This window comes from Carica papaya, chromosome 6, assembly GCF_054855325.1.
Source record: "Carica papaya isolate Zhongbai chromosome 6, ASM5485532v1, whole genome shotgun sequence".
Classification (NCBI taxonomy): Eukaryota; Viridiplantae; Streptophyta; class Magnoliopsida; order Brassicales; family Caricaceae; genus Carica; species Carica papaya.
The window spans coordinates 7,537,309-7,590,449 of NC_142314.1; the positions used below are offsets into that span (position 1 = coordinate 7,537,309).

General features: G+C 38.6%; 2 protein-coding genes and 3 long non-coding RNA genes across 15 annotated transcripts; 4 read left to right on the forward strand and 1 right to left on the reverse strand.

The window, feature by feature from the left end:
* Positions 1–383: 383 nt before the first annotated feature.
* Positions 384–1,697, reverse strand: LOC148253270 (uncharacterized). Its single transcript, XR_015812816.1, has 2 exons — positions 1,529–1,697; positions 384–919 (listed from the first exon to the last, which is right to left on the reverse strand). It is a non-coding gene; the product is annotated as an uncharacterized LOC148253270 (long non-coding RNA).
* Positions 1,698–27,075: 25,378 nt separating this feature from the next.
* LOC110819061 (pentatricopeptide repeat-containing protein At3g62890-like) lies at positions 27,076–32,954 on the forward strand. 11 transcript variants are annotated; one of them, XM_088206437.1, is made up of 7 exons: positions 27,076–27,642; positions 28,010–28,726; positions 29,525–30,751; positions 30,839–31,142; positions 31,280–31,407; positions 31,594–31,658; positions 32,399–32,863. In XM_088206437.1, exons 2-3 carry the CDS (start codon positions 28,049–28,051, stop codon positions 30,719–30,721), a joined length of 1,875 nt encoding a protein of 624 aa, XP_088062563.1. In that variant the 5' UTR covers positions 27,076–27,642; positions 28,010–28,048; the 3' UTR covers positions 30,722–30,751; positions 30,839–31,142; positions 31,280–31,407; positions 31,594–31,658; positions 32,399–32,863. The 11 variants fall into 11 exon arrangements, with proteins under 11 accessions (XP_088062563.1, XP_088062569.1, XP_088062566.1 ...); XM_088206448.1 differs by lacking the exon at positions 27,076–27,642 and having other exon boundaries at positions 27,727–28,172; positions 28,424–28,726; XM_088206438.1 differs by lacking the exon at positions 27,076–27,642 and adding an exon at positions 27,901–27,917.
* A 1,150-nt stretch (positions 32,955–34,104) lies between these two features.
* LOC110819037 (dehydration-responsive element-binding protein 1D-like) lies at positions 34,105–35,006 on the forward strand. Its single transcript, XM_022048120.2, has one exon. It carries the CDS (start codon positions 34,195–34,197, stop codon positions 34,825–34,827), a length of 633 nt encoding a protein of 210 aa, XP_021903812.1. The 5' UTR covers positions 34,105–34,194; the 3' UTR covers positions 34,828–35,006.
* Positions 35,007–36,461: 1,455 nt separating this feature from the next.
* On the forward strand, positions 36,462–40,639 carry LOC110818913 (uncharacterized). The gene is made up of 2 exons (XR_015812862.1): positions 36,462–36,598; positions 40,379–40,639. It is a non-coding gene; the product is annotated as an uncharacterized LOC110818913 (long non-coding RNA).
* On the forward strand, positions 36,605–38,355 carry LOC148253271 (uncharacterized). The gene is made up of 2 exons (XR_015812863.1): positions 36,605–37,933; positions 38,075–38,355. It is a non-coding gene; the product is annotated as an uncharacterized LOC148253271 (long non-coding RNA).
* Positions 40,640–53,141: the final 12,502 nt, after the last annotated feature.

A 53,141-nucleotide genomic window follows, 5' to 3' on the forward strand; every position in this document is an offset into this window, starting at 1 on the left:
ATATAAAAAAATAATTAATTAATTACAAAAAATATAATTTTTTTTTTTAACATGATTTATATTCTTTCTAACATTTTGATTTATTAATACTCTGAGATTTTTTTTTTTTGTTTAACACATAAATATCTATCAACAATGTATAAAACCCACGCCTGTTGCTAAATGCATGACCTGGTCCGCACGCGTGGCTGGATGAGTGTCTTGGACTAGGAGAGAGAGTGTACCATTGCCAAAATGTTAGGGTTATTTTTTTGCTGGCTACCCACAAGTTAAATATGAGAAATGAGGTGTTTGTCCAATTTAAGGTACGTTTGACATATTCTCGATAGCTGTTATAGTGTAAGAAGATGAGAAAAATATTACCTGGAGAAAAGAGGAAGAAATACGAAAGAAAAACTTACCATGTTGAAGAAATAATCTACAGAGTTCTTATAGCCTACAAAAAGTAGAAACATTAAAAAAATTATCAACACAACAGAAAATGGTTACGACGACAGAGAGGTGAGAAAACCCTAGCCGCTCCAACAGAATGACCTAACACAAGCTTCTTCACTAGTACTTTCCTCTTCAAATAGGATGTCACAAGTTCAACATTGTAGTTTTCTCCCCCATTGAGAAAGCAATGCTTAAAAAGATTCCTTTGATAAGAAATATAAGATTGCAGTAAACGCTTTCCTCACAACCAGTATATAAATTGTTCCCATTTCTTTGATTTTTCTTCCAGGTATATAAATTGTTCCTCCAAGAAAGAAACAATGAGCCACAGAAAACCCAACAGAGGACTTGTCAAGTCCAATGCGGAAACATGATCCTCCGCAAGCAACACAACCTTCCCCGGCTCATAAAACCAATGTTGTACTGGAGGAGAAATGAATTACGCTGGCAGAGATCAAAAGACATTTGGCAGGCAGAGTAAACCCTGTTGAAGAACGAAACAATCAACACGATTTATCATCGAAACAAACCAAGCCGAGTTAAACCAATGAAGAAGTTAAATACTTGAAATAAAATGATAAAGAATGCACTACCCACCAAAACTACAGAAATACATATAACAGAGCGAATACGAATAACGCACAGCAAGTTTTGAAAATTTAGACGTAGTTTTCGCCCAATTGAAGTAAACTTGGATAGAAAGAAAGCTGATTCAATCCAAGGAATAAAAGATCTGGAAAAGAAAAATAACAGCACATCAAGAAAACAATCGATGCACCTTGGAGCAACGAACAGAAAATTGACGCACTAAAAAAACAATAAAGATCGAGAAAAGACAACAACCCCCCCCCCCCCCCCCCCCAACCCCAAACAAAAAAAAAGGACCCTGGACAACCAAGACTCCAATCAAGAAAAAAGAAAGATTCATTACTGCGATACAAAGAACTCCAAATTCTCCTTAAGAGACCTTAAAATTGAACCCGACATGCTAAAGAATGCAAAAGGAAAAACGAAAACTCTGAACCGCACGACGAGAAGATAGTCTACGAACAGTTAATAAATACAGAAGAAACCCTAGCTAAACCAAACATACATAGAGATTGAGAGGCCTGGAACCTTAGCCCCCAAAAAGAAAACAGCGATGCAGCGAGAAGAAGCAGAGAAGCCAAAAGCGAGATGCGAGAGCGAAGCGACAGAAAGAATATATACAGAGGGCCTAAGACAGAAGAGGGGGTCGTTCTTTTCTTGACCGTTAATCGCATCGCTACTGCTAGATTAAATCCTAACCGTTGATTGAAAAATGTGAGATACCGCGTTTTATACTATCACCGCCTTCAGCTGTGCACCCACTTCTTTTTTTTTCGTAATAAAATATATTTTTATTAATATTCTTTTTTTAATGAACTGTAATTAGTAATATTTTCTTCATTATTCCTTATGCTAAATGTTATTTTTTTCTAATTATGAATCAGCTTTTTTGTATTAGTTTAATATTATTCACATAATATTTTATACATAATAATAAAATAAAATACGAATTTTTTAATTTTTCAACCTAGACAATTAAATCTTTAAATTTTTTTAATAGAAATATATATATATTCTTACTGATATTAATAGAATTAATTTTTACATCAATAAAAAATATTCATATATGTATTAAAAGTCATATAATCATTTATTAGTTACATCAAATTTTAAGCACATTTATAAATAGTTATTAAGTATTACTTATTTAGTTATTACACAAGTTAAACATAATAAATTTTGAAGTAAATTAAATTTAATGCATTATTAAAAATTTTAACTGCCTGAGCTATTTGTTATATGCTTTTTTTATTTTAAATGTTTGTATCAAAATAAAATTTTGAATTTTTTCAATTTTTTATATATCACATATTTATTTTTTTAACAAATATTTAATAATATTTTTTAACAAAAAATATGAATAAACTGCAATTCTCAGTGCTCCTCTACTAGCTAGAATTCTCATATAAAATATTTTTTAATAAAGATATGAATTTACTTTCTATAATATAAATATATTTATAATTATTATTTTTACAGTAATAAAAAATAGCATAAATACATATAAATATATATTTGATTATTAATAAAAATAAAAAATTATTATTGGTGTTATATAATGTATTGTCGTATTTTTATTTTATAGTACTGGTTATATAATTTTTTAATAAATAAATTATAAAAACTATAGCATATAATAGTTGAGAGAATATGATATTTATATTTTATTTTTAAAATAATGTAATTTCTGTATAATGTACCGACACTCATTTGCTCATTCGCTCTTTTAATCGTTGAGGAAAAAATGAGAGGGTGTTGTATCTCAACTCTCCGAAGAACATTGAATTCGCACCAAAACACAGTCTTTCTGTAACGCCCAAACAATTGGGTATTTTTGTGATTTTATTATTAATTTTATTTATTAAGTTTAATTTAAAAAAAAAAAGAGCGTCACGTCAGCAGCCACGTCAGCGGCCCAGTCAGCAGCCCTGGCCAACCAGGACCTGCCGCGTGGCAAGACCATGTCGACCCGGGGACGGGCCACGTTGGCGATCCGCGTGCGCGCGATCGGACGGCCCAGATGCGTCCCCGCGCGCACGGACGGCCCAGATGCAATCTTACGGACGGCCTATATTCAATAAAAAACGAACGGTCCAGATTTAATCAAAATGGACGGCTGAGATCAAAAGGCAAAAGGGTATAAATAGAACCCCCACACCTGACCACAAAAACCCTAGCCGCCTGCCCTCGCTGGAGAAGACGAACCAGACGCCGGAGGAGCTGGCCGCCGCCGCCACCCGCAGCCGCACCGGGGAGATTTACGACCGCCGATCGAGGTAAATTTCATATCCTTGACTCGTTTTTCCACGCTGAGTTCCCCTGTGGCCAAAATCGGAGCCAAAATCCCGGCCAAACGGCCGAAAAACACGGCCGAAACCCAGCGGCGCCGCCGCGCCCCTCCTCGGTTTTTGCCTCCGATGAGGCCCTTCCCGGCCTCTGTTTGATGCAATTTTTATATCACCGTGATCACCATTCTTTTCTCTACAGGTTGATCGGAGTCGAATCACCAAAACACAAACCTTGTCGGAGAGCCGCCGCACCCGAGTGCACCGCCGCCGGTAAGCTTCGGTTTTTAGTAATTTTTTTGGCCCCCCGAGGGCCCTAGGGTTGTTTTATCACAGGGACCGATGTAAGTGTGGCCGTTGCCGGAGCACGGCGGAGCCGCCGTGCCGGAATTGCGATATTGGCCAAAAGGGGCCCTGGGTCTAATTTGAGATTTTTTGGAACACGTGCAGGTACCAGTAGTGCGTTTCAGTTCCCCGAAAAAAATTCAGGGATAATTAGGGACAGCCTGTAGGCGCACTGTGAAGCCGTGTTCAGACCCCGAAACGAGTAAGGACCCCTCACCCTATTTCCTATCAAATGTTTTCATTTCATAGTTTCGTGTGCATATTTTACTGTTTTATTGATTATGGGTTGAATGACCGAGAAACCGATGCTGTATGTTGTCTTGTTTGACATAAATTATTGATGCTGACTGAGGAAAAAGGGGAATGAAAGGTTATGTAAATTGATAATTGTACAATGTGATCAGCCTGACTAGATATCTTGGGAGATGGTGGACGGACCGGGTCCGTAGGGAACCCTACCGGGATTGTGGTCTCTCATACCGGACAGGGTATGGAGACCCTATGTGTTTTGGCGCCCATACCGGACGGGGTATGGGGACGGCCCGTTTCACCCTCATACCGGACGGGGTATTGAGGTTTATAGTTTTGGCGCCCATACCGGACGGGGTATGGGGACGGTCCTGAAATCTGATTACAAGTGTTAAGGGTTCACGGGTAGCGGGACCCTTATGGATCCCCATGGATACTAGTAGGCTGGTAAAAGAGGAAAAATATGTTGTGTAATGATTGAATTACAAAAGGCGTGATAAGTATTATGTTATACAGTTTATATGATTTCATGATGATGATAATGTTATTGCTTTCGTATATTGTTTTATGAATTTCACCGAGGTAAGTGGATGGTAAAGGTTTTATTATTGATAAAAGGATTTGTTGTAAATTATGCTCCATTGGTCTTTTTGTGTTTTCTACCCACTTTTACTTCCGTGACGGTGAGATATTGTGATGTCTTTACTGGGCTAGTGTAGCTCATTCATTATTTAATCATTTCAGATCAGGAAGACATTGTTCCCGAGCCCGTTCCGCAGGAAGACGACGAAGGGGACGCTTAAAGACTCCATAGTCATATTCATAGCTTTTACTTTCGAGTTTCTCTTTTAGTTAGTTTGATCTTTTATATTTTGAGCATGTTTTTGGTTTTAGTGTAAGGGATGTTAATCAAAATTTTGACTTCGCTTCCGCATTTGACATTTTTAACATACATATTTCATTTTAAATTTTCGGGGTCGTTACACTTTCTCCTTGATTGTTGCAGATCACTGAATCAAATCAAACAAGCTCATGCTCAATTGATCATGACAAGCCTGATCCTGCACCCCATCACTGTTCATAAACTTCTCAAAACGCTTGTGGGATCGAGCTTCGCGTCTCTCTCTAATGCACACAAGGTGCTCGATCAAATTCCCCAACCAGATATCTTCATCTACAACACCACAAAACCAAGTGTCTTCTTGGTTGTTATGCTCAACTGATGATACTTTTACAAAATTCACAAGGTTATTAATTAGTACTAGTAGCATCCCATTTATAAGAATAGCGAAGTGAAAATTTCATACTATGAATTTAATTTAACACCTGAATTTAATGTTAAATTATTAGTAAAAGGAGTTGCTATATAAATGGATACGGATTAACAAAATAAAATTTTGTAATACAAATAATTATAGCAATTGAATTAGTTGAATTGATTTCAAGTGAGTTTTGAGGTTTCTGACTATTTTAGTGGCATAATATGTTTTAACGAAAATACATACATTTCATAAATTAGGTTATACATATACATGATACTAACATGATTGAGATTGCAGCTTGCAACCTTGTTTGAACTCATAATATGGTGACTTAAATAACAATTGAAAGAACTTAAAAAACGAAAAAAGAATATTTGCTAAGCAATAAATAACATAATGGATATGGTATGGTATGAGTTCTGTATACACATAAACCTTCTTTTTTGCAGTATTTAGCTAACAAGATAGAGCTGCATAACTCATCTTGGCTATTTTCACTAAACGCTATCCATATTTTTTAAATCAATATGAGAGTGAAAAAACATCATCACTTGTAATTGGACAAGACTCAATTAACATGACAACTTTATTGGTATTCTTGATATAAAGGGACACCTTACTAGCAGATTGTATTGTATCCAGAACACAAGATTCAGTCAAGAGAATATGAGGTTGATCAAGCCATCGACATTGCCATTCACAACAATTCAATGAGGAAGCATGAAAGGCTTAGCACGCATCATCCTTGGATCAGACTGCAACTTTTCTTTTATGAGTTTTTATTGCTGTTTTTGGCTACTCTTTTCTTCCTTCTTATTGATGACCTTATTCTCATATATAGAAAATATAGATTGAGATTTCTCTGTGGCATTATATTTTAGCTTCAGTGCAACATCGTCATAAAAAAAGTAGAGACAACAGGACAGAGGGGTTTTCTGATTTTGGACTCATGAGGGAAAGACATATGTCCTTATTATCTTTCCCTCATGGATCCAGAACCATGTAACCTTTTTGCCCTACTATCCATTTTCTCTGATGATAATGTTATACCGGGGGTTAAATTATGTTGTCACAGAAAAGTCTCATTCCATAATTTTTACAGATAAAAAGAAGCTCATCAAGAAGAATGAAGAAAAGAGTGACCAGAAACAATAACAAGAATTCAGGAAATAAAAATTTTAGTCTGATCAAATGATAATGTACGCTAGATTGTTCATTCTTTCTCTCGATGATAAAATTCAGTAAACTTTTCGTAACCTCATAGAAGCACGATAAGCTCATAAACCACATGTTTCAATATCATAATTTGTCTCTGATACCATGTTGAAAATAATTTTTTGATTAATGTATATTTTATTAAATTGTACAAACACACATAATTTTATAATATAAAAAATAAATAAATAATTTGTTGCAAAAGAGATAATTTTTCTTTTGAACACGATTTATTTCTGTTCTAATACTGTTAATTATTTCATTTCTAACATCCTTATTTATTTTCTCTTTAACATTTTATTTTCTTTTAGTACTTTGATTTATTTTATTAATATAAGTATCTATTTATAATGTATAAAGACAAACAGCCTGTTGCCAACTGCATGGCCTGGTTGCAAGCGTGGTTGGATGAGTGTCTTGGACTAGGAGAGAGAGTGTACGATTGCCAAAATGTTAAGGCTATTTTTTTTCTGGCTACCAAAGTTAGTTTGTACAAAATATATAAATTAAATATGAGAATTAGGGTGTTTGTCCAATAATTTGCTTAATTTAGGAAAACAATTCCTTATGAAGATCAAACACAATAATAATTGTCAGGTATGTTTGATAACTATTATAGTGTAAGTAGATGAGGAAAAGATTACTTAAAGAAAAGAGAAGAATGAGGAGAAAATGAAGGAGAAAAGATGAAGAAATACTCAAGAAAGACTTCAATCGGAAAGATCTTTTATGTGCAAAATATACCATGATGAAGAAATAATCTATAGAGTATTTATAGCCTACAAAAACTAGAAACATAAAAAAAAAAGATTCTGCAAAAATTATGAACACAACAGAAAATGGTTACAATGACGGAGAGGTGAGAAAACCCTAGCTGCTATAATAAAAAAATCTAACACAAGCTTCTTCCCCAATACTTTCCTCTTCAAATAGTAAATCACCAAGCTCAACATCAGTTGTAATAAACCGATGCCCAGGTCCTTTTTTCTCTAATGAGAAAGCAATGCTTAAAAAGATTTCTTACATAAGAAATGGAAAATCTCAGTAAATGACTTCCTCACCTCCAAAGTAGTACTAGACACAATTTTCCCTTTCCTTTTTATTTTTCTTCCAGGTATATAAATTGTTCCTCTCAGAAAAAAATAATGAGCCACGGGAAACCCAACAGAAGACTTATCATGTAACGATCCCGGAATTTTCAAAGAAAATAAATTATAAATTAAGCGCGAAAGTGAAATAAATGGTTAAACTTTACATTCCTTACACAATAATTTAAAGTACTGAATAGTGCTACGAGGATTATCTTTTTGAAAGAAATACAAAAAAATAAGGAAATAAACAGAAAATAAATGAAACTAGTATCCTACTCGCAACCCTCTTGTGGATCAGACTTTATCCTGGTCCGCTTGATCTAAAATGGTTAAATAAGAAATGAGCTACACTACCTCAGTAAGAATATCATACTACTCACCGACACAGAAATGAAGGTTGGTAGAAAATCAAAACAATTAATGGAGCACTTAATTAAACAAATACATTTATTAATAATAAAATTATTTACCGTCCACTTACCGCAACGAGATTTATAAAAACAACCTATAGAGATAATAACATAACACTTATCATTATTTCATATGCAATCGGTAACATGCACACATTATAAATCCATATTCCATAAATCAAACAACAACTATCCCTTTTTCATAAGCCTGCTAATATTCATGGAGGTTCATAGATATGTCCCCACTACAGGTCAACCATTTCCTTTAACATTATCAATTAACGAGTCGTCCCTATACCCCTTCCGGTATGAGCACCAAATTACTAAACCTCAATACTTCGAGGGTGAAGCGGGCCGTTCCCATACCCCATCCAGTATGAACGCCAAATTACCAAGTCTCGATACCTCGCCCAATATGAGATAATGTTGACGATAGGATTCCCTATTGTACCTGATCTGTCCACCATCTCTCAGGATATCGAGCAAGGCAGTCGTTTTATCCATTCACTTAATCACACAGTTCCCATTTACCTTTAATCTCCAGTTTATCAATTCAACTGTAATCACATAAACAAACAAACATGCATCAGGGAATGCAATCATATCTCGATTTTTCAGTTTAACAGTAGTCACATAAGGCAGCAATACATACATTCAAAACCATAAAATCGATAAATTAGATATTATTGTGCATTCAATCTGTAAAATAAATCAGAAATCAACAGAGAATAATTTCCGGTTGTGGCTCCATTAGTAACCCGTAATTAATTATAGACATTTTCTAAATTGTACAAAATACCGTATTATTGTTAATTTGACTTCAATTCCATAACAGAGAATAGGGTGAGGGATTCTTGCTCAATTCGATGCCCGAAAAGTAAAACTTGTTTACTACACCTACCGGCGGTCTCCGGATTCTCTAAATTTTTCTTCGGAAATTAAAACGCGCTATAAGTACCTATAAATTTCTCAAAAATTCTAAAATAAGTCTCAAGACCCAATTTTGGCCAATTCCAAAATTCCAACAAGGTGGCTCCGCTTTATTCTGGCGACGTCGCCACCTTGGTCCGCCTCGGGTCGGCCATTTTTGCCCGTTTTAGGCCAAATTCGACCGATTTTGCATCAACTCCTGCGAGAAAATACATTAAGGGGTCTTGGTTGGTAGAAAAAATACAAAAAATTGAAACTCACTAGCAACGGGGCTCTCCGGTGCGGCGGCTCCTCTGGCTCACGTTGCGATTGGATGTTTTGCTCCGATCAACCTGTAGAGAAGAAAATAGAAATCATAATGGTAGAAAAATTATGCCGAACAGGAATCGGGAAGGGCCTCATCGGATACGTTTTGTGAAACTTTTCGCGGCGGCGCTGTTAGGCTTTGCCCGCAATTTTCGGCCAATCGGTTCGTCCCTTTGCTCCAATTTGGCCATAAGGGTGTTTAAAATTGAATTTAAAGCAAAAGGATATATTTTTACATTTTTTGGCGGTCGAAAATAGCTCTGGCGCGATAACAGGTGGCGGGGACTCTCCTTCTTGGTGGCTGGGTCTTCTTCTTTGGCGAGGGTTTCTGGTGGCTAGGGTTAGAGTTTGGTGTGAAGAGGGTCATTTTTATCCATCCCATTCAATCTGGGCCGTCCATTGTGTTTGATCTGTACCGTTCGATTGCGATTAAATAAGGAGTGAATCTGGACCGTTTATCGCGATCTAATCTGGGGTGTTTATTACGATCTAATTTGAACTGTCCGATCGTATTTAAATTTGACTGTTCGATCGCGTTTGGGGAGAGAACACATCCAGGTCGTCCGTGCGCACGGAAATAGATCTGGGCCATGCAATCGCGAGCACACAGATCGTCCGTGTGGCGGAGTGTGGCACTGCATCATCATTTGTTGCCACACAGCGCGTTCTGATTTGTCGGGACTGCTGACCGGGCATCCTACGTGGTACAAGTTTTCTAAATTGTATTTTGACCCTTGTTTTTCAATTTTTCTTTTAAAAATACCTCAAGAACCCAAAATTTCACCCATTTTTTCCAAAATCGTTTTCAATTCTATCATCCATCAAAATTTCTTCATTTTTACACTAAATTAAAATTAAAAAAATTAAAAAATTGCATAAATTAATTTAATTTACATTAAATTGAAATTTGACATTGCAACTCTCCCCTCCTTAAAAGAAATTTGGTCCCTCAAATTTGTCTCTCTCACTCAAAATCAAACAACTAGGGATATTGGGCTCTGAAATCTGATTCTAGCTCCCATGTGGCATCTCTCGATGTGTGATTCTGCCATATGACCTTAACAAAAGGAATTTTTTGGTTGCGTAGTAATTTGCTCTTTCAGTCCACAATATCAACCGGTACTTCCTCGTAGGACAGATCCTCCTAGAGTGAAAGAGACTTGTGGGCCAAGATATGAGAGGGGTCTGGGTTATACTTGTATAGCATGGACACATGAAACATATTATGGATCCCTAAAAGTTCTAGAGGCAGTGTCAATATGTAGGTGGCGGTACTAATTCTGCCTAAGATCTCAAATAACCCAATAAACCGGGGGCTTAGTTTCTCCCTCTTGCTAAATCTACTGATTCGCTTGAAAGAAGTGACCTTAAGGAACACCCGATCGCCTTTTTCAAATTCCAAATCCCTCCTCTGGGTGTCCACATAACTCTTTTCCCTGCTCTGAGCCATCTGAATGTTCTTCCTGATCTTAATTACTTTGGTTGTAGTCTCCTCTACAAGATCTGGGCCGAACAGTTTTCTATCACCCACTTCTTCCCAACAGATAGGCGATCTGCATGGGCGGCTATACAATGCCTCGTACAGAGTCATACCAATACTTGCTTGGTAGCTATTGTTGTAGGTGAAATCTATCAGGTGTAGATAATCATTCTAATGGCCCCCGAAGTCAAGAACGCAAGCTCGGAGCATACCCTCAAGGGTACGGATCGTCTTTTATGACTGTCTATCAGTTTGAGGGTGGAATGCAGTACTAAGGGACAGTTTCATTCCCATCGCTTGCTGGAAGGTAGATTAGAACCGAGAAGTAAACTTGGAGTCCCTGTCGGACACTACTATCACTGACATTCTATGTAATCTGACTATTTCTCGGATATACATTCTTGCCAACTTGTTCAAGGGATCGTTCATCTTAATCGCCAAGAAATGGGAAGACTTGGTAAGCTAGTCAATAATTACTCAGATGGCATCATATCATGAACGTGCCTTAGGCAATCCTGTTACAAAATCCATGGTGATATGTTCACACTTCCACTTCAAAATTGGTAATGGTTGAAGTAACCCATTTAGGTATTGATGCTCTGCTTTGACCTGCTAACATACCAAACACTTGGAAACAAAGTCAATTATATCTCTTTTTATTCTGTTCCACCAAAATTGGGGTCTCATACTTTGATACATCTTAGTGCTTTCGGGATACATGACAAACTTTGAGTTATGGGTCTCTGTCATGATGTCCTTTTTTAACTTACTATCACCTAGAACACACACTCTGTCCTGAAATCTGAGCAACTCATCGGTAGAGACTCGAAATTCTGAGTTAACTCCATGTTCTGCATCTTTCTTGAGGGTTGCTAGGGTGGAATCGGCGGACTGAGCTTCCTTTATTCTCTGGGTTAACTCCGGTTGAATAGTCAGGTGACCCAAATATGTGACTCTCTTCAGGTCCTGAAGCTGTACCTATTGTGCGGCCTCTATCTGCTTGCATTCTGAAACCATCAAATGAGTTAATGTACCTGCGTTTTTCCTGCTGTGTACATCAGCTACCACGTTGCCCTTTTCCGGGTGATACATGATGTCACAATCATAGTCTTTGAGGAGTTCTATCCACTCTCTCTGACGCATGTTGAGATTCTTTTGAGTGAATATGTGTTTTAAGCTCTTATGATCGGTATAGATCTAAAAGGTCTCCCCATACAAATAATGACGCTAACTCTTCAAGGCATGGATAATTGCGGCAAGTTCTAAGTTATGGGTAGGGTAGTTTTTCTCATGACTCTTTAACTGCCTGAATCAATAGGCTATGACATTCTTATGCTGCATCAAAATACAACTTAACCCTAGATATGAGGCATCACTGTAAATTGTATATCCACCCAATCCACTCTGTAAGGCCAACACAGGTGCGGTAGTTAACCGTCTCTTCAGTTCTGAAAAGTTTCTCTCACAGTTCTCGTTCCACTCAAACTTGACATTCTTCTTTGTGACCCGAGCCAGATGGGCAGCTAGACTAGAAAACCACCCTTCCACAAACCTGTAATAATAACCTATCATCCCCAGAAAGCTACGAATCTCCTTAACTTTGGTCAATTTTTTTCATCCGAACACTGTTTCAACTTTTTCAGGATTTACTAACACTCCATCCTTTGATATGATGTGTCCTAGGAAGGTAGTCTGCTCAAGTCAGAATCCACTCTTACTCAACTTTGCATACAGCTTCTTCTCCGTGAGAACTTGTAAAATCTGAGTTAGATAGTGAGCGTGTTCCTCTCTACTCTTTGAATACATCAGGATATCATCGATGAACACAATGATAAATTGATCCAAGAATTGTCTAAAAATCATGTTCATCAAGTCTATGAAGATGATTGGAGCTTTGGTTAGTCTAAATGGCATGACCAGAAACTTATAGTGTCCGTACCTAGTTCGAAAGGCTGTTTTGGGGATATCTTCTGCCCTGATTTTTACTTGATGGTAACCTAAACGTAGGTTTATCTTGGAGAAAACTTGGGCACCCTACAACTGATCAAAGAGGTCATCGATCCTAGAGAGGAGATACTTGTTTTTTATCGTGACCCTGTTCATACCTCTGTAATCAATACATAACCTCAACGTCTCATCTCTCTTTCTTGCAAATGTAACTCCGGCACCCCAAGGAGACACACTATGTCAGATGAATCCACTTTCCTGCAATTCAATGATATGTTTTCTCAGTTCCTCCATCTCAATGCGGCTCATGCGGTAAGGAGCAACCAAAATAGGCTCGGTGCTTGGTTGAAGGTCTATGGTGAATTCAACTTCTCTGTCCACTGACAGTCCAGGTAGTTCATCCAGAAACACATATGAAAAGTCTCCGATTACCAGAATCTCTTGAATACAAATTTCTTTCTTGGATTTGCCTATTTAGAGAAAACAACTGGTTAAAGTACTTGATAATAAGAAAATTTGCCATGAAGGAATAAATATTAAACAATTTTATTAATTTGTAAATGATTTCTCATTAGGAGGGTTGAATACAATTTTTATGCTAAAACAATCTATAGTGGCGAGATACGCTGCTAGCCAGTTCATTCCTAAAATTACATCAAAGTTCTCCATGTCAATTTCTATTAGGTCCACACTTAATTTCCTATCTGCTATATCTATGACATAGACTCTGTATACAACCTCCCCCAATAGTGTCATATTCCTAGGAATAGACACAAACAACACAAAATCAAGTTTTTCAAGTAATACATTTAATTTTGATGCAAAAACATGTGAAAAAAATGAATATGATGCACTAGTATCAATCAAAACATGGGCAAGATGGTTACAGATAGTGTACATAACCTGTACCACGTCCGGGTTTGCTTCTGGATCCTGCTGAGTGAGATTGTAAGCTCTGGCTTGGATAAGAGGTCTGGCCTGGTTCTACTTCCTCGGGCACTCCCTTGCATAATATTGGGTACTACCACATATATGGTAGGTGTTATTGAGGCGATAGAAAGATCGGTCCCCATGATTCTTACTACAATGTTGACAGATCTTACCGCGTCCTACTGCTGGAACCTGAGGGGGAGCCTGAGTCATCGGCTTGGGTCTCTTGTTCTGTAAAACAAGTGCAGTAGGTGCTAGTCTGCGGTGTGGGGCTGAGGACTTGAGGCTCCCTACTACTTAAGAGAAGGTGCGAAAGCCCCTCTCCGCTAACTGTGCCTTGGCCAGAACAGCTCAATAAGTACTGAGCTCGAGCACAAACAACTGTTGTTTGATCTCAAGACAGATACTCCACTCGAACCTTCTAGCTTTCATGCCTTCATCCATCATGCTCTGAGGAGAATATCGATCCAACTCTAGGAATTTGTGAGCATATTCTGATACAATCATGTCCTCTTGGACCAAGTATACAAACTCCATCTCCTTCAGGTGTCGGAGATGCTCTGGGAGGTACTCTGCATGAAAGGCCATCAGGAACTGTTCCGAAGTGACTAAAAAAGGCAGGGTAGTCTGCTTGAGTTGCCACCAGCGGTCTGCTTCTTCCACTAGCATGTAGGTAGCAAGGATGACCTTTTATTAGGGAATCACCTCAAGGGTCTTGAAGGCCTTCTTTATCTCAGCTGACTAGAACTCGACATCTTCAAAGGAGGATCCTCCTAGAAAATTAGATGAATTTAGTCTTTTATACCTTTTTATGTAGCTTGGGTCCATCATGAGGGGAGCTGGGTCCTATGGATGAGGGACTGGACTGTGCTAAGGATGGACTGAATGGCCCTGCAGTGGTACTTGATGATCGGTGGAGGCACCGGATTGTACTGTGGTGGTGTCGGGTGATGCAGTGGCTGGGGCATCGGATTATACTGTGGTGGTACCGAGTGGTACTGTGGAGGAGCAGGGTCATATCAGGGTAGCTCGGGATCCTCCCGTACAGGGGTGGCTCAATCTGTGGCAGTGAGGGAGGGTCAGGTAGCTCCCTCCTTTTCTCCCGGGTCTGCTAGGCAGCAATGAGTCTTTCCATCATCTTAAATAACCGGTCAATATCCTCTCTAAGCGAACCCTCCCGGACTGCTCGGTTTAGTGAGACTCTTCCTCTCCTCATCTATCTGAACTTGTATTTCACAAGGAATGGTTGAGTGACAATTCATTATTTTTGGCGTCTCCTAAGGATTTTGTTTAAGGAATGGGTTTGAGGAACGTAGCTCTAATATCAGGTACTGTGGAGGAGCAGGCTCTTGCCGGGGTGGCTCAGGATCCGCTCGCTGCAGCGGTGGCTCAAACTGTAGTAGTGAGGAGGGTCGGGTAATTCCCTTCTCTCCTCTCGACCTTGTTGAGCAGCAATGATCCTTTCGAGCATCTCAAATATTCTGTCAACATCCTCCCGAAGCGAATCATCCCGGGCTGCTCGGTTTAGTGGGGGTCTCCATCTCCTCATCTCTCTGCACCTGCATTTCATAAGGAATGGTTGAGTAATAATTCTCAGTTTGGTATTCCTCTAAGTATCATTGTGTAAAGGACGGGTTTAGGGAACGCGGCTCTGATACCAACTGTAACGGCCCCGGAAATTAAAAGAAAATGTATATATTTATTCTAAGTGCGAAAGAAAAATAAAATAGATTATGATTAACATCCCTTACACAATAACCAAAACGAATTAAACGTATGAAAGAATAAACTAACTTAAAGGAAATACTATGAATGAATGCTATAAGGAAAACTAATAAATTCTTTGGCTTCTACTCGTCGTCTTCCTGCAGAACGGACTCGAGAACCAAGTCCTCCTGATCTGAAATGGTTAAGTAAGGAATGAGTTACACTAGCCCAGTAAAGACATCACATTATCTCACTGTCACAGAAGTAAAGGTTGATATAAAATAAAAACGACCAATGGACATAATTTATAACAAACTCATTTATCAATAATAAAACCCTTTACTATCCACCTACCTCAGTGAGATTAATGAAAACAATTTATGAAAATAATTACATCATAAATATCATAAGATCACGCACACTCTGTAACATAACACATATCATACTTTTGTATTTCAATCATCAGGCAACAATTTTCCTCTTTTATCAGCCTACTAGTATCCATGGGGATCCATAGGGGGTCCCCGTTACACACGAACCATTCACATTAATAACTTAATTCCAAGGCCGTCCCCATACCCCGTCCAGTATGAGGGTGAAACGGGCCATCCCCATACCCCGTTCGGTATGGGCACCAAAACACATAAAGTCTCCATACCCCGTCCGATATGAAAGACCACATTCCCGATAGGGTTCCCTATGGACCTGCTTCGTCCACCATCTCCCAGAAATCTAGCCAGGCTGTCGACATTATCCATTTATCAATTCGCATACCTTTTTCCATTCTTTTCTTAATGTCAATTATCTAATCAAACATAAACACGTAAACCAGTAATGGATACCAAATGAGAAAACACAACATCGGGTTCACAATAATTCAAACCATAATAAATGAAACCGTGATTCATGCATACGAAACCATAGAATAAACACATCAGGCACCATACTGCATTTAAAACTATAAAATAAATCAAACAACAACTAACCGAAAAATATAGCAAATTCGGGCTCCATTAGCAACCTTAATTAATTATACATATCTATTAATTCATAAATACTGTTTTATCATTTATTAAGCTTTAATGTCGTAATAGGAAATAGGGTGAGAGATCCTTACTTATTTCGAAGTCTGAAATCGGGTTCTCACTGCGTCTACGGCCCGTCCTTAGATTCTCTGAATTTTTTTTCGAAAATTGAAACACACTTCCGGTACCTGTACATGTCCCCAAAAAACCTCAAATCAGACCCAGGGCCCTTTCGGCCAATTTTGAAATTTCGGCACGGCGGCTCCGCCATGCTCTGGCGACAGCGCCGTGCCCGCAGCGGCGATCCGCTTTGGGTTGGCCGTTTCTAGCCGTTTTCGGCCGAATTCGGCCAAACTTGCATTGGTTCCTGTGATAAAACACCTCTAGGCCCTCGGTTGGCCAAAAAATTACAGAAAATCGAGGCTTACCGGTAGCGGAGCTGTCGGGTGCGGCGGCTCCTCCGGCGCGAGTTGTGGTTTGGTGTTTTGCTCCGGTCAACCTGTAGAGAAAAGGACGGTGGTCACTGTGGTATAAAAATTACATCGAACAGGAACCGGGAAGGGTCTCATCGGAGGCGAAAATTGAGGAAGCCTGCGGCGGCGACGCTGTGCTTCAGCGGTGTTTTTCGGCTAATTGGCCGGTGGTTTTGCTCTGATTTGGCCACAGAGAGGTTCAGCATCGAAAAACGAGCCAATGAGAGAAATTTTACCTCGTTTGGCGGTCGAAAAATCCTCCGGTGCAGCGGTAGGTGGCGGTGGCCGATTCCTCCGGTGGCTGGGTCATCTTCTCCAGCGAGGGTTCTGGCAGCTAGGGTTTGGAGTTGGGTGTGGATGTAATTATTTATTACTCTCCCCTTGTAATCTGAGCCGTCCATCATAATTTAATCTGAATCGTCCGATCGCGATTAAATTAGAAATAAATCTGGGTCGTCCATCCCGATACGATTTGGGCTGTCCGTGCATGATCAAATCTGGACCGTTCGCATGCGTGAGATCTGGGCTGTCTACGCGCGCCTTTGATCTGGGCCGTCCACGCGCGCGGGAATGGATCTGGGCGGTCCGATCGCGCGCACGCAGATCGCCCACGTGTCTTCGTCCCGCGTGGCTTCCCGCGTCAGCGTCCCTGCCACGCGACGTGTCCTGGTTGGTCGGGGCTGCTGACGTAGCATTATTTTTCTAAATTACGTTTTGACCCCGTTTTCAATTTTTTTTTTCAAAAACACCCCCAGAATCCAAATTTTCACCTTTTTTTTCTCAAATTCAATTTCAATTAAATCCCAAAAATAATTTTACCCCATTTTATTATTATTATTATTTTTATTTCTATTAAATTAAATTAAATTAAATTAAAACCTTATAAATTAATTATTAAAATAAAATAAAATAAACAAAATTCCAAATTAAAATAAAATAAAATAAAAATAAAAATAAAAATAAAAATAAAATATTTGGGTGTTACAACTTTCCCCCCCTTAAAGAAATTTGGTCTCCCAAATTTACCTCTTACTCTTGGTCGAACAAATGGGGATACTGGGCTCTAAAGTCTGATTCTAGCTCCCAAGTAGCCTCCCTTGGCGAGTGGTTCTGCCACACTACCTTTATAAATGATATTTCCCAGTTGCGGAGTATTCTGCTCTTTCGGTCCGTGATACCGATTGGTACTTCCTCATAAGATAAGTCCTCTTGAAGTGGAAGCAGTTCATGAGCCAAGACATGAGAGGGGTCCGGGTTGTACTTACATAGCATGGATACATGGAACACATTGTGGACCTTGAAGAGCTCTGGAGGCAGTGTTAGTCTGTAGGCGGCAGTACCAATCCTGTCCAAGACTTCATATGGTTCAATAAATTGGAAGTTCAGTTTTCGCTTTCTACCGAACCTACTAATTCCTTTGAAATGAGTGTAAGGAATAACCGGTCGCCTTGTTCAAATGCTAAATCTCTTCTTCGGGTGTCCGCATAACTCTTCTGCCTGCTCTGAGCCGTCTGAATGTTCTTTCTGATTTTAACTATTTTAGACGTGGTCTCCTCCACCAACTCCGGGCTGAACAATTTTCTGTCGCCCACTTCTTCCCAACAAATCGGTGATCTGCATGGGCGCCCATATAACGCCTCATACGGAGCCATGTCAATGCTCGCTTGATAACTGTTGTTGTAGGTAAATTCTATCAAGGGTAGATGGTCGTCCCAATGGCCCCCAGAGTCAAGAACACAAGCTCGGAGCATATCCTCAAATGTACGGATTATCCTTTCTTATTGTCCATCCATCTGAGGATGGAAGACAGTATTGAGAGATAACTTTGTTCCCATGGCCTGCTGAAAGCTACTCCAAAACCGAGAAGTGAACCTGGGATCCCTGTCGGATACCACTGTCACTAGAACTCCATGCAATCTGACTATTTTCTGGATATACATTCTTGCCAACTTGTCCAAGGGATCGTTCATCCTGATGGCCAGGAAGTGGGAAGACTTGGTAAGCCGGTCAATAATTACCCAGATGGCATCATGTCCTGAACGTGCATTGGGTAATCCCATTACGAAGTCCATGGCGATATGTTCCCACTTCTACTCAGGGATCGGTAAGGGCAGAAGTAACCCGTCTGGTCGTTGATGCTCTGCCTTGACCTGCTGACATACCAAGCATTTAGATACAAAGTCGCTATGTCCCTCTTCATCCCATTCCGCCAAAACCGGGGTCGCATGCTTTGGTATATTTTGGTGCTTGCGGGATGCATGGCAAACTTGGAGCTATGGGACTTTGTCATGATGTCTCTCTTTAACTCACTGTCGTCTGGAACACACACCTTGTCCTGGAACCGGAGTAACCCATCAGCAGAGACTCGGAATTCTGAGCTCGCTCTCTGTTCTGCATCATTCTTACGGGCTACTAGGGTGGGGTCGACTGACTGGGCTTCCCTTATTCTCTGTATTAACTCGGGCTGGACGGTCAGATAGCCCAAACATGCGATTCTCTTCAGGTCCTGAAGCCGAACCTGTTGGGTGGCCTCAATTTGCCTGCGTTATGAAACCATTAAGTGAGCTAAGATACCTGAACTTTTCCTGCTTAAGGTATCTGCCACCACGTTGCCCTTATCCGGATGATACAAGATATCACAATCATAGTCTTTAAGGAGTTCCATCCACCTTCTCTGACGCATGTTGAGATTCTTTTGAGTGAATATGTGCTTCAGACTCTTATGATTGGTATAGATCTGGAAGGTCTCTCCGTATAAATAATAGCGCCAGGTTTTCAAGGCGTGTATGATTGCGGCAAGTTCCAAGTCATGGGTGGGGTAATTCTTCTCATGATTCTTTAACTGTCTGGACCCATAGGCTATGACCTTCCCATTCTGCATCAGGACATAACCCAAGCCTAGATAGGAGGCATCACTATAAACTGTATATCCCCCCAATCCACTCGGTAAAGCCAGTACGGGTGCAGTGGTCAGCTACTCCTTTAATTCTGAAAAAATTCTCTCACAGTCCTCATTCTACTCAAACTTGGCATTCTTCTTTGTGAACTGGGTTAGGGGAGCCGTTAGACTCGAGAATCCTTCGATGAACCTGCGGTAATAACCTGCCATCCCAAGAAGCTACGGATCTCCTTGACTGATGTCAACTTTTCCCAGCCAAGTACTGCTTCAACCTTTTCGGGATTCACTGATACTCCTTCCTTCAATATGATGTGTCCTAGGAAGTCAGTCTGCTCAATCTAGAATCCACACTTACTCAACTTTGCATATACCTTCTTCTTTCTGATGATCTACAAAACTTGGGCTAGATGGTGAACATGTTCTTCTCTGCTTTTTGAGTATATCAAGATGTCATCGATGAACACAATAACAAATTGATCCAAGAATTCTCTGAAGACCCTGTTCATCAGGTCCATAAAGATGGTCGGGGCGTTGGTTAGCCCAAATGGCATGACTAGAAACTCATAGTGTCCATACCTGGTTCGAAAGGTCGTTTTGGGGATGTCTTCTTTTCTTATTTTCACTTGATGGTAACCTGATCGTAGGTCTATTTTGGAGAAGACCTGCGCACCCCACAGCTGATCGAAGAGGTCGTCAATTCTGGGGAGGCGATATTTGTTCTTGATTGTGACCTTGTTCAATCTTCCGTAATCAATACACAGTCTCAACGTTTCATCTCCCTTTCTGGTAAACATGACTCCGGCACCCCAAGGAGACACACTGTGTCTAATAAAACCACTATCTTGTAATTCAATGATCTGTTTCCTCAACTCTTCCATCTCAACGCGGCTCATGCGGTAAGGAGCAACCGAAATGAGTTGGGTGCTAGGTTGTAGGTCTATAGTGAACTCAACTTCCCTGTCCACTGGCAGTCCGGGCAGTTCGTCCGGAAACACATCTGGAAATTCTCGGACTACTGGAATCTCTTGGATACAAATTTCTTTCTTGGGCTTGCCTAGTTAGAGAAAATAGCAAGGTTAAAGTACTTGAAAATTAAGGAAACTTGCCATCAAGGAATAAGTATCAAATGATTTTATTAATTTTTAAATGGCTCCTCACTAGGAGGATTGAATACAATCTTCTTGTTAAAGCAATCTATGGTGGCGTGATACGCCGCTAGCCAATCTATCCCTAAAATTACATTAAAATCTCCCGTGTCTAACCATATTAGATCTACACTCAGTTTTCTGTTTGCTCTCTCCACGGCACAAGCCCTGTAAACAACTTCCCCTAATAGTGTTTCACCCCCAGCAGTAGACACAAACAACATTGAATCAAGTTTATCAGGTGATACATTAAGTTTGGATGCAAAAACATGTAAAACAAATTAATGCGATGCACCAGTGTCAAATAAAACATGAGCAATATGGTCACTGATAGTGTACATACCCTGTACCACGTCCGGGTCAGCGTCGGCATCCTGCTATGTAAGGTTGTAAACCTTGCCCTGAAAAGGAGGTCTTCCTTGGTTCTGGTTCCTTGGGCACTCTCTCGCATAGTGCTGGGCACTACCACATATGCGGCAGGTGTTGTTGAGGCAATAGCATGGTCGGTCCTTGTGATCCATGCCGCAGTGCTGACAGATCTTGCCACGTGCTGCCACTGGAGCCTGAGGGGGAGCATAGATCACCGGTCTGGGCCTCTTATTTTGTTGGACAGATGCAGTAGGTGCTGGTCTGCGGGGTGGAACTGAGCGTCTGTGACTCCCTAATGACTGGAAAAGGGTGTTAAAACTCCTCTCCATAATCTGCGCCTTTGCCAGAACAGTTGAATATGTCTTGAGCTCTAGTACCAACAAGTGTCGTTTGATCTCTGGGCGGAGGTCTCACTGGAACCTCCTGGCCTTTCTGCCCTCATCCATCAATGTCTCAGGGGAGTATCGACCCAGCTCTAGGAACTTACGAGCATACATCAACACTGTCATGTTTCCCTGGACTAGTTGAACAAACTCTGTCTCCTTTAAATGTCGGATGTGCTCGGGGAGGTACTCAGCATGAAAAACTGCTAGGAACTGCTCCCAAGTGACAGGTATGGGCAGGGTGGTCTGCTTGAGCTCCCACTAACGATCTGCTTCCCCCGCCAACATGTAGGAAGCAAGAGCAACCCTCTGCTCAGGAACCACTCCTAAGGTCTTGAAAGCCTTCTCTATCTCCGCCAACCAGTACTGGACATCTTCGAAAGAGGACTCCTCTGTAAAAGTGGAAGGGTTTAGTATCTTGTACCTCTCTACGTAGCCCGGGTCAATCAGGGAAGGAGCTGGGTCCTGTGGAAGAGGGACTGGGCCGGGCTGAGGATAGACTGGAGGGCCTTGTGGTGGCACCTGCTGATATAGTGGGGGCACCAGATCATACTGTGGCGGTGTCGGGCAATACTATGGCTGAAACACTGGATTATACTGCGGCGGTGGTGCCAGGTGGTACTGTGGATGAGCAGGCTCTTACCGGGGTGGCTCGGGATCCGTTCGCTGCAGTGGTGGCTCAAACTGTAGTAGTGGGGAGGGTCGGGTAATTCCCTTTTCTCCTCTCGACCTTGTTGAGTAGCAATGATCCTTTCAAGCATCTCAAATATTCTGTCAACATCCTCCCGAAGCGAATCATCCCGGGCTGCTCGGTTTAATGGGGGTCTCCCTCTCTTCATCTCTCTGCACCAGCATTTCACAAGGAATGGTTGAGTAATAATTCTCAGTTTGGTATTCCTCTAAGTATCATTGTGTAAAGGACGGGTCCGAGAAACGCGGCTCTGATACCAATTGTAACGGCCCCGGAAATTAAAAAAAAATGTATATATTTATTCTAAGTGCGAAAGTAAAATAAAATAGATTATGATTAACATCCCTTACACAATAACCAAAACGAATTAAACGTATGAAAGAATAAACTAAATTAAAGGAAATACTATGAATGAATGCTATAAGGAAAACTAATAAATTCTTTGGATTCTACTTGCCGTCTTCCTGCAGAACGGGCTCGGGAACCAAGTCCTCCTGATCTGAAATGGTTAAGTAAGGAATGAGTTACGAGCTACATCACACTATCTCACTGTCATAGAAGTAAAGGTTAGTATAAAACAAAAACGACCAATGGAGCATAATTTATAACAAACTCATTTATCAATAATAAAACTCTTTATTGTCCACCTGCCTCGGTGAGATTCATGAAAACAATTTATGAAAATAATTACATCATAAATATCATAAGATCAAGCACACTCTGTAACATAACACATATCATGCTTTTGTATTTCAATCATCAGGCAACAATTTTCCTCTTTTATCAGCCTACTAGTATCCATTGGGATCCATAGGGGATTCCCGCTACACGCGAACCATTCACATTAATAACTTAATTCCAGGGCCGTTCCCATACCCCATCCGGTATGGGCGCCAAAACCATAAACCTCAATACCCTGTTCGGTATGAGAGTGAAATGGGCCGTCCCCATACCCCGTCCGGTATGAGCGCCAAAACAGATAAAGTCTCCATATCCCGACCGATATGAGAGACCACGTTCCTGGTAGGGTTCCTTATGGACCCAGTCCGTCCACCATCTCCTAGGATATCTAATCAGGCTGTCGATATTATCCATTTATCAATTCGCATACCTTTTTTTATTCTTTTCTTAATCTCAATTATCCAATCAAACATAAACACGTAAACCAGTAATGAACACCAAACGAGAAAATACAACATCGAGTTCACAATAATTCAAACCATAATAAATGAAATCGTGATTCATGCATACAAAATTATAGAATAAATACATTAGGCACCATACTGCATTTAAAACTGTAAAATAAATCAAAGAACAACTGACCGAAAAATACATCAAATTCGGGCTTTATTAGCAACCTTAATTAATTATACATATCTATTAATTCATAAATATCGTTTTATCATTTATTAAGCTTTAATGCCGTAATAGAAAATAGGGTAAGAGATCCTTACTTGTTTCGGAGTCTGAAATCGGGTTCTCACTGCGCCTACGGGTAGTCCCTAGATTCACTGAACTTTTTTTCGGAAACTGAAACACACTTCCGGTACCTGCACATGTCCCCAAAAAACCCCAAATCAGACCCAGGGTCCTTTCGGCCAATTTCAAAATTCCAGCACGGCGGCTCCGCTGTGCTCCTGCGATGACGCCACCGCGAGCGTAGGCGATCTACCTTGGGTTGGCCATTTTGGGCCGAATTCAGCCATACTTGCATTAGTTTCTGTGATAAAACACCCCTAGGGCCCTCGGTGGGCCGGTGGTGGGGCTCTCGGGTGCGACGGCTCCTCCGGCGCGAGTTGCGGTTTGGTGGTTTGCTCCGGTCAATCTGTAGAGAAAAGGACGGTGGTCACGGTAGTATAAAAATTACATCGAACGGGAACTAGGAAGGGCCTCATCGGAGGCAAAAATTGAGGAAACCCACGGCGGCGCTGCTGGGCTTTGGCAGTATTTTTCGGCCAATTAGCCGATGGTTTGGCTCCGATTTGGCAATATGGAGGTTTAGCATCGAAAAACGAGCTAAGAAGAGAAATTTTACCTCGTTTGGCGGCCGAAAAATCCTCCGATGCGGCGGCGGGTGGCGGCGGCCGGTTTCTCCGATGGCTGGGTCATCTTCTCCGGCCAGGGTTCTGGCGGCTAGGGTTTGGGGTTGGGTATGGATGCGATTATTTATAACTCTCCCCTTTTAATCTGAGCCGTCCATCATGATTTAATCTGGACCGTCCGATCGCGATTATATTAGAAATAAATCTGGGTCGTCCATCGCGATGCGATCTGGGCCGTCCGTGCGTGATCAAATCTGGACCATCCGCATGCGTGATTAAATCTGGACCGTCCGCACGCGTGAGATCTGGGTCGTCCACGCGTGCCTTTGATCTGGGTCGTCCGTGCGCGCGGAAACGGATATGGGTCGTCCGATCGCGCGCACGTGGATCGCCCACGTGTCTACGTCCCGCGTGGCTTCCCGCGTCAGCATCCCTACCACGTGGCGTGTCCTGGTTGGTTAGAGCTGCTGACCGGGCTACTGACGCAGCTGCTGACGTGGCACTATTTTTATAAATTACATTTTGACCCCCGATTTTTTATTTTCTTTTTAAAAACACCCCCATAATCCAAATTTTCACCCATTTTTTTCAAATTCAATTTCAATTAAATCTCAAAAATAATTTTACCCCATTTTTTTATTATTATTATTATTATTATTATTTCTATTAAATTAATTTAATTTAATTTAAAATCTTACAAATTAATTATTAAAATTAACAAAATTCCAAATTAAAATAAAATAAAATAAAAATAAAAATAAAAGAAAAATCTTTGGGTGTTACACACACATTATAAATCCATATTCTATAAATCAAACAATAACTGTCCTTTTTCCATCAGCCCGCTGGTATCCATAGGGGTTCATAGGATGTCTTCGTTATGCGTGAACCCTTTCTTTTAACATTCTCAATTAACGGTCGTCCCATATCCCGTCAGGTATGAGCGCCAAATTACTAAATCTCAATACCCTGTCCGATATGAAGGTTAAACCAAGTCTCAATATCCCGTCCAGTATGAGACAACGTTCACGGTAGGATTCTTTATTGTATCCGGTCCGTCCACCATTTCGTAGGATATCCTGTAAGGTTGTCGTTTCATCCATTCACTTAATCACACAGTTCCCATTTACCTTTAATCTCTAATTTCCTAATTCAACTGTAATCACATAAACAAACAAACATGCATCAGGGAATGCAATCATATCTCGGTTTTCCAGTTTAACAATAGTCACATAAGGTAGCAATACATGCATTTAAAACCATAAAATCGATAAATCAGATATTATTATGCATTCAAACTGTAAAATAAATCGATAGAAATCAACATAGAATAATTTTCATTTGTGGCTCCATTAGTAACTCGTAGTTAATTATATACATTTTCTAAATTGTACAAAATATCGTATTATTGTTAATTTGACTTCAATTACATGACAGAGAATAGAGTGAGGGATTCTTACTCAATTCAATGCCCGAAAAGTGAAACTTGTTGACTGCGCCTACCGGTAGTCTCCGGATTTTCTGAATTTTTCTTCGGAGATTAAAATACGCTCTAAATACCTATAAATGTCCCAAAAATTCCAAAATCAGTCTTAGGACCCAATTTTGGCAAATTCCAAAATTCCAGCACGACGCCGCCGCCACCCGCGTTGGCGGTCTGCCTTGGGTCGTCCGTTTTCGGTCGAATTTCATCAATCCATGCAAAAAAAAATACGTTAAAGGACCTCGATTGGCCAAAAAAATACAAAAAATTAAAACTCACCGGCGGCATGGCTCTCTGGTATAGCAGCTCCTCCGGCTCACATTGCAGTTGGGTGTTTTGCTCCGGTCAACCTATAGAGAAGGAAACGGTGATCACAATGATGAAAAAATTGCGCCAAACGGAAATCAGAAAGGGTTTCATTAGAGGTGTTTTGTGAAATTTCCCGCGGCAGCATCGCTGGACTTTATTCGCGGTTTCCGGCCAATCAGCTGGTCTTTTTCCTCTGATTTGGCCATATGAGTGTTTAAAATTAAATTCCAAGCAAAGGGAGAAACTTTTACTTTTTTGGCGGTTGGAAATAGCTCCGGCGCGGAGCCGGGTGGCGGCGGCTCTCATTCCCAGCGACTGGATATTCTTCTCTGGTGATGGTGTATGGTGGCTAGGGTTAGGGTTTAGTATGAAGATGATTATTTATATCCGTTCTCGTTTAATCTAAACCGTCCATCGCGTTTGATCTGGATAATCCGATCGCGATTAAATAGGAAGTGAATTTAGGCCGTTCATCACGATCTAATCTAGGCCGTTCATCCCAATCTAATCTTAACTGTTCGATCGCATTTAAATATGACCGTCCGATCACGTTTGGGGAGGAAACGCATCCAGGCTGTCCGTGCGTGCAGGAACGGACCTGGGTCGTTTGATTACGGGCATGCAGATCGCCCGCGTGCCCTCCTGTGTGGCACCACGTCAGCGTTCGTTGCCACGCTGCGGGTTCTGGTTCGCCGGAGCTGCTGACCGGGCAGGATTATGTGGCTCAAATTTTGTAAAATGCATTTTGACTTACATTTTTTTATTTTTCTTTCAAAAATATTCACATAACTCAAATTTTTACCATTTTTTTCTTAAAATCATTTTCAATTCCATCATCCATTAAATTTTCTTTATTTTTACATTAAATTAAAATATAAAAAAATTAAAAAATTGTATAAATTAATTTAATTTATATTAAATTAAAATTGGGCGTTACATATCAAGTCCAATGCGGAAACACCACAACCTCCCTCTGCTCATAAAACCAAAGTTGTATCAGAGGATAAATGAAATACACTGGCAGAGATCAAAAGACATTTGGCAGGCAGAGTAAACCCTGTTTGAAGAAGGAAACAATCAACACAATTTATCATCAAAACAAAGCAAATCGAGTTAAACCAACAAACAAGTTAAATACTTGAATTAAAATAATAAATAATACACTACTCGCCAAAACTACAGAAATACGTATCCCCACAGCAAATAACAAATAACGCATGGCGAGTTTTGCAAATTTAGAGGAGTTTTTACCCAATTGGATAAAAAGAAAGCTGACACAATCAAAGGGAATAAAAGACGGAAGAAAAAACTAACAGCCAACCAACCGTAAATAATAAAAAAGCTCAACAAGAAATCAATCGATGCACTCTGGAGCAATGAACAGAAATTTGACGCACAAGAAATCAATAAAGATCAAGAAAAGACAAACCCCTCAAAGAAAAAAAGAAACCCCAGTTTCTCCTTAAGTGACCTTCAAATTGAACGTATGCACGAAAACTCTGAAACGCAGGACGAGAAGATAATCTACGAACAGCTAATAAATACAGAAGAAACCCTAGCCAAAAAAAATAACCATGCTGGGTGAAGAAGGAGAGAAGCCAAGAGCGGGATGCGAGAGCTAAGGGATTAAGACAGAAGAGGGGGTCGTTCTTAATATACTGTGCATAATACAGATATATTTATAATAATTACAAAATAATACATATATATTTGATTATTAATAAAAATTCAAAGTATAGATATATTTATAATTATTGTACTTATAGTGATGAGAAAATAATACAAATAGATAAAAATATATGTATTCAATTATTAATGAAAATAAACTTTTATTATTGTTGTTTATATAAAAACTGTTTATATAATTTTTAAAATAACTTTTTAGCCAATAAATTATAAAGACTTATAGTATACAACAGTTGAGATAATATAATATTTATATTTTATTTTTAAAAAATAATTTAATTTCTGTATAATGTATCAACACTCATTTGTTCTTTGATTTTTCAGGAGGGAAAGGTGTTGGTGTTTTTAATTGTTAAGGGAAAAATGAGACAATGTATCTCAACTCTCAGAAGAACATTGAATTCGCAACAAAACCCAGTCTTTCTCCTTGATTGTTGCAGATCACTCAATCAAATCAAACAAGCTCATGCTCAATTGATCACGACAGGTTTAATCCTGCACCCCATCACTGTCCATAAGCTTCTCAAAACGCTCGCGGAGTCGAGCTTTGCTTCCCTCTCTTATGCACACAAGTTGTTTGATCAAATTCCCCAACCAGATATCTTCATCTACAACACCATGATCAAAGCAAATTCACTAACTCCTACTTCTTGTCTGAATTCTCTTGTGATATTCCGCTCCATGATCCATCTCTCTGGCCTTCTTCCTAACCGTTACTCATTTGTCTTCGTTTTCAAGGCATGCGGTAAAGGGTTGGAAGTCTTGGAGGGGGAGCAAGTTCGCGTACATGCGGTCAAGGTTGGTTTAGAGAGCAATTTGTTTGTTTCCAATGCGTTGATTGGAATGTATGCGAGTTGGGGTCTGGTGGATGAGGCTAGGAGGGTGTTTGATGGGAGCCTCAATCGGGATTTGTACTCGTGGAATATTATGATGGCTGGGTATGTGGGAAGAGGTGTAATGAATCAAGCTAAGGACTTGTTCGATGAAATGCCTGCACGAGATGTTGTGTCATGGAGTACTGTTATAGCTGGTTATGTACAGGTAGAGTATTTGAGAGAACAAATGAAGGGAATTACTGATGTACTATTTTTCTTATTGATAATTCAACTCAACGAGTAGCTTATTATGAGTTTAGGAGAATCAAGTCCTAAAGCTAGCTATTAAGGAGGGATAACCCAAATTCCTACAAATCCTACACCAGTCACACGCCTTTGATGCACTATCCAATTTACTTTAGACATAATAATATCTGCAGTCTCCATGGCCATGCAGACTGGCTTTGCTTATTATGAGGTTAGGAGAACCACATCCTAAAAGCTAGAAGAGGTGGGAGAACCCGAACTCCTATAAATCCTGCACCAAAATCACGCGCCTTTTATGTAGGATTTAAATTATTTTACCGCATAATAACATCTCCAGCCCCGACGCCCATGCAGACTGCCCTCGCACTGGCTCTCTCTAACTAGTCTCAGGTGAAAACTACAATTCTGATGTCACCATCTGTGCTGCACAATTGCAACTTGGAAAATTGATGATTGGCCCTGACACCAGTGTTATGAGTTCAGGAGAACTACACCCTAAAAGCTAGCTATTAAGTTAGGAGAAAGTACAGACTCATATAAACCCTATACCAAATCTGCACGTCTTCAATGTAGGAATACAAGTTACTTTACTACATAACATAGCTGGTTAAATGCCTGCGGTTTACATTATACAGAATCTTAAGAGCATGTAACTAGCCATTAACTTTTAATCCAGCCATGAATTTTGATTTTGATTTTGATTTCTCTGCAAACTCTCTCAACAAGGTGGGCTAATCAATTTATCTGTTATGTTTAGGCAGGTTGTTTTATGGAGGCTTTGGATCTGTTTCACCAGATGCTGCAGACAGGTGCCACGCCGAATGAACACACTCTGACGAGTGCTCTAGCAGCCTGTGGAAATTTGGTGGCATTAGACCAAGGAAGGTGGATCCATGTCTATATTGACAAGGCTAAAATCAATATGAATGAGAGACTGTTTGCTAGCCTCATTGATATGTACTCAAAATGTGGAGAGATAGGATTTGCATCAAAGCTTTTCAATAAAGAATCTGCATCTAAGGAAAAAATTTGGCCATGGAATGCTATGATTGGTGGGTTTGCAATGCATGGAAAATCATGGGAAGCAATTGATCTTTTTGAGCAAATGAAGTTTAGAAGGGTTGCTCCCAACAAAGTCACATTTATTGCATTATTAACTGCCTGCAGTCATGGCTATATGGTTGATGAGGGCAGAGATTATTTTAAGTCAATGGCTACTTCTTATAGTATTGAACCTGAGATAGAGCATTATGGATGTATGGTAGATCTGCTAGGGCGTGCTGGCCTCTTGGATGAAGTAGAAGAGACAATATTGAATATGCCAATGGTCCCGGATGCTGCTATATGGGGAGCATTTCTTGGTGCTTGTAGAATTCATAAAGATATTGAAAGAGGAGAGAGAATAGGAAATTTCATTAAAGGACTGGACTCTAACCATATTGGTTGTCATGTTCTTTTGGCTAACATGTATTCTGCATCTGGGAGATGGAGTGATGCGACGGCTGTGAGAGAGAAACTTGAGGAGAGTGGGAGACAGAAAATTCCTGGTTGCAGCTCCATTGAGTTGAATGGGGTATTCCATCAATTCCTTGTGGGAGACCAATCTCACCCACAAACTAAGCAGATTTTTTTATTCTTGGACAAGATGACTAGAAGACTAAAAATTGCTGGGTATGTTCCAGAAGTGGGAGAGGTGTTGCTCGATATCAATGATGAGGAAGAAAAAGAGACTGCCTTATCAAGGCATAGTGAGAAGTTGGCTATTGCTTTTGGGCTAATGAACACAGCACCTAGAACTCCAATTCGCATTGTGAAGAATCTAAGAGTTTGTGGAGATTGCCATGAAGCAACAAAATTCATATCAAAGGTCTATGATCGTGAGATCATTGTCAGGGATCGGATTAGATATCATCATTTTAAGAATGGGCTGTGTTCTTGTAAAGACTATTGGTAGTTTTAGATGGCTATTCCAAAGTTAAAGCAGGTAGTGTTTGTTTGAAAATGGTTCTATTTTACTATCAAAGATTTGTTTTCAGCAGTCACTTTGTAACATCGACTTTTATGCTGCCAGTTCTTCTCTGCTGTAGCAAACTGAAATCAAGAACCTCTGCTTTTGCAACTTCTAAAGCTGCTACCAAATTTGGAGCTTGTGTGCTAGAGATGGATTGCCAGCAAGTACTTAAATATGCTTTCCAGATAATGAGAAAGCTAGCACCACATTGTCTTATATTTCATCCTTGCAATGGCATTAGGAGGAAGAAGCTTTCACAATGGAAGAAAAATAGGAAGGAGACGCTGAAAAGACTATTGCTCTACTTAAGTATGCATAATCTCCGTTTGAAGATGTTTGATTCAGGAAATCATTATTACTGTAGGTATGTATTGTTCTGTTTGCAGGAGCCATCCTGTCATTTTGCACTTTACATCATGCATTAGGACTTTATCATATAGATATACTGTAATCTTCTTCTAAGCAGCTTACTTGCTTTTGTTTTCAATTTCTTTCTAGCAGTTCGAGGCTTTAAGCACAAAATAAGGATCAGAAATGCCTCTACTTGAAGATAGGAAATCAAAAACACTGATCAAGAGTAAATAGGATATGCTCTACTCAATTCTGGTGTTTATTTTTCATATCTTAAAGTGAGCATTCTGTGTCACTATTTGGTATTCAACCAATTTTTTTTATCAAACTTGGCCATTTATGACAGCAGACATTTATATGATATAACCTTATGCACTATTCTTCTTAGGATGCTTTAAGAAATGACTTGTAATGTTTGCTAATTGATGTTACTTTGACGAGGGTTTTCATTGGAACTTATGCAGAATCAGACGTCCATTCAAGGACAATCCTTGATGAATGGAGAAACCCAAGGTGCACATAGCTTCAGGTATATTAAGAGTAATTAATAGATTTAATTGTAACCGTTTTTATTTTTTGTTTTTTCTTTTGCCCACGTACAATGCCAGTGGCACTACATGTTTTTCTGCCATTCTATTTTTCCTGCTGCTTTTGTTTTCTTCTGTTACGGTGTTTTCTGCCATTCTGTTTTTCCTGCTGTTTTTGTTTTCTTCTGTTACGGTACCACTCCAATGGCTATATAATGTTTCCCTGTAAGCAGCAAACATGAATTGAAGAAGGAAAATATTTCTTATCATTTTACATTTTACATTCTCTCTCAGTTTCATTTGCTCTTCCTTCTTTCTATCGAATTTCCTATCAAGGTACGTGCAAATGAAGGACTTCAATCGGTTGTGAGTCATTTGCTTATCGTTTTGAGGTAATATGGGTGAGATACAAAAGTCATGTACCTAACATAAGTCAGAGTGAGAAACTGTGAGGCAGACTTTGCATGATAAAATGTAGGGCTTCATCTCATTCTGTTACCCAACTTTTGACATCTCTATCAAAGTGATCCCTAACTTTTCAACTTTTAAACTTAATTGTTTGATTATTCATTTTATTTTAAATCAAGTCCTGTAATATAATTTTGTTAAATACTAATAGAAATATGATATAGCTGCCCCTTAATAAAAAAAAAAACAATAACATGAATGCAATTTAATATCTTAATTTAGTTTATTTTATCTATCTTTCTCTCAAACTAACCTTTGTTTTTCAATCGGCAAGGAAGGTGAGTTTGCTGACAAATTTCTGGTTACAAGGTCATCGACGCCCACTCCTCTCACCTTTGCTGTCTGTCACGAATCTTGTTTATGACTAACCAGAGAAAAGGAAGAAGATAACAGAGAAAAGAGAGAGAGAGAGAGAGTGATTACTCGAGTTAATATATTCTCGATGTTTTCATTTATGAAGAAAATAAAAGGCTACATATGGCAGGGAGAATGAGCAGGAAAGGGGAAGCGGAACCTCAGGCGCATCTGGAAGTTGCAACGGTCGAATGTCCGGCAGATTGGGGTCACTATTAAAACTGTTTTAAATTATGGTAGAGTTTCTTTTATATATTCATATATATATATACATATATATATATATAAAGCATACTTTATCGGAATGTCTGGGTTAAATGGGCGGCGGAGCCCCATAAACTTGATATAAACTTTGCCAAGTATATAAGAGCGAATATGTTCCTCATTTTTTTAATGTATGTAAACCTCTTTTTCTATCTAAGAAGGATAGAGAAAAACAGGAAACAAACATTATTAGGACTGTCCATGGTCTTCGATTCTCCTCTGTATCTTTTATTATTCTTTATTTTTTTTTTTTTGATTATTCAAAATGTACTTCTTTCGCTATTTTATAATATATTTTTATCATTATACTTAAAAAAAATATATTATATATCAACAAAAAAATAAATTCAATGCAAATGTACGATTAAGGATATAAAAAACTTATATACGTTCACAATAAAAGAAATTAGTAAAATTTATTAATGTAATTAAATTATACATCTATTATTGTAATGTTTATTATTTTAATCATTTTTTTTTTTTTCAAACTCTAGTGAAGCCTTTCGCTAAGATAAAATAGAAGAGTACTATTTTGAGACCAGCAAGTGGGACCGAACAGAAAAAGTGGGACCTAAGAGGGATATAATGGTAATAAAGTAGTGTAAATAAAAAAGCAAGGTGGGGGATTGGATTTTGGGGGACCTGCTTCCCGCGTGAAATCCAATTGCCTCCGCCGCCCATACGCACGCCCACACGCACACGCACACGCAATCCACTCAACTCTTAGCAGTTAGATTAACTGTCAACCAACGGGTTTTAGGAAAGTGTGCCACGTCACACCGACCGGTAAAACTTGTCCCCCTTCACCCCACCTTCCTATTTTGCCACATCAACTTAGGTTCTCCGCCTTCGCAGTTTCCACGAAAGTCAACCCTCTCTCCTTCTACTTTTGACCAGTCAACCCCTTCTTTTCTACAAACAAATATATATTTTATTAAAAATTTTATCAAATTAAATATCGTAATTTTTAAATATAAATTAATTAATTTTCAGAAATTTTAATAATAAGCGAGTAATGCAGTGTTACAAAACGGATAATATAAAACTGAGTGTGACGGCTGACCTTCTGATGGAGTAAGACATGTAGATTCATCTGGAGCATAAAATACACAGATGAGGAGATCCATATGTCAGACATTAATTATTTAATTAATTAATATATTTTAGATGACACGTGGCATAGCTGTTTCCTAGACAGCTGTCTTTATGTCTCACCAGACCAAGTCTCGAACTTTGAAAACCTTCCATCCCTTTTCAACGCCACCCTTTTTCCCTTTGTGTAAACCGTGGATAACCAGCTGGCTCCTTATCATCACTCCGTGTCCAAAGTTTTCAGCTTCACTCTTCATATGCACACTCACTTATATCACTCCCATCACCCCACAACTTCTCTTCACCAATCTCTTCTGCAACTTAGTTTTCATCAGTACTTGATCTCTGAAATTCATATATATGGATGTCGTCTTTCAGTATTCGGATTCCCAGTCGGATCTTGGAATACCCATCCGCCGAGCGAGTTCTTCCGACGACGAAGTGATGTTAGCCTCGAGAAACCCGAAGAAGAGGGCGGGTCGGAAGAAGTTCCGGGAGACCCGACACCCGGTGTATCGAGGGATCCGGATGAGGAACTCCGGCAAGTGGGTCTGCGAAGTGAGGGAGCCAAACAAAAAGTCCAGAATATGGCTCGGGACCTTTCCGACAGCCGAGATGGCGGCGCGTGCTCACGATGTGGCTGCTATTGCATTGCGCGGGCGCTCCGCTTGTCTGAACTTCGCCGACTCCTCGTGGAGACTCCCAGCGCCGGCCTCGGCCAGTCCGAAGGATATTCAGAAGGCGGCTGCAGAGGCGGCGGAGGCTTTCCGGCCGGTGGAGACAGGAGAAGTGGGAGGAGGGTGGGAGGAGGGTGCTGCGGGGGATAAAACGACGTCGGAGGAGGTGTTTTATATGGACGAGGAAGCGGTGTTTGGGATGCCGGGGCTGCTGGCGAATATGGCGGAAGCGATGTTGTTGCCGTCGCCAAATGGGTGGGGCCAGGAGGATGTGGAAGTGGATGCTGACGTGTCGTTGTGGAATTTTTCCATATAGTTTTTCTTTTTCTTGTAGGACAGTTTGAGAAGTGGTAGAAAATTAGATTCGAGGTTTTTGAGGAAGGGTCTGATTTTTGCTGCTCTCTGAAAGTGGGAAGTCTCAACAAAAAGTCAAACCCAGGTTCTTGAACGACTATTTATGGTTAAAAAAATAAAAATAAAAAGTCGTTTTGGGTACATGATCTGGTTAGTTAGTAAAATATAATGTGTGGGGGGGGGGGGGGGGGGGGGTAAAATTAAAAGTACTTGAAGGATTTTAATTATTAAATACTTTTCAACACTTTCCTTTTTTATTCGACCACTTTTTTTTTTTTATTTTTTTATTTAATTAAAATGTGTTTGGAACCAAAAAAAAAAAAAAAAATCTTATTGTATCTTTGATCAAAAGAGGTCCATGTCCTGTCGTTGGCATCGGCAGATGTGCTTCAGACAGAGACAGTGGCTGAAAACAAATCGAGGAACCAAAGAGCAAGCACGCAAACGTTGTAACATTTCTAACAAATCCTACATGAAGTCATGAACTTTTTGAAATTAAGAATTAACATATCATGTTAACAACAAGTATATGTCTGGTTGTTAGTTTTGTGTTTTTAAAATGATTTACAGCCAATCATATATATATATATATATTTTATACTGAAATCAAAGTTAAAATCTGTTTTTTTTTTATATATTTAAACACGTAATTTAAAATAATTATACATTATCTAATAAAGATACCTATAACATAAATTGACTATAACATTACGAGTTTTAAATAACTTCAGAACTATTACATTATTTTAAGGTCTCAGAGGTGTGCTAATCTCATAACTAATTATGCACACTAAGATAAACACAAAATTTTAAGAATGATTTAATCAAGGATAACACGATAGCATTAGGATTCATAAGCATCATCAAAACGAGCGTAGCTCTAAGATCTTACCTTTTGAACTTTATATGCTCTCTAAGCACCATGTTTTAATGAGATAATGTTGCAGGAACATCATTATCTCTCGATAATCAAGTTTTTAAAATTTATTAGTCAACTAAAAAGGATATGAAAGAAGAATATATTTTTCTGTTAAACTCTCATGTCTTATGTTTTAAAAAAAAAAAATTTCTATTTATCTACAACATACTTTACAAAACCAACTATATAGAAAAAAAAAAAGACTTGTTTAAAGAGTAAAACAAAAAATGGAAATGAGCACCAAATTTAAAAAAGTTCTAAAACAATATCTAAAAGTATCGTGAGAAGTAGCTCCTAATTTTATTGAAAATTAGAACTATCAAATATGATTCATTTCAAATTGCTAAGATTAAAGTAAAAAAGAAAATGAATTTAAATTTAATAGTTAATATTAAAACGTTATATAAATAATTTTTACACAGTTGAAACAAAATTGGCAACCAATAATGTAACATTCCAAAAAATAAATAAATAAATAAATAAAAAGGGATAAATCAAAGAAATTTTGTTAGAGAAAGAAGTAATAGGGGAAATAAATGGGGTTTACATTGTAGGGATTAAATAGGGAAGAGAAAAATTTGGTAATTTTTTGAAAATAATAATAATCAACGGTCTAGATCTGTTGTTGGGATCGAACGGCCCCATTACCCCATATAAATTCCTCTTTTTTTGTCTCCTTCAGAGGGGGAGGAACGCTAGAGAGAAATTCGGGAAGAGAGGAGAACAACCAGGCAGAGAAGAACCGTCGGCTGAGTGGGACTAAGGAGAGGAAAGAGAGTCAACACGATCTATTTCCGTTTCGTGAATCCGAGAGGTAAGATCATTTCAGCTCTTTCCGACTTGAAGTTGAATTATAGTGTATGTAAATTCATTAACGAACAAGTAGGATTTGAAATGGAGGTTCCGAAGACGAAAGAAAGCATGCTGTAAGTGAATTAGCAGTGAATGTAAAATGCGAATACGTGTACTTGTTTGTGTTATGGACGACTGATAATCTGAGGGAGAGAGCTCGGGTGAGATTGATTGATTAGGATTTTGTATGTGAATCTGGGTAGAGATAACCATAATACAGAAGTGGATTTACGAATCGAATAGCGGCCAGGGAAGGGAAAATCTGGGAATAGGCAGAGAGATCACTGAACGAAAGATGGGTAACCGAAGAGAGGGAAGGAAAAAGATCCCGGGTAGGCATAATCGTGAACGAAATCTGATAACTGACACGGATGAGAGACTTACTGGATGACAGATTACCAGAGAATGAATAGAGATGAGCTGAAGAATTTTCAGGTGACCCATATCATTAAGTGACCAAATAAGTAAATGAGGGTGATAACAAAATGGAAATAATGATGGTAGGGCATGAAAAGAGTTGAATATGGAGTCATGAATGGACTGGGTAGTAGTGTGGTATAATGAGAACAACAGATGACAAACACTAGAGAGTAAATATTAAATAAGATTAAACTGTAGACTAATCCACATCTTTCTGTACGCTGTTTCCTTTTGTGTGGTGTGTGTGTGTGGTCTGTGTTGGTCGTGATGATGTGAATCAGCTGACTAATGATCAGTCAGCAGAGTGGACCGGATAACAGAGGGTCCAAAGGGGAGTAAATTTCCTGGATGTGTGCTGTATATGAGGCCAGAGGTGTGGCCAAGAAAGGAAGGCTCGGAAGGGCTGTGTCTGGTATGCTAAGTGCAAGCTGTATGTGTGTGCATGGCCCTTGTGGTCGGTGTGCGTGCATTACATTCTGGTGTTACCAATACAGATAGAGAGCTGGGCCGGTGGAGCTGAGAGTTGAATCTAGTGGAAATGAAGTTAAAGGATAATAGAGAGGAGTGTAATGATGAAAAAGAAAAGCGGAGATATAATTAGGTGAATTAAGCAGTTGTGTTGAGTGATCTCGTTGATTTGTATATACTGTTTAATGTTTTCAATTTGCTAGAAAAAGCGTTGCATATATATATATAAACTCCAGAATGGATGAGAACGGATAGTGCAGGTAAGCAGTATAGTTCTGCAAATAGGTGAAAATGTAAGCAAGCTAAATGTGGGTCATTTTGTTTAATTTGCATAATCTGTTATGGAGCTTGAAATGACTTGAAAGTGGCTGGAAGAAACATGCAGGATGGAAATAAGAGGAAATTACAGGTAAGTGATTTGAGTTGAGGAAAACACCCACTGGGTGAATGAGTTTCTGCACTGTAATGCAAATTCTGGTTGCTTGAGGTGCTGACTTGAGCTTACTGAGTGTCTTATGCTCGTCCTATTAATCTAATGTTATTTTTCCAGATCAAATCAAACAGGAAGATGATCCCGATCCAGTTAACGTTGTCTCGGAAGCTTAGAGAAAAAGAAAACTAAAGTTGTGTAGGAGTGGGATGTGATAGAGGTTCATACAGTATATGGGAATACAAATACAATGCAGCTGAAATTAAAAAAAAAAATAGAGAGAGGCAGTAGGTAAGCTAGTAAAAGGTTATACCTTCAGTTGGTGGGATTGGATAAGATATGATTGTATGATTATGTTATCATATATATTTTCCTGATATGAATGAATATAAGCATCTGTATATTGGTATTGGGGTTGGGTCTTTACAATTGGTATCAGAGCAAACGTTCTTAGGATCATCCCTGGTACATGAGACTTAAGAACGGTAAGATCAATTTAATCTTTGAACCTGAAACTTAAATGGTTGCGTTTAAATTCCTGCATTGTGATATTGTGATTAAATTGTAGATCCATGAAATATGATGTATGCAAATTGATGCTGTTGGTCCGAATGTCTTAATTTTTGAAGTTTTGTAGACCAAATGATGAGTGAAAGGGATAAGAAAAACGAGTGGTGTAAAACCCTTGAGAGATGTAAGATTTTAGGTGATCTGAAGTGGTACATCGATTTGATATAACAAGATACCGGTTCAGTGTTGATCTGAAGCGTAGTGGTTACCTAAAGGAGTCAACTAGATCCGTCAAACCAAGTAGAAAAAAAGGGGGAAACTAGGTGGATTTAGGATGTGAATGCAGAGGGATTTTTAGGAGATAACAATTGAATGGTGGAATAATATAATGCAAGAATGTGAGACTTCAAGAATGGTGGATGTTTGGAATGGGAGTGAGGTTATAAAAATCAAATTGGAGGCTAGATGAAGATACTTTAGAGGAATTGGTGAGATGAGGTAGAGATTGTGTTGAGGTTATAGAGAGAAGGGGTATAGTACTCAGGATCAGTAGAAAGGCTGCAGATACAGCAGGGTGTGAGTGGGGAGTGAGCCGGTGAGAGGAGGGCAGAAGCCTGAGAGCACAGGTAAGCTGGTATGGGTGTAGAGAAAACGGAAAAAAAAAAAAAAAAGAGAAAATGAGAACGGAGAAAGGAAAGGGTGATTGGAGCAGGGGAAGGAGTTTATTAAATTTTGAGGAGAATTCCTTACAACCTGAGTGGAGATAATTTAGAAGATGAAAAAAATAAATAAAAAAATAAAATGCCAAGGAGGACAGTCTTGAGCGGGAGACAGACCTTCCGCTTGAAACTGCAGTCGGTAAATAAGAAAAAAAAAAGAAAAAAAAAGGAAATAATAGGAATGAGAGGATGAATAGCACCGTCAGAAAGTATGGAACAAGAAAAAGAGAGAAGAGAAAAAGCTGGGACATGTCGAGCGGCCAAGGGTGATCGAGGGACAGGTGTTGGAATTTATTGGCAATGGGACTGTAATGGCTGAACAGAAATATGTATCTAGCATGTAGTGATTTTATTTTGTGCACAACCAAGTGTAAGTGGGGGCCCACCGAGTGAGAATGTGTGTGTATATGTTTATACATATACATACCTATAAATTATACTTAATATAATAATGGCTTGAATGTATGACTGGGCATGTGATAAATTGCTGTCTGCATCATAGGCATGATGGTGTGGCAGGGTCGGCCGAGAGGCAGTTGCTGCAATGAGTACATATTTATAAATATATGACTTGTATATATAACAAAATGGCTGAATAAATGTATAACTTGGCATGTGATAGTTTCCTGCTTGCATAATAGGCGTGAATGGTGGCCGGGTTGGCCGAGAGGCACTTTTTGCCGTGCATATATATATATATATATTTATTTATTTGTAGGGAGATGTTTTATAATGGCTGAGTAAACAGACATGCTAAATTTGCTGTGTGGTAAGTGTGTGCGGTGTATGGTTGATTGTGAAGTAGTGGAATGAATTCTGTGAAGATAATGATCTCCTTATGATGATTAGGTTCTGTAAAAAGCCTTGCTGTATAGTGCCTGTGTTTTGTGCGTGACGTTGGTTACTTTAGGATGGAGGCGTAACATTCAGCAGAGTCAAGAAAGGTGAGGAATTAGGAAAGGTTTAGGCTGGAAAGAATGCAGACTCGTTATGCACTCAGTTAGGCTTCAGTTGAGACTTAAACTCAATAAGATTCCAGAGGGGAGATAAATTGAAATGGTGACGGGGGAATGCTGGACAGATTTTGGGAGATTCAACTGAACTGAAAATTTAATTGTACCTATTTCAATTTGTTGGTTTGAGTTTTAAATTGATCTTATTGGATCATGTAGCTCACTCTTTTATTATATTACAGAGACAGTCAAGCAAGAACAAATCCAGGAGCTTCCGGAGCCTGGTCATGCCCTGGAATGTGTGCAGAACTAGCTTTAATGACAACTTCAGATTGGATGCAATTATTGTAAGTTAGCCAGGCTAGATAATGAGAAGAACGATGTTGTTGAGGTTACAATTGTTAGAAAAACGTTATGTTACGTATATGAGATAGGAGGGACATTGTCCGTTCATATGATCTTGTATACCGATGATTTGAAACTAATGGAAATACGTTTGACAACACACTTGTTGGTGGGGTGTTACAAATAAGATCCAGGGAGGAATCTAGTAGAGCAAGGTATATCATCAGTGTTGCAGTAAGAAAAATTGGAAGATTATCCACTTTTCTAGCGGAACACCAAAATTTGGATACTATGGAGGATAAAGCATTTGAGAGTGCCTGTACAGATACAAACCTCACAAATGAAAAAAAAAAAAAAAAAGAAAAGGAAATTGACCAGTTGAAAAGCAAACTGAAGAAACTAAAAACATCAAGAACTAATTGCTCAATGCTCCGCTTTTCTGTCAAGAGATGTAGCTTAAGTTCAAGCCCATTGTTGGGCGGCTACTATAACAAAAGTTAAAAAAAAAAAAAAAAACATCAAGAACTAGTACCCGAGCCTAATGACCATATGAGAAACTTGTTGTACATAAAGCCTATGCAGCTAAAACGGCCAATCCATTACGATTTTGAGAAACTATTTCCATTATTTTCACTACTGTTTGTAATCATGTTATAGAATAATTTGAAATACTTTTTAATGGGTTATGCGAAAGCCTTTCCAGTGAGGGATCATCCTCTTTTTAATTTTCAAATTTATGAATATCATGAAACATGAGCTTGGCTCAGATGGCAATTTACCAATATTGCTGCGCAAATCAGTCTTATCCAACATTCAACTAGTACCATACCAGATCGTATTCTTTACAAAAAGTTAGTAACCTATGTGCAACACCTTTTAGTTTTGTCAAAAAATTTTAGCATTATTTTTAACCTGTGCTATTCTTCTTTCCAGAACATGCTGCAAAACCGGGGTTCCAGATCCCACATGGTAAAAATAAAACTATAAAATGGACAGGCATAGACAATAACCTTCATCAGGCCCAATGCTGCCGAACCTTGGTCTACAAAAGAGAAAAATCAACTCATTATTCTTCATATAAATACCTACAAGATTCAGCAACCGGGTAGAATGGAAAGAAAGGTTACAGTTCGTCATGGCATCAAGAATACAAACTTATACAAGGGTTGTGCATGAGAGAGCATATCATGAATTGCATCTTATCATGATTGAGCTTAAAACAGAAAATAGCAATTAACGAAATTCAAAGTGACTGAAAATTAGTAAGAGAGTTTTATTTTTTATTTTTTTAAAAAAAACAAAAGAGTAAGAGAGGTTCATACTAAACAAGGCATGATCAACAACTATGATATGGAAATTAAATGCAGTCTCCTACTAAGAGTTGTGGTCATCTACGTGCTAGATTTTTTGGCCCCTCTGGTTCCTCAGACAAACTTGTATATTGTTTCGATGAAATTGGTTCGTATATTTAAAACCATATTGTGTGTAATATAATTGATGTATGATGGGTGTCTCGTGATACTAATATTGATTTGAAGAATATCTAAAACATTATCAAATTGTGTTTATCTTCTACTTTTATTTATTTTTTAAACATTGCTAGAGAATGTATATACATATATATATATTGAAAAAAAAAAAAGAGATATTTTGAAACTGAAATCTACATTGTCATTAAGAAAAATAGTAGCGATCATACAAGTAACTAGGAGTGGTATCAATTGATTTTTCTAATACCCCTAGAATACAATACAATACAATATTAATATTGAGAGTTGATACATACATGTGTGTGTGTTTACGTGCATACGAAACTATAAACGATATTAAATTTTTATATTTTCCCAAACGATTAGCTTATAATGTTGCATTATACTAAGTTAATAACTGATTAAATAAAGAAAAAATTACACATACCAAAATTAATATGAAATTAAAATTCAAATGAATGTGAATTTGAGTGAGAAATTAACTTTAACACGATACAAGTGTTTGTGATAGAGATTTAGTGTTGAACTTGAATCTATATATGTGTATATAAAAAAGTAAAATTGGGAATTAACATGTATACTGTTATAACACAAATACGTGTCTCTAAATTATAATCTCTTGATAGAGTTATTATGAGAAAGTGCTAATGTGACATAATTTACTTCCATCCCTTTTTAATGATATGTAAGTAGGATTTAAATTAATATTTTTATATATTTTAAAATATAGCATAGAAAACATTATACTTAATATTACATTTGTCACGAAGGTCTTAATAATGAGTAGTCTACGAAGCTTCAGATGCATTCTTTTGAAGGATAAGGATCAAGTTATAATGTAAATTTGTTATGTTTGTCTTGAAATTTGATTATGACTAAAAAATACCAAAAATTCTATTACTAATTTGTAAGAAGAGAGAGATACATCTCTTCTTTTCCAATTGACTTAAAATTGTTGACTACCTATAATTAAACTCATAATATGCTACTATACTACTAATTATAAGGTATCCACTACCTATTCTCTTATCCTTGGCCTAAGAAACATACTAACTTAAGTGTCAAAGACATTGCATTAAGGATTATATCCGCTTGTACTCACGTATGCTTCAGTTTTTAGATAATTTTTCTCTTGGAGTTTGGATCAAATCTAACAGATATTTGCAATACAAATTGACTACAACATTAAGAATCTTGAGTAGCTTCAGAATTATGACGCTGTTTCAAGGCTCAGAAGTGTGCCAATCTCATAACTCGTCATGCACATTAAGGTAGACACAAGATTTTAAGAATGATTCAATAAAGGATAGCGTGATAACATTAGGATTTGGAAGCATCATTAAGGCGAGCCTGGCTCTAAGGTCCTAGCTTTTAAAACTTTATGTGCTCTATAAGTACCATATTTTAGTGAGACAATATTGCAGGAACATCACCATCTCTTGGGAATCAAGTTTCTAAAATTTATTAGTTAATTAAAAAAGATGTGAGAGAAAAATATGTTTCTCAGTTAAATTCGAACTCTTATGTTTTATATTTTTTAAATTTTTTTTTTTTTTTGTTATCCGCAACCTACTTCACAAAACCAACTATATAGAAAAAAAAAAAAAAAACTTGTATGGGGTGGATAACAAAGAATGGGAATGAGCACCAAATTCAAGGAGCAGATATTGATAACTAATTTCAATTTGGTACACCAAAAACCCACAAAAAATGTTCCAAAACAATATCTAAAAGTATCATGAGAAGTAGGTCTTAATTTTATTAAAAAATAAAGGTGTCAAACATGATTTATTTCAAGTTACTAAGATTAAAGTAAAGAAGAAAATTGATCTAAACTTAACAGTTAATGTTAAAACGTTATATAAGTGGTTTTCTCTCCGTTGAAAAAAAAAATGGCAATAATATAGACCAATAATGTAACATCCCAAGAAAAAAAGAGGGAAATGAAAGGGGATAAGTCAAAGAAATTTTGATAGAGAAGGGAGTAATAGGGAAATAAATGGAGGCTACATTGTAAGGATTAAATAGGGAAGAGAAAAATTTGATAATTTGTTTTAAAAAAGATTAAAAAATAATAATAATCAACAGTCTAGATCTATTGTTGGGATCGAACGGCCCCATTACCCCATATAAATTCCTCTTTTTGTCTCCTTCAAATGGGGAGGAACACTAGAGAGAAGAGGGGAGGGATATAGAAAGAAATTCAGAAAGAGAAGAGAACAACAAGGCAGAGAAGTACCATCCCCTGAAGGGGACTAAGGAGAGGAAAGAGAGTCAACGCAATTTATTTCTATTTTGTGAATATGAGAGGTAAGATCATTTTAGCCCTTTCCGACTTGAAGTTGAATCATAGTTTATGTATATTCATTATCGAACAAATAGAATTTGAAATGGAGGTTCGGAAGACGAAATGAAGCATGTTGTAAGTGAATTAACAGTGAATGTAAAATATGAATATGTGTATAAAGGTTCAAAACTTAAATAAAAATAAAGTCATAAATTAAATGTGAAAACGAAATAATCGAGTTAGGGTTTACATTCCTTACACAATACTTTAAAATGCCCAATAGTACTACGGAAATATCCCTTCTAAAAAAATAAAAATAAAAAAAATAAATAAAAGGCAAATAACTAAGCAATCTTATGACGACTTTTACTAACTCTTGAAGGGAGTTCGGGTGGTGAACTATTCATAACCCCCTTATTGATCGAGATCTAGATCTTGATCATCTTGATCTGAAATAGTTAATAAAGGGGTGAGCTACATTAGTCCAGTAAGAATATCACACTAATCACATATATGGAAAACTGAAGATTGACAAAAATAAAAAAAACAACTGATGGAGTCCTTAATTTAATGTAAATTCATTTACTATAAAGAAAGTTATTTATTCCATATTGTGTAACAAGTCTTTCCCAACAATAACTTATGAAAACTCCTCATATTCATGCACTATTATTTATCACATAGAAGATAACATGAACGATTATTTTATATTTTTACCCGCTTACCGGTACCCCTGGGGGTCTATAGAGTGTCCTCCTACTTGCGAATCCAATATCTAATTAAACAATTAACCGGTCATCCCCGTATCCTGTCCGATAATTAGCGCCAAATATTTCACCACCTCGATACTCCGTCCGGTATGAAAGTGAACCATATCTCTCAAGCCTTACTGGTAAGGGACTTTCCAGCCCTGTCCAACTGATGTAACGTTCGCGATAGGATTCCCTATGTACCAGACCCGTCCACCTTTTTCTAGGTACCTAGTAAGTCTTTCTCATACATATTTTCATCAGCATAACAATCAACCATGCAATAACTATATCTCATTTTATACTCACAGTTTATTTAGACAACAATATAGTTTAACACAGCCAAATAACCAATGACCGAAATACTGACACGCAATGCAGGAGAAACAAATAACAAAATAATCAAAAAGACCCTTAAAATTATTAATTGAGTTATGCACAGTACAATAGTAAACAAATATAGGTAATACAGAAAAATAAATAAGAAATCGAAATGATTGTGAACTAACCGGTTCCGTCTCTACTAGTGACCTGTAATTATTTTTAGGATTCTCTAATTTTTTATAAAAACACACAATTATTAATTATTAAGCTTCAATTTATCATACAAAGAAAATGGTGAGGAATTTTTACCTGAATCGGTGTCCAAAATATTTAACTTTTTACTGCGCCTACTAACGGTCCCCAAGTTTCCTGAATTATCTTTACAGAATTCAAAACACTTTTCATGTACCTAAAAATATAATAGGAATCCAAAATCGGTGTAAAAAATCCTTTCTGGCAAATTTCGGGATTCCAGCAAGGCGGCACCGCCATGCTCTGGTGACGGCACCCCCGTCCATGGCAGTAGTTTTCTTCGGTCTGGCCGTTTTCGACCCATTTTCGGCCAGTTTTGGCTAGTTTTGGTCAGCTTTATATATATCCCAACGAAAAAATACGTTATCGGGCATCGGTTGACCCAAAAAATTAGAAAACAGAAACCTATCGGCGGCACCGCTGGCTCATCTTTGCGACTGAGAGTTTTTCTTCAATCAACTGTAGAAAATAGAATGGAGGAAAAATTGTATGAAACAGGAAACAGGAAGGGGCTCATCGGAGGAGGTTGCAAGTTTTGCCCACGGCAGCGCCATGGGACTTTGCCCCGATTTCTGGCACACCTGCCATTTGTTTTACTCCGGGTAGAAACTTTTTTACTTTTTTGGCGATCGAAGGTGGCTCTGATGCGGCAGTGATTGGCTCCCTTCTCCGGCGATTGATTCTTCTTCTCCGACGGGAGGCTAGCGGTTAGGGTTTGGATTCAGTGTGATACAAAATATTTGTACCCATCTCGTGTTAATCTAGACTGTTCGATCGCGCATAAGGAGAAAACAAATTTGGATCGTTTATCGCGTTTGATCTCGACTGTCCGATCGCATTTAAGGAGGAAATAAATCTAGGTCGTTCATCGCAATTTGATCTCGACTGTCCGATCGCGTTTAAAGGGGAATAAATCTGAGTCGTTCACACGCGCGGGATCGATCCTGGATCGTTCGATCGTGGGGCATACGGATCACCCGCGTGGCATCCCCCGTGGTACCGATGTCAGCGTGTCTTACCACGTGGCATGCTCCAGTTCATCGGAGTGGCTGACTGGGTGATTGTACATGGCAAAATTTTTTTTATTTGCACTATGACCCCTAATTTCTGATTTTTCTTTCAAAAACACCATTTGAACCGAAATTTTCACCCATTTTTCTCAAAATTATTTTCAATTTCATCTGTAACCTATTTTTTTCTATAAATTCAATAAAAATTAAAATAAATTAATTTAAAATTTATTTTTTATATATTTAAAATGTTAAAATTAATCTTAAGACAAATTTTGGGTTTGAGTATTTCAACGCGTACTTGTATGTGTTATGAACGATTAATAATCCAAGGGAGAGAGCTTAGGTGAGATTGATTTATTAGGATTTTGTGTGTGAATCTGGGTAGAGATAACCATAATATAGAAGTGGATTTCCGAATCGAATAGCGGCCAGGGAAGGGAAAATCTAGGAATAGGCAGAGAGATCACTGAACGAGGGATGGGTAACCGAAAAGAGGGAAGGAAAAAGATCCCGGGTAGGCATAATCATGAACAAAAATCTGATAACTGACGCAGATGAGAGACTTACTGGATGACAGATTAGCAGGGACTAAGTAGAGATGAGTTGGAGAATTTTCAAGTAAACCATATCATTAAGTGACCAAATCAGTAAATTAGGGTGATAACATAATGGAAATAATGATGGTAGGGCATGAAAATAGTTGAATATGGAGTCGCGAATTGACTGAGTAGTAGTATGGTATGATGAGAGCAACAGATGACAAAAACTATAGAGTGAATATTAAATAAGATTAAACCAAGACTAATCCACATCTTTCTGTATGTTGTTTCCTTTTGTGTGGTGTGTGTGGCCTGTGTTTCCTTTTTTAAAGAGATAGCTCTGTTACCATAAAGATTTTGGTGAAACAAGTTTTCTCATAATTCATTAAACAAACATGGTATATACTTTACACTGATTACATTATAAAAATAAAAATTAAAAAAAAGACAGACCTCAACAGACAATTTAAACTTTAAAAAGGTATTTCAAAAGATGCAAATATTTGCATGATCAACAACTATGATATGAAAATCAAATGTAATCTCCTACTAAGAGTTGTGGTCATCTACGTGCTAGATTTATTGGTCCCTCTTGTTCCTCAGACAGACTTGTTTGTTTTTCTCCTTCTCCTTCTCCTTCTCCTTCTCCATCTCTTCTGATGCGTTCTTCTTCCTCCTTTTCTGCATGTGCATACTCCTGTCTGAGTTACTAATTATCTTCTTCTAGTCTATATTAATCACGCTCAGAAAAATCATAACCCGAAGTCCACACATAAAGCTCATCCAGCAAATCATGATGCTCAGAAAAATGGTCAGCCACATTACTGTAAACCTCGAACTCAATCTGCACCCCACTTCCGTACAATGTCATTAAATTCAAGAATGCATGATAAGCGGATAAATTATCTTACAAATTCAATGTAATCTTTTTAACAAAATCTGTGGCGTTTTGAATATTCTTTAAAGTTTCCTCGCGGAGTTTTAATTGAGAAAAAGGTGCGCCATCGTTAGGGTTCATCGTTCTCTCCATTACCAACAGTTGAGTGCATAGGCGTAAGGTGATGGATGGCATTAACAATTTAGTGTTATATAGCACTGCCTTAGTGGATTATGATGCGGATAAGGATTCTTATAGCCTTAATTTCTGAAAAGAAAAAAATCAAAAATAAAAAACTGAAGTAATAATATTAAAACTAACTTTACCCAATAAAAAAAAATAATTAATATCTATTTAAAAATAAATTGCATTCATATTGTCAATAACTAATCTTATTATATTTGAAAATTTTTATTGATGCAAACATGTAATGTAATTGTATTTATTTTTATAATTTAAAATTCTTAACAAATGTGATTAATTAATTTTATATATAATTTGTAATATTCGGATTCGAAAATCGGTTCGGGATAAATTTCTTATCAAATTAATTATGTAATAATTATATAAAAATAAATTTTTATTTTATTTTATTTGTATTTAATTGAATTTTTGAGAAAAAACGAATTAGAGACAAAATTAAAAATAATTTTGAGAAAAATGAGTGAAAATTTGAGTTCGGATGGTGTTTTTGGAAAAAAAATTAGAAATAGAGGGGTCAAAGTACAATAATAAAAAATTTGGCCACATGGGATGACCAAGTCAGTAGACCCGACGAACGAGAGCACACTGCGTGTCAAAACGCTGCGCCACACGGGAGGCCACGCCGGCGATCCGCGTGCCTAGTGATCCGACGGTCCAGGTTCGATCCCGTGCGCGTGAATAGCTCAAATTTGTTTCCTCCTTAGGTGCGATCGGACGGATGACATCAATCACGATGAATGGTAAAGATTCGCCCACGCAATCAGCCTAAACTGAAAAGATCGGACGACCCTCCTCGCTCCACGTCGATGCGAATGGACGATTCAGATTGACGCGAGATGGGTATAAATATCTCACGTCGTAGGTGAATCCAAACCCTAGTCGCCAGCCACCCACCGGAAATTGAGTGTAGATCTAATAAAGATTGACACGGAGGACTTTGATGTAATCCTAGGAATGAACTAGTTAGCGACGTATCACGCCATCATAGATTATTTTCATAAGAAACTTGTATTCAACCCTCCTAATGAGGAGTTATTTACAAGTTAATAAAATTCTTTAATATTTGTTCCCTCATAGTAAATTTTCTTATTATTAAATGTTTTAACCCGACTGTTTTCTCTAATTAGCCAAACCAAAAAAAAAATTTGTATTCAAGAGATTCCAATAGTTCGAGACTTCTTAAATGTATTTTCGGACAAACTACTTGGACTGCCAGTGGACAGAGAAATCAAATTCACCATAAACCTTCAGCCAGGTACCTAGCCCATTTCGATTGCCCCTTAACGCATGAGTATTGTTGAGATGGAGGAGCTAAGAAAACAGATAAATGAATTGCAGGATAGTAGATTTATCCGATATAATGTGTCCCATTGGGGTGGTAGAGTCATATTTGCGAGAAAATGGGATGAGGTGTTGAGGTTATGTATCGATTACAAAGGTCTGAACAGGGTCACAATCAAAAACAAGTACTCCCTCCCCAGGATCGATGACTTTTTTGATCAATTACAGGGTGTCCAGGTCTTCTACAAGATAAACTTGCATTCATGTTACCATCAAGTAAAGATCAGGGCAGAAGAGATTCTCAAAACAACCTTTCAAACCAGGTACGAACACTATGAGTTCCTGGTCATACCATTTGGACTAACCAATGCACCAGCCATCTTCATGGATTTGATGAACAGGATTTTCAGATAATTCCTGGATCAGTTCGTCATTATATTCATCGATGATATCCTGGTTTATTCAAAAAGTAGAGAGGAACACGCTCACCATCTGACTCAAGTTTTGCAGGTTCTTAGAGAAAAGAAGTTGTATGCAAAGCTGAGTAAGTGTAGGTTCTGGCTCGAGCAGACTACCTTCATAGGGTACATCATATCAAAGGATTAAGTGTCAGTGAACCCCAAAAATAATGAGGCAGTGTTTGGCTAGAAAAAATTGACCTCGGTTAAGGAGATCCGTAGCTTTCTGGGAATGGCAGGTTATTGCCGTAGGTTTGTGGAAGGGTTTTCTAGCCTAACTGCTCTTCTGACTCGACTCATAAAGAAGAACGTCAAGTTTGAATGGAACGAGAACTGTGAAAGAAGTTTTTCAGAGTTAAAGAAACGGTTGACTACTGCACCTGTGTTGGCCTTGCCGAGCAGGTCGAGTGGATATACAGTTTATAGTGATGCCTCCTACCTGGAGTTGGGTTGTGTTCTGATGCAGAATGGGAATGTCATAGCCTATGGGTCCAGACAGTTGAAGAGTCATGAGAAAAACTACCACAACCATGACTTAAAACTTGCCGCAATTATTCACGCCTTGAAGATTTAACGTCATTACTTGTATGGGGAGACCTTCCAGATCTATACCGACTATAAGAGTTTGAAACACATATTCACTCAAAAAGATCTCAACATGCGTCAGAGAATATGGATAGAACTCCTCAAGGACTATGATTGCAATATCTTGTATCACCCGGGTAAAGGCAACGTGGTAGTCGATGCACTCAGCAGAAAAAGTGCAAGCATATTAGCTCACTTGATGATTTCAGAATGCATGGTAATAGGGGCCACTCAATAGGTACGATTTCATGACCTGAAGAGAGTCACATGTTTGCCCCACCTGATTGTTCAACCTGAGTTAATTCAGAGAATAAAAGAAGTTCAGTCCACCGATTCCATCCTAGCAGCCCTCAAGAAAGATGCAGAACATGGAGTTAATTCAGAATATCGAGTCTCTACCGATGGGTTACTTAGATTTCAGGACATGGTGTGTGTTCCAGGTGACAGTAAGTTGAAAATATACATCATGACAGATGCCCATAACTCAAAGTTTGTCATGCATCCCGAAAGCACTAAGATGTATCAAAGTATGCGACCCCGATATTGGTGGAATGGAATGAAAAGAGATGTGGCTGACTTTGTTTCCAAGTGTTTGGTGTGTCAGCAGGTCAAGGCAAAGCATCAATGACCAGGTGGGTTACTTCAGCCATTACCAATTCTGGAGTGGAAGTGGGAACATATCACAATAGATTTCGTGACAGGATTGCCTAGGGCACGCTCAGGACATGATGTCATCTGGGTAATTATTGACTGGCTCACTAAGTCTTCTCACTTCTTAGCCATCAGGATGACCGACCCCTTGGACAATCTAGCAAAAATGTATATCCGGGAGATAGTTAGGTTACATGGTGTGCAAGTGACAATAGTGTCCGATATGGACCCCAGGTTCACTTCTCAGTTATGGTCTAGTTTTCAATAAGTCATGGGAATGAAACTGTCCTTTAGTACTGCATTTCACCCTCAGACCGATGGACATTCAGAAAGAATGATCCGCACACTAGAGGATATGCTCCGAGCTTGTGTTTTTTACTTTGGGGGCCATTGGGATGATCATTTACCCCTAATAGAGTTCTCCTACACTAGCAGCTACCAAGCAAGTATTGGCATGGCTCTATACGAGGCATTGTATGACCATCCATACAGATCGCCGATCTGTTGGGAAGAAGTGGGTGATAGAAAATTGTTCACCCCAGATCTTGTAGATGACACTACGACCAAAATAATTAAGATCAGTAAGAATATTCAAACAGCTCAGATAAGGCAGAAGAGTTATACAGATACCTAGAGGAGGGATTTGAAATTTGAAAAAGGTGATCGGATATTTCTTAAGATCACTTCTTTCAACGAAATCAGTAGGTTTGGCAAGAAGAAAAAACTAAATCCCTGGTTCATTAGATCATTTGAAATCTTAGACAGAATTGGCACTGTTGCCTACAGACTGGCACTGCCTCCAGAACTATTTAGGGTCTATAATGTGTTCTATGCATTTATGCTACGCAAGTACAACCTGGACCCCTCTCATATCCTGACCCACGAGCCCCTTTTGCTCTAGGAGGATCTGTCCTACAAGAAGATATCGGCATTATGGATCGAAATAGCAAAGTACTCCGCAACTGAAAAATTTCATTCGTTAAGGTCCTATGGCAAAATCATACATCGGAAGAGGCCACATGGGAGCTAGAATCAGACTTCAGAGCCTAATATCCCTAACTATTTGATTGAGTGAGAGAGAGACAAATTTGAGGGACCAAATTTCTTTTAAATTGGGAAGAGTTGTAATACCTTAAATTAATTTTAATTGTATTAAAATTGATGTATAAATATAATTTTTTAATTTGTTATTTAATGAAAAAATGAAGAAAAATGGATGGAAGAGGAAATTGAAAATAATTTTGAAAAAAATAAGTGAAAATTTGGGTTCTGTGAGTGTTTTTGAAAAAAAAATTAAAAACTGGAGATCAAAATATAATTTAAGAAAATTATGTCACGTAGGACGCCCAGTTAGCAGTCCCAACGAACTGGAGCGTGCTATATGGCGAGGCACGCTGACGCGATGTCACGCGGGAGGCCACGTTGGCGATCTGCGTACCCGCGATCAGACATTCCGGATTTGTTTCCGCGTGCACTGAAAGTCCGGATCCGTTCTTCCTTTAAAATATGATCGAATGGTTCAGATTAAATTGCGATGAATGGTCCAGATTTAAAGGCGATTAGACGATCCAAAATAAATCGCGATGAACGGTCCAAATTCACTTCCTATTTAAACGCGATCGGACAGTCCAGATCAAACACGATGGACGGTCTAGATTAAAAAGTTATGGATATAAATAACACTTTTCATACCAAACTCTAATCCTAACCTCCAGACCTCCCCCCCTCCCCCCCCCCCCCCCCCGGCGGAGAAGAAAGTCAGTCGCCGGGAAGGGAGTCGACCGCCACCTGCAACTGTGCTGGAGCCGCCTCCGATCGCTAAAAGAGGTAAAAAATTTCTCATTTGCTCAAATTTCAATTTTGAGCACTCCCATGGCCAAATCAGAGCAAAGAACTGACGGATAAGGCAGAAATCGCAGGCAATGCCTATGGCGCCGCTGCAGGAAAAGA

Excerpts from the sequence above, each read along its gene's own strand:
- LOC110819061 (XM_088206437.1), top strand. The coding sequence starts at position 28,049 with ATGAGACAATGTATCTCAACTCTCAGAAGAACATTGAATTCGCAACAA. Across the intron at positions 28,727-29,524 it reads TTATAGCTGGTTATGTACAG|GCAGGTTGTTTTATGGAGGC; the intron begins GTAGAGTATTTG and ends TGTTATGTTTAG.
- LOC110819037 (XM_022048120.2), top strand. The coding sequence starts at position 34,195 with ATGGATGTCGTCTTTCAGTATTCGGATTCCCAGTCGGATCTTGGAATA.